The sequence below is a fragment of the Perca fluviatilis genome, chromosome 15 (assembly GCF_010015445.1).
Source record: "Perca fluviatilis chromosome 15, GENO_Pfluv_1.0, whole genome shotgun sequence".
NCBI lineage: Eukaryota > Metazoa > Chordata > Actinopteri > Perciformes > Percidae > Perca > Perca fluviatilis.
Genome location: NC_053126.1, coordinates 10579590 through 10651678, shown reverse-complemented (window position 1 = coordinate 10651678; position 72089 = coordinate 10579590). Strand labels below are relative to the sequence as shown.

Genomic DNA, 72089 nt, shown 5'->3' with positions numbered 1-72089 from the left:
GGCCTGATTTCCGTCTGAATCCCCACGAACACAGCACACAGAGCACATAAAGGGGCTTCAGAAAAATAAGCTGGTTTCCACTGCTTGACTTGTTATATTTGGATGTATGCTCAAGGTTATTCTGGGGTTTCTCTCTGTGTTGTCACTCCAGACACCTTGGGTGTTAACCAGTTAATAAGCTGAAAAATACACTAGCCTCACCCTAACCCTAATACCAGCCGTCGTATGGAGAGAAAACATGCATCTAAACATGATCTTTAGCTTGTTGCCTTAACCTTAATTTCTCTCAATAACCTTGTTTCTCCTGTATGTGTAGTCGGTGACTCACTAACATTGCATCTGCTATCACATCAATCTTTTCCCCAGCTACACCAATCAGATTTTGGGCCGCTTTCATGCCATCTCTCTCTTTTTTTTTTTTTTTTTTTTTTTTTTTTTTTTTTTTTTTTTTTTTTTTTTTTTTTTTTTTTTTTTTTTTTTTTTTCTCTCTGATGACATGCTGTGCCAAGAGATTCAGCTGACTCACAAGCAGTGTGGGTTGCCAACTACCACCCTCCTCACTCCAGCAGACATACTCGAACATAGAGGTAGAATACAGAGCAAGGCAGAGAACAGATGGACAAAATATATATTACTTTTACACTTCATTTAAATTCCTGTTTTAGACCACCAATGACTCAGTATGAAACAAGTGTAGGTAGGTAGATATACGGTGTACGTGTATACGGATTGTGTTGAATTGTTTTGTATTTAACTAAAGGATAAAAATAGAGAAAGGGGGTAGGACCAGAAAAGTTTGTTTATGAACTTCTTCCTACTCCTTGTTGAACATGGGAATTTCTTATTTGAATTACTTACAATAATTTTGGTAGATTGTGCTGAGAAGTACATGTCCTTATTTATCTATAATTTTAATTTAATATATGTATATACATGTAAAACACATATATATATATATATATATATATATATATATATATATATATATGTGTGTTTTACATGTTCAAAATAAACTACTACTACTATTCAAAGGATTTATATTAATATACAATTCACTCAAGAAAAAGTATTTCTCTTTCCTCTCTCTATGCATCTGTTTTCCTACTGAAACTGCAGTCTGGCAGAAATGGATACATATAATAATTTGCTCCCCAGAGATGGGGCATTACCAGACTGATGAGTCACTCCTTCAATTACAACAGTTGGAAAATAAACACAGGAGCACATAAAGGTAGGCAGAGAGCTCCCCTGGGGTGAACCACTGCCCCCTTTTTACACAAAGACACACACATATCACACAAGAACACACAATCTATACCTGTACTCATTCCATATAAGATAGACCCACTTCTGCCAGTGAGAAACAGGGTCACCTTACAAGTTTACCTTCTGTAGTCCAGCAATTATAATAGTTTTGTTAAGCAAAACATCTTGCAGTTTTTTTTATTTGCATGAAAGGTGATGTGCTTTTTAATGGCCCAGATAATTCTTTCTCAGGGTGTGTAAATAGTGGTTATAATAGTTGTAGTGAGATGTATAATATGTAGTCTTATGATGAGTACGTACCAGGGGAAATGAAGGGTGTGCATGCTGTATTTAGCTAATGCCCTAGTATCAAGTACAGATCTAGCCATGGGACACTGGTCGCTAGGCCTCATTAGCTCCAAGGGACAAGGTTGTCACCCTAAACACACACACACACACACACACACACACACACACACACACACATACACACATACAATCCGCATGACTTCACACACATGTTTAGGTGTATGTGTGTGTGTGTGTGTGTGTGTGTGTGTGTGTGTGTGTGTGTGTGTGTGTGTGTGTGTGTGTGTGTGTGTGTGTTGTGTGTGTGAACGTGGACATTAATCATCTGTATTGTGCAGAAGCGGTCATTTAGTCGGAGGTGACCCAAGGTTATCTGGTCTCCTCTGCTGTGGTAGGCCCACTTCAGCACCACACCTTTACACGCACAACACACACACACACACACACACACACACACACACATATGCAGATAAAACCACACATTGCAAACTCCATTCACTTAACTATCCAGCTCAACTAGACAGACTCAGGCAACCCACAAACTGGAAGCTTACTATCGCACCCATACCAGTCCTAAACTTCACCACCCCGATCCACCCAAACCTCCACCACTCCCCCGCCCCAAACGGCCACCCCACCCTCTCGGTTTATAATCAGAGTTGCCGAGCTAAGCAGAGTGAAAGCACAGGAAAGACAGTGGGGGCCTGGTGCTCGTCCCCCATTCAGCGCAGTCGGGGGCCGACCCGGGCCCCGAAAGCTCAGATTACAGCCCACATAATGAGAGGCCTGGCTCAGCAGGCTCTCTCTTTTTTTTTTTTTTTTTTTCTCTCTCTCTCACTCTCACACACACACACACACACACACACACACACACACACACACACACGCGCACACAGACAGACCCACTGTGGCATTATTGCTGAAGTCCTGTTCTGTTCTTCTCTCTGGTTACTACACCGACAACTGCCAGCACAGCTGCTTTACATGTCACTGTATTGCCAAGGGAAATAGACACAAACCTGGTGTGAGAGTTTTTTCTTTTCTAAAGTGTGAGAGTCTGGCACTTATAATACTCAGACCATGTCCACTCCAATGTGGATACATTGCAAATTGCATCGTTTGTTTTAGTTTTTCCCCTCAATCCACACTTATCCAATATTTTCCACTTGTGACAAACAAAGCTTTTCAAAAATACTACATCAGTTGCTTTTTTCTTTTTCTTTTTTTTAATATAGCCAATAACACAGTACAGGTGTTGATGTTTGAAATAGTCTTCATTGTCAAGAGTATAAAATGGTGATTTGATCGAGGGTGTTGCCCAGGAGTTACTGTTCTCCATGCTTAGCAGGTAGCTATCAGGTCAATAATTTGACTTTTGTAGAGTCTAAAAAACTAAAAGCACACCTTAACTGTGTGATTGGCTTTGAGATAAGCATAAGATCCCCAAGGGGGGAATTTGGGCATAGTATAGATAAATAGAGAAAAAATAAGAATAGAAATAAAAAACTATAAATCTAGTCAAAACTACAAGGCAAGCAATATACAAACAGTACAGTACCCTCAACCAGTGTACATGGTGATGTGGACATGAGTGTCCACAATTTGTATTAGATGTAGAGTTATTTCACTGTATACCTGAAAAATGTGACCTGCTGGTGGTGTTTGAAGAAAATACAAGTTATCCACTAAGTCAGTAGGAATCATTCTCTGGAGACCATGAATGTACAAAATGACATGGCAATTCATCCAATAGTTGTTGAGATATTTCAACCAGGAACAATGGGCCAACAGGCCAACAATGTCATCAATCCCCACCCAACGATTATTCGTTCAGTTTGCTTTATATGTTAAAAATCTGTCATGAGTCCACTACAGCTCACAGTGACACAACAATACAACACAAAGATAAAACAAAACGCAATGTGAATTCAGCTAGACAGTTTGTCCCCTTTCAGCCCCGGTGGCGGCGAGGTCCTTATTAAACCCTACTGAAACATGGCCTTTTCTGGAAGCTCAGTGTGTGGAGTGCTGGGACAAAGCCTGGCTCCTTCACAAAACACACACACACACACACACACACACACACACACACACACACACACACACACACACACACACATATCCATTCAGCACACAACTCACGGCCTACTCACTCACATGCCATGACGGCCGGCATTGTGTTTATTGCTCCGTGCTTTCGTAGCACCAAGGCCATTAGCGTTGTGAAAAGCTGGATATGACCACCGTGAGCTTGTGTGAGTGCCTTTAGTGTGTCGGTGCTTCAGTGTGTGTGCTTATATGTGCCAGGGGGCATGAGCTTATGTTTGTAAATAGAATAATATTGCATTTCAGCGGATGTGTTTTTTTTTTTCTCAAACTTCCATGTGCTTTCCCTCAGGAGCATGTGTGTGTTTGTGTATATGTCCGTGTATTAAAAGGAGTAAGTGAGGTCACAGACTTTCGCTACAAAGGCTCCCAGCCCAAGGTCTACTAGAGTACAAGCAGCCTTTGTAAAGGCCATGTGTGGACTGCTCTGTGCTGCATTACAATGGATCTGAGAGAGAGAGAGAGGGAGAGAGGGAGAGAGAGAGGCTCTAACAACTTGTATTGATTAGCAGGAAAGGGTTCCACCTAATGCCACTGTTACTGCTGCCAACAAGAAAACAACAGCACCTAAAGGATATCTACCTTTATCTGTCTTTTGGAAAAATGTTTTTCTTTTAACTCCACACAATGTGACATGTCTTCCACAGTTGTGTTGCCCCAGGGTTGCACCCCGTTTTCACTTTGTGTATACCCTTGTTTGAGGGTACATGTGTTTCTGTATAATCTGGGTCTTACCATTCTGTTACATGTGTGTGTCTGTGTGCACATGAATATATCTCACTGAGTATATGTGTGTATATATATATATATATATATATATATATATATATGAGTAGGTGCCTTGTCTTGTTGTCCATTTCAACCACGCTGCAGGAGAGGAAACGTCAAGCTTCGTACAGAGCAGGAGATATAAACAGAGCCTGGTCAGGGCTTTGCTTACAGCTGTTCCATACACTCACACATGTTATGATATAACCAGCCCCGGATGGTCGCTCCAGGGGGACTGGTCCTCATTTATTGATAGGACAAAGCTACCATAAGTCAGACTTAGGGTAACTGTGTGAATGCAAATAGTGCAGCAGGGTCATTTTTATGCCAGGGATTTAACAGGGGTGAGTGAGCATCACAATAAAGCTTTGTTGGTGTGCTGGGGAGGTGGGGTGAAGGTGGCAGGAGCCCAAGAATATTGCCCCCGTGGGTTGAAGGACATGGTGTGTGTGTGTGTGTGTGTGTGTGTGTGTGTGTGTGTGTGTGTGTGTGTGTGTGTGTGTGAGCGTGCATGTTTATGTGTTTCAGAGATTATTGTGAGGGGCAGGTGAGTGTGAGCAAGTGGACTAATCTATTTGAGGCTGTGCATGTGTGTGATTGATGTCATCCTGCGTTTTTTTCTATTACACAACAAGTATCTTATGAATGTGTGTGGTGATAAAGGTCAGCCACCCCTCTCTCTCTTTCAATTTGAACAGCAGTCTGATAGATGGACTGACTCATCAATCCAATAATACACTCTACACCTGTCACTATGGGCCAAACACACAAATGGCTGGGGGAAAAAAAATTGCAAGAATATTCCTACTATAATCAAGTACATTACTGAATCATTCTCAAAAAAGTAGAATTTGATACCAGCAAACACCACCAGCAGTAGGTGTTCACGTGAGACCTTGGTTGTTCATTTCTGCACTTTGGATGTGGCTATTCCAAAAATACTAAATGTAAAAAAATTTAATAAATACTTACTTGTAAAACCTGTAAATGACTTAGATAAATCCAAACGATTTCCACTGTACTGCTTGCTGTTTCTATGACATACACAACTTTTATGTTAATTTATCAAAAACTTCAAGGACAAAGTCAAGTTCCAAAAACTTTTGACTCAACAACAAAATATCTTCTAATAAATCTTAAAAACTATATATGTACAGTTATACTGTATATATATATATATATATATATATATATATATATATATATATATGTGTGTGTGTGTGTGTGTGTTTTTGGACTATTATAAGACACAAATGTGCTGTGCTCAGAGATACACGCAGTTCTCTGCTGTTGAGAAATGAAGGCCGTCTTGTCATGGCTGGTCAGGTCTTACTTGTCTTGGTGGACAAAAACAATTAAGTCTATTCAAAGCAAGCTGGTCCGCAGTCGTTAAGAAAAAGTATTTGTTCCCTCTTCTCTTATCTGTCTTTTAGCTATCAAGTTGAAGGTAAACAGCAAAGCTGCTGCAATATTTTCAGCTGCTGTTCCGTCCCAAGGCAACATATTGAGCAGATGAAGGGGATAATCGTAGACGCTGCATGTGAGTGCCTATGCATGTGTTTGTGCACGTTTCTGTGGGTGTGTGGTTTGTTTGACACAGTAAGAAGTGGAAGCTCTGGCAGACGACAGCACAAGCCATCTGCTGCGCACCTCATAAGTGTCATACAAAAAACACAAATCACAAACCTAAGAAAACATTTATATTTAAGTCTTAACGCCTGTAACAACACATTGTTACTCTCTGTTTGTTTCTCATTTCTTTCCACTTACTTCTAACTGCCTTACTACTACCGCTCCAAATGAACACCCAGGTGATTGAATGCCATCGTTTTTACACTTTAAAATTGACTGTAGCTGGAGGTGGAAACTAATGGCTGTTCAGGAAGATGATTTAGGCTCTGAACAAACATTAAAAAAGAGATTAGAACTGACGAATGCCATATGGGAGAATGGCTCTGGCACCATCAAGGACAAAATCATGTTACCTGGCAACTGTAGTACTGCACACATATACACACAACCCAATTTAAAAAGTATGGAAGTCAAATGTGTAATGGGATTTTATGTGAGGTAATGAGTCACAATATCTGACTATAAAATGAGTTCATGTTCAGACGGATTGTGGGTTATAATAGAGATATTTCAAAGTTCCGTGGTAATCTCTATAGCGCAGTGTATTTATCAGGTAGACTCATGTAAGACGGTAAGCATGGAGGGAAGTTGTTTCTCTTAGAATCAAGCGAGGCTATTTCATCAAAATGCAGTAAATGATCGGTGGAACGTGCAATGGGATTATTTGTATTTATTGGTAAGAGCAGAGATTGAGATGAACACTGACTGAAAGGCGTGACATCCCTGCAGATACTAGGTATTCATCATGCAGTCATGTTACAGTATGCAGACAACTTGACAAGAAAATAAATGAAAGGACGTTTGTCATCTGTCATCGTTCATTACTGCAAGATTTCTCATCCCTTGAGATCTCTAATGAAATAAACCACAAACTTTGTTCACCCTGTCCTCAAACTGGAGCTCCAGTTGTCATGGCAACAGATCAGGCGTAGCAACATCCCCGGGCAAACTTTCGATGTGATCCCCCCTCTGGCCTGCTGCAATCTATTCAAGCAGCTCATTAATGGTCACTTGGCAGGTCCCGTCCACTTTGGGACATCATTAAGGACTGTCAACCTCACTCCATTTCTCAGTGGTTCTAGAACTTTCCAGCAGGTGTAACTATTGTTTATATACATATATGTATATATATATATGTATATATATATATATATATATATACATTAAAAGTGATGGATGTTATGATTATGTTCTGGAGTATTTGAGGAAATAAGTGTATACATTTACCACCTTATTCCAAATGCAGGCATATTTTATGTTATATTTCATATATGTTATAATCATACCAGGTTACAGGTTTGTTTTGTTATCATTCCTGGTCACCAGACTGTGTGTCTGTTCAATTAGTCACAGTGCGCAGGAGGTTCACCTGTAGGTTTTTTTTCATTCAATTGATGGTCAGGACTGGTACACCTTGCCGGTGAGTGACTATAAACTAGCAGTTTGCTAGTAATTCAAATCAAGAATTAATATCACATGATTGTGTAATTTCATTGGTTAATTCTGGGTTTTGTGTTTGTGTTTTCGTTGCAGGATTATAACCTAACTAACCAACTAACTGACTAACTTACTAACGTCACTAATTATCAAGCTAACAGGCTAGCGTAGCGGTAGCAGTCAGGCTGCCTAGTGTGTAGATGCTTACTGTGTTATGTGTGCGCAATAAAAGTTCATAAAGTGACTCGAGTTGTATCTGCCGTACTTGTCCTGAAACCCTTCCAGTGGGGAGTTTATTGAGCTGTAGCAGGTAGCTTAGTGAAAACTGGTGCAGTGTCTGTTGTAGTCAAGACCACCTAAACCGAGACCAAGTCATCACCAAGACCAGAGTGTATTGAGACAGAGACAAGACCAAGACCAAGACCAAGACCAGACCAGTGTGCGTCCCACACTGCATGACACGATAAAATGTGGAAAACGCCAACCATAGGCACTCCTAAAATTGATCTGAAAGGTCCACATTCCCATAAAAAAACACCCACAGAAAACAAATGAACTCCTTATAGTTTAGGTAGACAGATTTTATTTTATTACCGACAATTTGGCTGGCAGCCAGAGCTTCTTCTCCTGTCTCCCACATTCACTTTCTCGGGAGTGTGTGTTAAGGGGGTGGGGAGAGGGGGTTAACAGTAACACATTTCAAATTAGAAATTAGTCAAATTATTGGTTGCATTTGAAGCAGGACGTTTTCCAATCACAGTAATGATGTTAACACATAAAGCAGACAATGCACAGACAATTCAGTGATATCCCTGCAGTTGTGATGTCGAAAGGTCTTGAAATAAAATACAGAGTCCTCTTGACATCAAGACAAGAAAAATAAAGTAAAAATGCGATTGATTCCGAGACGAGACGAGACCTTTCAAAAATGATCTTGAGACCGATCTCGAGACCAAGACCGATCTCGAGTACTACAACACTGCCAATCTGGCTTTTTTCTTCTCTCTTTCCCTCTATGCATTTTAAATGCGGCCTTTTTTGATTTGCTCAGTGTCTCAGTTTCTCTCCCCCCACACACATGTGCACTCGCTCCCTCTGAGCTTGTGTCTTCTCTCACTGGTGCAGGACGCGCAGAGGCCAGAGGTGAAGTGTCATGTGATTTGGATGTTGAATATACACTGAAATGCTGCTGCTCAGGACAAAAGCATGACTTCATTGAATCTGCTACACACACACACACACACACACACACATAGCGTTTCACTATCTTTGTGGGGACCCGTCATTGACATAATGCAGTCCCTAGCCCCTTACCCTAACCTTAACCATCACAACTAAATGCCTAACCTTAACCCTTACCCTAACCCTAACCATAACCTAATTCTACCCCTAATCCTACAACCAAGTCTTAACCCTCAAACAGCCCTTTAAAACAAAGCTGTCTGTACCCCACAAGTATACTGGACTCCCAGATTTTGGACCCCACAAATATAGTTAAACAAGAACACACACACACACACACACACACAGCAGTCTCCTCCCTCACCAAACTTCTTCAGGGTGACGATGGTTTTCAGTGCAGTCTATCACACATATACCCGAGACGCAAGCCTTGATTAGATGTGAGCTGCACATGAGGATTTCGGCTGTAGCCAGCTTAGAGGCATTTGTCTTGCAGCCAACACACACATGTAAAGTAAACAAACACATAATGCCTCACAAAGGCCAATCTGTAGAAAAAGTAATTTATCTTCCTTTTTACCTGTTGATTACTAATCATCACCTCTCTAAACAAATCTGAAAGGACAAGTTATTCACCCATGCAGCCCAGCTTCCCTTCCACGCGTCCGCTTTTATGTTCACACAAGTCCTCTGCTCTCTTTCCGTGAGAAATGTTTTCGTCTCATATGGTAATACGGCAGAGGAAAAAACAGGTTCGTGGCTTTCCTGTCATTCAAACAGAGAGGGAGTCTTTCCATGACAAACAATAAAAGCATTGATTAATATTCATACTCTCTCATGGAGGAGAGGCACAAACTGTGGAGAAAGGGACCTGATTGCAATCCAAAAATAGTTAGGCTGCGACTTCTATCTCATTCTCTCTGTGACAGGCCCAGGCATTTCCTTCCATTTCGAGTCGTGAACACTTATGTAATGCTTCTCTTGAAATAAGGTCAGACACCAAAGCCTTATGATATGCTTTATGTGAAACTGTGTGCTGGAAAGAAGCAACAGTGTTTTTCCATGTAGATCAATATTTTCTGTAAACTGTAGCTCAATGTAGCATTAAACCCCAGAGGACTCTCACTTCTGAGATTAACCAAAGGTCACACCATGATCAACAGTGCTTCAGTCATAATTTGTTAGTCAGTAAGTAATCAGTAAATTGATTGTAAACTGTGTACAATTCCATAGATTGTATCTATTCATGGAATAGTCTTTCGGAGACGATGACTTACCAAGGAAACTATCTGACGTGCGTATTTCTCAACCACCCTATGCCCCCCCCGACCCCATGCCTCCCCCCAATGTGCTAAACTGGGGTCTCAGGGACTGAGTTGTTCCTGCAAAATTACTTATATGCTACAAATGCTAAGATGGTAACAAACATTGGATAGTTGGAGATAACTACCCCCTTCCCTCCCACTGCAAAGAAGTTTGTGTTGAAATTTAAGTTTATTTTGAAGTCACCAAAATAATTGAAATTAATTGAATAAAGTTAATCAATGAGGCCATTTTACCTGCGTTCCTATCACCGCATAAAAAAAACAACACATTCAGTACCATTGCATCTGAGTCTAAATTGTTCTGTCTGTGCTTGTCTCCATAAATATTAACTGACGTTAGAGCAACAACTCAGAGATCAAACAAACTAACGTTCTCAGTCTTCAACTCATTATGATAGACAGTAGTCTAGCACTCCCTCCAGTGTCTGCAGAGCTTTATAGCATTTCAGCAGACTTGCATCCGTTGGCCCCTCCGGTGCCACAGCAATTGGGGCTGTGAAGTCATTGTAGCCGTAAGCAGAACAAACACTATTTACTGTGACTGTATAGCCATGTGGTCTGTGTCAATAAGGAAAGGCCTGGTATATTTCTATATGAACAAAAACAGGCTGACTTCTGGTTGGAATTTATCTAGTGCGCATGAGCTCAGACAATTAATGGATGACATTTGAATCCATTTGGGCGATTGCAAAGTGATAATTCTGGGCTATAAGGTCTGTGTGTGTCACATACAATACACATTATTGCTATGCTATTTAAATATATGATGTTAGCAAAGTGTTGGCCAACAACAAACCTGATGCTTTCACAATGTAACTATATATATCAAATGCCATCTGGTGTTGGGACTATTTAACCGTGACTATTGCATTGTTTAATTACTTATTGGAGAGTATTGACAGGGATTTCATTATATTCAACTTTGAACAATACAGCAAGTTTTGTATAGATAAAAGAGGTGAAGATGTGCATTTATGTAATTTTAGTCAATTATAAGTTGTTCTTTCTTATTAGAATTAGAAGTATCCATACCTAGTTTATGATATGGAGTTTTGTGATGAGATATAATCGAAACATGCGCACAACCATTATCAAAATACTTAAAATTGAGTAACATATCAATAATTATTTAATGACTGTACAATTTTTGCTTAACAACGGAGTTGAGAACTGATACAATAAACAAATAGATGTGGGAAGCACATTGGGATGATTGGAAGAGCACCCAAACACTGGAGGAGACTATTGACAAAAAGCGTATTCATCCAAGTGATGAAGGCTGAGAAAGAAAATATTTTGACATAAATTCTTGGAGACATTTTCTGCAAACAAGCACATTTCAGAAGATGTCAGTAATGACATGGTTAAAGCATTCTGCCTAACTCAGTAAAAGCAATATTGCTAACACAGCTCAGATGTAAGGTCCTGAGCATTCACAAGGCTATTACAGGGTTACTGAAGAAAAGTCCCACTGGGCCTAATTACAGCAAGATTTCAGACTCTGTGTGTGAATACTGTATGTGTGTCCGTAGGCATGTGTGTGTGTGTGTGTACTGGCTCTTTGTATCTGAACGAAAACAGGACAAGACACAGCATCATGCTTGGTGTGCACAGACCCCACGACTATGCTACGTATTTACATGAGTGTGTCCCAAGTCCCCAGAAACAGTGCTGGGCTGTGCTGCCATTTTGTGTTAGTGGCCACAATCAGAACGGCAGGTCACTTGATGCCCCGGGACCCATAATAACCCAAACCATCATTTTAACATTACATCTTAATAACTTAAAAACATAATTACATTGCTTTACTAATTACTCAACAGTGGCAGTGGTGGCCTAAAGGTTAAAGAAGCGCGCTTGTGACCATGAGGTTGTTGGTTCAATCCCCAGATAAAATCTGGGTGGGGAAAGTGAAAGAACAGCGCTTGTCCCCTCCCTCGTTAGCACCACTGAGGAGGCCCTTAACCCCAACTGCTCCAGATTGGACTGTGGTTGTGCTTGGCAGCTTCCAGGTATGAATGTGTAACTGTGTGAATGTGATCAGGGTGTTCCTGCAAAAGAGAGGCTACCTCTCAGTGAACCTTCCCTTAATAAATACAGGTTAAAAAAACAACAGCAGATGTAATTAGTTACTTATCACTTTACTTCTGTTACTCAGCCCAGCTCCATCATATGGGCCTTTTAAACATCTTCAAAACCTCAATAGCCACATGTTACATCTGCAGTGTTTAACATGTGTAGAAAAAGAAAACAAGCCAGCCTGCAGTCTGGAGGTATTCAATGCCCATCAAGAGCTAGCTTAACATTAGCCCCAGTGACTGCATAAAGTCCCTTCCTCGCACACCATCCAACACTCAACTAAACCAGATGATTCCTGCATATGGCATTACTGTTAGAAAGCCAGCTAAGAAGACACAACATGTAAATTAGACAACTTTGAAATTACTGGGAGTCTCTTTTCTCCACTTTTGGTGACAGCTAACCGCCTCCCGTCTTCCAGCCCCTGCGCCAAGTACCAGATAAGTCTGAACGCACAGAGACCAAACTAATATCAACACTCAATCAAACTCCTAGTAAGATGGGAGACAAGTTGAGGTGCACATTTTTTAAGAAACAGAATGTTAGTAACTGTAATGTCAATTCCTTACACTATTTATTACTGAAAAGAAAATCACACATTACTGTAACTGTTCCTGCCCAACACCGGTAATGGAGTAGTGTGAGTGTGTGTGTGTGTTTGTTTGTTGTGTGCGCTAACATACATCAAAAGCCTGTTAAAAAATGAGATGATCATTATGAGCTCATTTTCAAGCAACTTTTAACAGTGAAACATTGGAAATGAGGACATCTCTCCCTCATACTGTCTCCTTTGTCTGATAACATCATCCCATTCATTATAGAACACTCATAAAAACGCCAGTGTCTCTTATCACTCCTATGTCCTTCCCTTCACCTCCCAGAGGATTCTCTTTTTTTCTTTAACACATCTAGTTGCAGATCAATAAGATCAGTCACACCGACAGTAGACTGATATTTCCTGTTACACTCCTGACAGCAGCTGAGCTCTGCTTCCATTTTAGCGGGTCATACTAGGGCAACTGTCCTCATCCCAAAACAGAAACAATGCAAAATCCCTGAGTGACTCTTTGATGTTGGTTTGGGATTAGAACATTTTGTCCCAAGCATCCCTTTATCCCCACCCCCTCCCCCTCCCCCTCCCTCTCCCTGTCTCTTTTTTGCCCACTCCCCGTCCTCTCTCTCTCTCATGCTGTGTCACTTCTGTTTGGATTTTTCTGTGTTCTGTGTATCTCTGTAATTCTCATTTATGAAGAAGCATTGAGTGTAACTGGAACTAAAACTGATTTTTGTCTTTTTCTCACAGAGTGTCTATCTCTGCTCACACAGGCTAAATCCGACAATTTTGTATCTGCATTGTCTCTGAAATTCGAACTGATTTGTCCGTACACAGAAGAAACAGACAAGGAATGTGTGTGTGTGTGTGTGTGTGTGTGTGTGTGTGTGTGTGTGTGTGTGTGTGTGTGTGTGTGTGTGCGTGCGTGCGTGCGTGCGTGCGTGCGTGCGTGCGTGTGTGTGTGCATAATGCATTTGTGTGGGTGTATGTATCAGCGAGTGTTATATGACATAAATCAACAACAGGCTGGTGGTGTGACATCTCATTAAAGAGACAGTCTGCCTGACTACATTGGCAGCACATCTGAATTTTACAAACCGAAAGCCTCAGGCATAGATTTTTGGGGAAAGAAGTACTTACAATGCATTGTTATAAAACAATGCATACAGGTCCCATGTGTGTTTATGTTTTAGAATGTGTGCATATATGCCAATGTGTGTCATGGTGGATGATGGCTAGCAGACTTTGCCTAGTTTCTAACCATGCCAATGTGTGTCATGGTGGATGATGGCTAGCAGACTTTGGCTAGTTCCTAACCATATTTTACGATCTATGCAATAAAATACACATACAGTAAATGGTAATGAAGTAGATGTAAAAGTTGTGCTGAGTGATGAAGTCAGGTTTTTATCATGATAGCTTACTTTACTGGCCGTTTGTAACTATGAACTAAAATCTCAGGATGTTTCTGTTTTTATTCTGTACTGGTTGTCATGGGTTTGAATCTATTTCTACATGTCAGCATACTGATAAATGTTTAGTTGCATGTCGTGGCATGTACAATTACATGTTTACATTTCAAGTAGTATTTAATGCACTAACCTCACTATATTTGATAATAAGATACATGTTTGTTCAGTGCATCATGCAAAGCTGTATCTAATGGAGAAAATTGCTATTCCTCATCAATAACATGGTTATTATTCATGCTAAAGAGGGTACATGGAGGATATAAAATTATATATTATAAGTGAATCTCCTGAATGCCTGAAATGCAGCTGCCACCTGATTACTTTTATTATCACAGAAAAAAATTACGTTTGAAACAGTTGATATAGATTTCGGCTCATTCCGATGGTATTTTTAATTCTATAGTCTTAAACAAAGAACGCATTTTGTCTACAAAAAATAAAAAAATGTACATAAGAGGCTGCTGTGCACTGCTGCTGTGCACTATTGAGTCTTTGAAACATTAATATATTACACACCGTTTATTGCTGATGTATATCATAGTCTTAGTGTTAAAAATCCAATTATGGCAACTTAATTGCAATTTAATGCAACCAGTAGAGTCCCTCTATCCACCAAGAGCTGCAATCTTATAGTAGAATGTAGAATATTATAGATTATCATAAAACACTGACTAAATCAACCTAAAATGACAGGTCAGATATAAATTTATGTCTAAACGTGTCTCCAATGCATTCCCTATTAAGGTCTATTTATCTGCAATATGTATATAGGAGAGATGTGAAAGGTAACTGTGTCCTAGTTTCCCCCTACATTGAGAAGGTACTATTTTTAGAAAGCAGAAAGATAAGGGGGGGGGGGAGAATCCCCTAGAGTCGACAGCAGCAGTTTTATGTTCTGGACAATTTACACCCTCCTTATGCTACTATGACCTTTCTGCCTTCATCGTTCACTCATCCCAGCCCCCCCCTTATACCTTTGTACCCTCTACTCCTGTTTCCTCCCTCAGAACTCTTCTCCTTTCTCCTGTCTCCTTACCTTTCTTGATTAGCCAGTTCAGTTCAGTTTCCTATCATATCATGTTTCATCTCCCATCCTCCATGTCCCCCACTTCCCCTCTTCTGTCAGCACACCTTGCCACATTGTTAACCAGTCATTTGCAAGCATGCAGACCTTATGTTTACCACCAACCCTCCTTCACCTGTCCTACATAATAAGCAAGTGAGAGCCACTACAATTGTCAACGTGTGTATAAGATTTATATGAGAAAACCAAGCTTGTACTTTTTGTGTGTGTGCCTGTTCATTTATCCATGTAATGCAAAAAAAAAACCTGTAATTTCTCTGCTAAATGAAATGTCCTCTGTGTGACTAATGTTGCTGGACCTAGGTTAGGGATAGGAGAAGGAATCTTCATAGTCCACTGCACCCATGCACTCACTTTGTATGTGTGTGCACATGCATGCATGGGTTTATAGAGTATATGAATGGAGAGTGCCGGTAGTCCACATTTTATCTTGGTAATTTATGACTTTCTGTCTTTCTATCCCCTTCTCTATTCCTTCCCATCTGGACAATTTTTAGTCTAACCCAACACACAGACCAGCTGTGCCCTAGAGAGCTGCTATTGTGGTTCATCCCGTGCATTGGGCACAATTTACCAACCCATCTGGCTGATTGCTTGTGGAGGCATTTATCGGGCAAGTGAGACCGTGTGTGTGTGTGTGTGTGTGTGTGTGTGAGTGTGTAATAGATAGGAAATTACAATACAATCAGTTTTTAAGCTGAGATGTACTGTAAAAGCCAAAACAATATTCACATGAAGTAAAAATCTGCTTTACTTCAACCTGTTTCCAGTGCAAACTGTTTTTTTTTTTTCTTGAGTTTAGTGCTTTGATCTCACTTATCCAACTATATTTCCTTTTTCAGAAGATTTCTGAAACATCGAGGAAGTGGAATCTTCTCATTTCATATGCAGATTCTTTTGTGTTATATGTAAATGATTGATGGCAAAATATGAATTAAACTGACTCATTAAGATTAATATTTTATTTTGTGTATTTTTGCTCATGATTGATATGACACATATCAGAGAGATAAGCAACAGTTATGCTTAGGCAAGTTTACAGTACTCTCACTCTAGTCACCAGCTTTGTTAAGTGTTATGCTGCCACCCAGTGGACAACTATATTGATTGCACAAAACACAGTAATATAGTTTTTCTATCTATCTATCTATCTATCTATCTATCTATCTATCTATCTATCTATCTATCTATCTATCTATCTATCTATCTATCTATCTATCTATCTATCTATCTATCTATCTAATATGTGTGTACATATTATAGCAAAAACAAGCACTGTTGACATTCTCCTCTGAAGAGAGTCACATCCTGTTTGTTGTTGTAACGTTACTCACCTGTCTAAACGTCACCCAGTAGTCTTAAGCACCCCGCTGTCCTCCACCATTTGCTCCATGATCAACTTAGTTTATGGTCCACTTGGCTTTCCATACTTGCATGTCCTTGTGCATATGCTTGTGTGAGCGAGCGTATAGTTTACCTCACTGTGTGCACACTTACAAAGATGAACCACCTGCATGTAAAGTGAGTCTCTCTGCTCCAGCCTCACTCCCCCTTTTTCTCTTTCTCCATATCTTTAGCTTTTTTCTTCTTATGTTAAAATATTTCTCTAATGCCTTTACTACTAGTACTTTTGTCTTCGAGAAAAAGAAAATTTCACAGTGGACTTTGTTTCTCACACATTGCAAATCGCTCTTAGTACGCACAGTAGATTGTATGTGGAGGGATTCACCACAGCAGACTGATGAATGTAGTTGAGTTTCATTGTGGGTATTGTAGGCGACAGGCTTTGACAAGGAAGAAGAATGCATGGCTTGGCCCCTAAATTTTCCATCCAAGTTTGTGAAAACCACGTCAATTTCCTGAGAAAGACAATTAATGTACAATCAATGCAGTTTTTGTGTATTAGTTATCGTAGGAGAAAGTCAACCGTCCCATTGAATACCAACAAGTTTCTTACGGATGCTGTGTCACTGAGGGCATTGTGCCCACCCCCCCACTCCCTTTGTGCCTGTGGCTGTCTGGCTTATTATTATGGTCTGTCTGGCAGGCTGCCTGGCTGGTGGTCTCTAAGTGAACTTGATACTGAAATCAGCAGCCGGGCTGTGATGTGTAGAGCATCAAGGGGGTTGTGCGGAGCTAGTCTGGAGCTAAGCCAGTCACTTAACACTTGTCAACAGTTCTAATGAAAGTGGCCTTTTTCTTGGTGGCCTCTTTTTCATTAGCGGGGTCGGAGGTCGCCACTCAAGGCTGGTTGTCTGTCAGCCTGAGTGGGCAGACAACTGAGGATGAGGGCTGAGGAAGGGGGTTAGAGAAGGGGACATAAGGGCAGAGGGGGAAGGGGGAAGAGGGAAGAGGGAAAAATTCACTGGTTAGTTGGCTCCTTATGTTTTGTTTCCTGGATGCCCTGCTGGTCCCGGTGAATCATTTTGTGGTTAATGTATCCCATTTGTCAACCCTAAATTTTCTCACTTGACATTGTAACTGTTTGCATCTTTAATGTATGTATTTGTCTAATGTCTTAATCTCTTTCACATACACTAGCACGGAAAGCTAGACATTCTACAGAATGATGTTGTATATATGTAGATAAGGAAAACTTCAAGCTCTATAGAGCTTATGTTCCCCAAGTTCTACTTCACTTTTTACTCTCTTTCCATTCCTCTCACTGTTCTCTATGATGCTCCTTTAACACAGATGTGGCCAACTTAGTGACTAAGAGAGAGAGAATTAGTCGACATCCCTCTCCTCCTCCTCCTCTTCCCTTTCACCCCGGCCTCTTGCACATGAAAGGGGCCGCGCAAGGCCAATAGATGGCCGGTGGGGTGTGTGCTATGCGAGGGCCCCAGACCCAGACACAACACAACACACAGCTCTGCGGGCCACCACAGCTGGGCTGGAATGTGACCTGCTTCAGACTAGGCCCTGTGTGTGTGAAATACAAGTGGAAGGAGGAGGACATGGATGGAGGGATGCACTGCCTGCATAAGCCTTTTGATAAGTTGTGAGCATGTTGGGTATTTTGTCTTCAACATAGGGAACAGCACAACATAACAAAGCAAGAACATATGTAGTATTTTCTAAATAATCTTTATTCATTTTGCCTTTATATTCATAAAAGAATTAATAAACACTAAAATATATAGATATAGATTAATAAAAATACATCTGCTCTCTATGTAATTAGATTCACAGAGACTTTCTGCCTATATATATATATATATATATATATATATATATATATATATATATATATATATATATATATATATATATACAGTACAGGCCAAAAGTTTGGACACACCTTCTCATTCAATGTGTTTCTTTATTTTCATGACTATTTACATTGTAGATTCAATCAAAACTCAATCAAAACTATGAATGAACACATATGGAATTATGTACTTAACAAAAAAGTGTGAAATAACTGAAAACATGTCTTATATTTTAGATTCTTCAAAGTAGCCACCCTTTGCTTTTTTTGATAGCGCTGCAAACCCTTGGTGTTCTCTCAATGAAATGGTTTTCACTTCACAGGTGTGCTTTGTCAGGGTTAATTAGTGGATTTTTTTCCCTTATTAATAAAAAAGCAAAGAGTGGCTACTTTGAAGAATCTAAAATATTAGACATGTTTTCAGTTATTTCACACTTTTTTGTTAAGTACATAATTCCATATGTGTTCATTCATAGTATTGATGCCGTCAGTGAGAATCTACAAAAAAAAAAAAAAAAAAAAAAAAAAAAAAAAAAAATTAAATTAAAAGGTGTGTCCAAACTTTTGGCCTGTAATGTAATATATACATATATATATAATATATATATATATATATATATATATATATATATATAGAGAGAGAGAGAGAGATATACATATATATCAAATGGCCATATCAAATAGATCAAGAAAAATAAATACATAGTACAGAAGTCCACATACATATTCTGTATTGTAAATTAAAACTTATGAAAATGGATTCCACAAAATATGAAACCAAAGAGCTTATTTGATTCTGGTAAATAAACTGAGGGTTCAAACTGCATTATTGTGAGCTCAAGTGCGGACAGATGTTACACACTGTCTATCTTGGGATAACCCACAAAAACATAAAGCAAACATAGCCTACTAATATTTAAACATATTTTTAAAATGAATGGTATTAGTGTATTCAAGATAACATTTGGAAAGGAAATCTATAATACTTTTTTAGTAAACAGTTTACTAAAGATTAAATACTTTGTACAGGGTAAATGCTTGGGGCTATTCTACCTGCACCTTTTCCAGACAGTGTGCCCTAGGTGCAAGCTTGATTCTTATTTAAAAAAAAGAGCGATTAGGACCATGTTGACACAGCATCTTTGAAGAAATCATGAATGAAAACTGATAAAAAATGATCAGTGTCAAAAACAAAAACTACGAGGAGGGATCTATTGAGCAATAAGGAACAAAGTAAGACAAGAAAAACCATCTGAATCAGGCAACAAAACCTCCAATGTTACAGATAAGTTATGTTTTATGTTTACTGGCAGTCATTCAGACTGGTGAGTGAGGTCACTGGAGCTTGGAATAATCAGAAAACATGAGACAAAAGACTTTTAGTGAGTGTGAGACTTTAAGAGACTACTGGACGACAGAGAAATCTTTAAGGAAATCACAGGTTTTCTTGTGAATAACCTCGCGAAGCTTCCTGATTCTACGAGTGCTGGAGGAGCCTACGAAGCTGTCGGGCTGCAGAACGGCCATGCCATTTTGAACATCCCCCATGATGATGAGCTGCCCGTCGGCTGTAGTGATATTGGGGCACGGGCAGTTCCAGTCCATGTTCAGAAGAGTCACCTCCAGGGGCTCTTTGCCAAAAAACCTCAGACCCATCTTCTCGTCCTTCAAGATCTCTTCTACTGTCACCAAAGCATGGCCAGACTCTTGCTCCTCCGTCAGCTCGGTCACACGCCCGAGGATCACAAAGTCACTTTTGCAGAAGCTGGTGACCATCTTGGCTCGGGGTTTACATATCTTGCAGTTGTGGTTTTTCAGAAAGGGACACATCTCTTCACAGGCCTCTTTAGACTCAAAGTTGTTCTCGTTGCCACCGCACCCTCCGTACACAAAGGACTGGCACTTTTTGAGGCCGCTGCTGTAAGCCCAGCGAGGCTCGTATGCTTTGCAAGGCCCTTGGAGGCTCGGTAGGCTGCACGGAGCCGCCAGCTCTCCTCCGCATGACAGCATGCAGGCTTCATAGGTGTCGAAATGGTTACGGTTTTTATTGCACTGACTGTAGGTGAAGGTGAAGCAATTGTTCCTCTTTGGTTCATAGTACCAGCTCATGCTCTCTTCTCCACAGCCATCTGTGTCTGGACTTTTAAGACACTCTTCAGCTGAAAACGGCAGGTTGGTACTATTCCCCTCTCCATTCTTACCTTTCGCCTCCTTCCTGATCACTACCAAGGGAAAGTGTGACGATACACTTCCCCCAACGTTTTTGGCTGTACACGTATAGATGCCGGCATCCTGAAGTTGCGCATTGTATATGACCAGCTGGCCAATGTTAGTGACCACAACGTTGCCTCGGACATGATTAGGTCTCATTATGGTGTTATCTTTGCCCTTCAGTTGTTTCTCCCAGGTGATTTCCGGATGTGGTTTCCCAGAGACATCGCACAGGAAGCTAGCTGTCTCACCCACAAAAACAGCCAGCTGGGTGGGGCCGCTGTGTATGGTGGGGAGCTGGATGTCAGCTGGGAGGGTGGTCTGGAGGGCGGTGGTAGGATGTAATGTTGTCTCTGCTGGGATTGGACTGGTGTTTGGCCAGGTCAGGTGGTACCTGTAGGTAGGTAGGTCGAATAAGAAAAGAATTAATCAGAGCCAGGATGTGTCAAAGGCTCTTCTTTAATTACTATACTGACATATTACACACAGAATGAATTTATTTTTCTATGCAATCAAATGTCTTTATTTTGAGCACTAAAACGAGACAACTTTACCTCATCACACCAAAAACAAACAAGTAGAGATCTAAAATACTTAACATGTTACCTGCAGGTGACCTCAGAAATAGAGATACCCTTGGAACAGGCCTCGGCATCCATGTAGCACTTGTTATAGTATGTCATGCCGTCAGACGCACACGTGAAGTGGGGTTCTCTCTCACAGCGGTCCCGGCACTTGCAAACAGGCTGGCCATCCCAGATGTCGCACTCGGACCCTTGCTGAGAGCACATGAACTTGTCGCAGGTGGCGCCCTCTGGCATTCCAATGGGGCCCTTGTTGCCCTTGACGTCTATATAGCGTGATGCCACACAGCTCTTGTTGCCACATACATTAGGGCAGCACTTCTCAAATGTCTCACAGTCCTAAAGTTGGAAAATAAAAAATACTGTTTACAGTTGAGATACAGTTTCAGTTCAAATAATGCATAATTCTTAGTAAAATCCTTCTTAACAAAACATGCTGACATGCAGATTTCATTATGAGGAATTTAGCTCAGAGGGTTCTTTAAATGTTTTCAATGTGGATGAGTATTGACGTTGAGGAAGCAAATGCAATTAAAACGTAACATTTTTAACATTACATAACCCCAAGAATATATTTGTTGAATTGTGTTTCTGCCCGATGTTTTTCTTTTAATTCTCCATGCAGCAACTCATGCACAGTGAAAAAGGAATTGTTGGAATAATAATAATAATAATAATAATAATAATAATAATAATAATAATAATAATAATAATAATAATAATAATAAGTGGTAATTGAGCTGTTTATTATTTATTTAGATCCTGGTCGACTAAAGGATATAACAGACTGTGTGCCCAGATGCTTCGACAGCAAACAAAATGCGTCTATGCCCCATTGTCTACACATTTCACATGCAGCAGGCTATACATCACGGTCAATTGCAGGTCAACTCACCTGGTCAGATTCGCACTCGCGCATGCAGGTGCTCATAGCATCCACCCACAGGTTGGGGTTCAGGTCATTCGGGCACAGACCTGCGTGAGAGTACACCACTTTTGCCACAGACATGGGCATGGGCATTGCTCTCACGCGGCAGCTGTCCATATAAAGGAGTATGGTATAACAATGTCCCAGAAGAAACCAAATCCATCGTGGAAACAGCATCCACCACATATCCGACGCGTAACAGAATGGACGCTAAAAAAAATCTTGAAAATGCAAGAAGTTGAACACGACTTAAAAGTTTGAGGAGAACTCTTGAGACTATGTCCAAACTCTCGCGTAATTCGTTTTCTAACAACTGGAATCACATGCGGCACAAAAGCAGCGAAACAAGGGCGTGCAGGACCGGTCTCGATGTGGAGAGCACTCCAGGTTAGTCGCTCCACGTTTAATAGTTGCGAGAGATTAGGGCTACGGCCAGCAAACCCACTTAAGATCTAACTACATGAATTACAGTGGCCTGTCTAGTGGGACAGAAAATCCCAGCTGAGTTACAGTTATGATCAACTTAATTAAAGAAAAAAAAAAAGAAAGTTCGCCAGCAGATTGCAGGCGCTGTTTCATAAAGGACTGGCAAGACACCTGTGCGCAAGGCGCTGGCTGCCTTAACCCTTAGCTTGCAAAGGAGAAGAAGATATTTAGCAATACTCTAAAAAGAATAGTTGATACCTTATTATAAAATTAGTGTAAAAATTAAACATTTTTGATGTTCGCACATTTAAACAAAAACGTGTAAAGATACAAGCTACTGAATATAATCTATACAAATGGCTACATTTTGTGTTACAGTCATATACTTCTATTTATCAGTGCTGATAGACTACATCTTTCATTTTAGCAAAGTTATTATTGTGTTCTGATATTAGAAGACGCTTTGAGTATGTCTGCAATAAAAAAAAACTTTGTCTGTCTTGTTAATATGCACCAAATTAAAACAGCACTGTGTGACAATACTGTGCACTATAATACTGCATTATCATTTAGCACCGTTTACACTAAAGTCTCTCCTTTCCATCTGAACAAAATGTCAGTCTCCAGAAGATGGCACCAAACACACTAGTCTTCTAGTCTTTGTTATTTGGAGATCCTGTTGGGGTTGCTTCTGCCATTAAGTAACCAATATGTTCATTTAAAATAGATTTTAGTTTAATTACAATTATTATTAATTGATGTGGTTTTTGTACGTTATGTTGTACCATGCTACATTGTGTGCAGTGATAACATTGGGGTAAAAACCCTCCTACTTACCTCCTCATCTTCTTTTTCTCTAAAGGTTTCTGTACCGTAAAAACTACAACAGCAGCCAAACTTTCCACATTAGTGATAACAATTATTCTGGTGCACCAGATGATGGTGCCACAGCCACTTCTGTGTTTTGGCCCGTAATATCTGAGCTGTCTGTTGCAGAATCCAACCTTTTAAAAACATAATATTTTAGACAAAACCAGTTCAATTTCTGCCATATTGGATACACCATTTAGTCATAATAGCCTACTGATCCCCTTGGGGATCAATGAAGTATCTATCTATCTACTGAACTGTGGTTGATTCTATATTGTCTGATATCCCATAATGTACCATTCAGAAACTGACTCAAATGATGAAACATGCATCCTTAATATGTTTGTTGTATGTGTTGTAAAATGTCCAGAAAACTCAATGCAGTCTACAATGGAATGCGATTCGACTCACCGGGCTCATGCTATCACAATATTGACATGTAAGAAGTTACAAGTAGTACAGACAGCTTGATATCATGTTGTGAAAAGCCGGATTGTTCCCCAAAAGCCAATTCCAGGAAGAGTTGCAGAAAAGGGGGCTTCAAAACAAAACAAATAGGCTGGTGGTCTGTTTGGTCGTGAACATGAACAGAAAAAAAGGATTATGCTTTAGTTTTGACCAAAAAGTGACACAAAACTCATTATAATATAATAAACAGTTTTTGCTGATGTTAAAAAGCAGATCTATCTTTATCTTTAGATGAACAAATTAAACATTTTAGTAGCCACGCTCTGTGTGTGTGTGTGTGTGTGTGTGTGTGTGTGTGTGTGTGTGTGTGTGTGTGTGTGTGTGTGTGTGTGTGTGTGTGTGTGTGTGTGTGTGTGTGACTATCCAGTGCTTCCCAAGTTGAGTCCCTGCTGAGTCCAAAGGGGCCCAGTGCTCAGGCCAAACCCTGCAGTCTTAGTCTGGTTTGTGTCTGTGAGCCCTCTCTCACACACACACACACAACAACACACACAAAAAAAAAAAAAAAAAAAAAAAAAAAAAAAAAAAACACACACACACATATATGTATGCATGCTCTCAATTTCATGCAAATGCACAAACACAGTCAGGCTGTGTTTTCAGTTTCAGCCCACCCACTCCCCCCTAACCTTCAACCCTTAAAGACCCTGCATTCCCAGCATAGCCGACACTGGGGCTATGGGGCATGTCACATATTGAATTAAGCCTCACGGTGGACCCCATTCAGGGCGCTCCGACAGTCTATCTGCCTTCAGGACATGTATTGTCTGCAGTCAGACCTTGACTTTGACCTTCTCTGTGCACACCATCTTTCGGAGCCTGGTTCAAAACAACATTGCAACTTAAGCGATGTCTCCATATAAGTTTATTTTCTTGCAAAATGAAGATTTGTGGTTAATGGCACTGTAAAGATTCTAGATCCTGGTGCTTTCACATACTTTATATCACAATCATGTTATCCTCAGTAATTGCAAGAAATCACCGATAGGCTATAAGCAGAAATCAAAACATTTGATTAATGAGCTTTGCCCCATCAGGGATGAATCTACGATGGTTAGAATTGGCATTGGGTGGTTTTGTTATTTTGTTATCTACAGATGTTATCTAGATGTTTCCCCTTGTTTAACGCCTTTATGCTAAGCTAAGCTAACAGGATGCTGGCTGGAGCCTTATATTGAATGGACCGATACAAGTTTGGTATCAATCCTCCCATCAAACTCTTCGCCAGAAGGCGAATAACAAAATTTTCCAAAATGTTGGAACTATTCCTTTAAATCATTTGCTGTACGTCGGCTTCACAGCTTAAGTAAGAATTCATTTTCTGACACACTCTATTTATTAGATGACCCCGGCATTTCTTTTGGTGTCTTCCAAATCTCTCTACTTTGTTCAATAGTCCCAGCTTCACTACGTTATTTAAGGACAAATCACTCACGGGGTCTCACGTATGTATCCCAACGGGTTTGTTGGGATATATACGTATAAGCTACTGTACGTCTTACCTCACCGTTAATCTCTTGGTGGCTTTACAGTGTCATGCGTGCATTTGTGTGGTAAATAAGCAGCTCTGTATATTGGCTTTGTGCATTACGCCTGTTAGAGAGGGGCACAAATTGTACCAAGGGCCATAGTCCAAGCACATCGACCAAGGCACGTACCTGCGAGTAACGTCGCCTTATGCCTCCATTTGTAAAAAGCTCTTAGGGGTCCTTGGCCATGCAGGTCCACAGCGTCTCTTGCCCATGACTGGGTCCTGGGAAGCTGGTGGAGCTGGTTCAAAACAATGAAGGTGTTTATGACTGTTCATACTAAGCTTATTATGAGTGTCTCACTCCAGAACAAAGGAGAGAGACACATCCAGCCACAGCAGAGCCCTAAGCTGATTCCTCAGCCGATTCCCCAGCACTAGTCTAGACACACAACGCAACATGCCGGTGGACAGATAGACACACACACACACACACACACACACACACACACACACACAGACAGACACACGCAGACACACACACACCTTTGTCAGCACCATTCTGCTCATTACGCAATATTTGTGCTCTCCAGATTGCCGTGTCTGAACATCTGTTCGCCACATGAACACTATTGTATTCATTTCACTGAAGAGGTTAAGGATTCCACAGACACACAAGTGTGTCAGTACGACCATAACTTAGGTGTTGTTTATGTTCTTTAAATCAGAAAGGGAACATAACAAAATGTCTGGTTAGTTAAGTTCATAAGGGAATGTACAACATCAGCTTGTTGTGCAAATGCAGGTCAAAAGTGAAAAACCACAGCTGGATGGTACAATACTGAACTTTGAAATATGGAACATTTCCAGAAAGGCTTTTTATTAGCGTTAATAATGGACCTAATAAGTGGTAAAACACTGACGTGTTAAATAAAGTTTAAAGGAAATCTAAACCAATCATGAAATTGTGTATCTGCGCAGCACATTGTTCAGCTTGATAACCATTTTTGTTATGTTATATATTTAAAAATATATATTATTCAGGTTTATTAGAATCATTGTGCAGGTAGGAGCTTGTGTGACTGTTGCTAAACTTTTATATTTTGCTATTCATTTTTATTTTGGTGTTCAATAATGAAATAATTCATGCAATAGCTGAAAAAAAATGTACTTTTGAACGGACCATGTCATACAAATGAAGATCCTTCTCCCAAGCAATCATCTTTTGTGACATCAGTGCCAGCACTGAAGAAGAATTTTCATTTATTACTTGTGAATGAATGGAAATGATTATTTAATTATTATTAAGAGTTTAGAATTGTCAATTAGCATGTAAATGCTGAGGCCAAAATGAGCTCTGAACAATTCTCTTAAGAGCTTGAGTACTGAAGGTGCATCTCCGAGCACACTACTAGACAGGCATCTCGACAGTGGTGCATTTCAGTATAAAAATAAAATGGACCAGTATCCAAACAGGAGGTTTTAAAATACTTTTTATGAATTTAATTAAATCCAAGCAAAAAAAAATAAAAAAAATAAAAAGCTATCCTCTTATTATGACATGACTATGTGGCTCATCTAATATTTGCTCTTGTGCCCCCTCTACTGGCTCTCGGTTGAAACATACATTTCAATAAATTAATTGGGGAGTTTAACATCCAGCACACACATGCAGGTACAAACAAAGGATAACCTGCAACAAAAGCTAAACTAAACATGTGACTGGCCCCTTCATTTAAAGTGAGCATTAAGATTAGATAATCAAACTCATGACTTCAATTGGTCAGGTGGACACACTATGCTTTTAGTAGACACAAGGTCAATTTGAGAGAAGAAGAGGGAAGTAATTCACCATGCTTTTATCAAAGAACAGATACAGGTCTCCAGAACAAAAGAACGCAACTGCTTAACAGTGCCTAAGATCAGTTCTACAAGTACACAGGACGTACTGGATATAAAAATATCAGACTCTGAATGCATAGGTTAAGTCAAACTGTATTCTGCTTTGTCTAGAACAATAAGCAACCCCAACAAATAGAATGTTAGTGGTCTCCTTTCCACAGAATCAAAGAAGATCCTATAAAAACCCATTTCAAACATGCTGCGGTCACTCTCCCAGAGCACCAAACGGCGCGGTGGAGGGGTTTGTCCATACATTGTCCCACTTTCTCAACCAAGCTCCTGCCTTAAACATGTGGCACAACTTTACTTAATCAAGCATTTAACATAGTAGGAAACAGAAAATAAGCACTCTTGGTAGTCCTTTCTTCTCACAACAATCTTTTCCTCCCACATTGCACTTGGCCTCAACAACAGCATCGCAGCACTTTTACATCCCATTGTTAAACTCTTTCTTGCACAATAGAAGACTCTTTTTCTTTTTTTTTTGACACAAACACAACAGGCCTAACTGGTTAAAAAAATTATACAAATTAATAAAAAATATATCATAAAACATACAAATACAGTAAGAGCTTTAGGTATACATTTCAACAGTAAACAGTTACCACTGGGTAAGAAACCTTTTGATTGTAGGACAAGTGTAGTGGCCGCCTACTGCACTGCTTCAAATAAATGAGCTTCAGCATCGAGAATTAAAGGAACATAAAGTGTTGGTGAAAGCAGCATAAAATGTTACCGTCCGACACAACGTGGCTGTGCCTCTTGACCTGTTAAATTCTTAATGTACAGTATAAGAATGTTTTAAGTGTAGTCGTCTTGGCAGTCTCCGTTTGAGTCGGACAGTCTCTGAGCGACGGAATACAAACCGTTAACGTCAACATTTTCTTTAATTACAAATGTAAAATTAGCACTAGACTGGCTTTAACAACCAAACTGAAGCCATACATTTATATTTTAAAAGAAACCTAGTCACCATATAGATTGACCATATAGAACTGAGAGGACACAGGGTGACAAAGATAACTGTGTCAGCAATGAGAATTCTGATTAGTGCTGGAGGAACAAGGACGCACTCAATCATACAACCCGAGATCATCATGTCCTTTGCCGTATCCCATTTCTTTTTTTCTTCACGTCAACAAAAGCTGCATTCTTTCCTGAAGCAGTGATAGTTTGTTCTGCAGTTAGTATCTTTGCTGGCTAGATTAGTTTTTGGTTTGGATTCTGATCACAGTTAAAACAGAAGGACAGCAACTGAAATGAAAGTATAAATCAAGTGGGCAGCCATATACACAACCTTGGCAGGGACTCAAGTCTCGCTACTCTTAAGCGCATGATCTCGCTTCATTAGTAAGAATCAATACAACCCAAAACATTTAAAATAAATACTTCACAGTTGACAGTTTTAGTGTTATGCTGACTGAACCTAACAGTTTGCCCTGCAAAGCAGAAGTGCTAATGCGCTGTAGAAAATAAAAATGAGTTGCTGCACATTTATCTCTACTTTTTATGTCCGACATGAAAAGAGAACAATTCAAATAGAACTAATGATTTCTTTTTCCACAGTGTATGACTGAATGATTTAAATATGAAAGGAAACCAGTCCATCCTTGTGTGGATATAGATTAAAGCATACTGTATGTGTAGTCAGCAAATAGAAGCACTATTAGTCCAAAGATGCTTTTGTCTCACCTGGTGTAAGATTACTGCCACCTTAAGAATTAGGACAGTAATGGATGCCCTCTGCAGGAAAGACACTAAGGTTTATGCCTACAGCATGTATGAAAGTGTGTACGCCAGCTAGAACATCTGATAGCACTCTACAGGTCAATTTCCTAGAAATTCAAGTTGCTGTGTGCAGGTCCAACTTATTCTGCGGACTGATGATGAACTTATCGGTAAGAGTTATGTAAATCCTTCCTTTTGCTCCTCTGCTCTTTGTCTTATCAGACCAAGTCTTTTCCTCTGTGACCATAGTCCACAGCCAGGATAGGGATGTGTCCAAATAAGGCTATTACAGGATCCCATTAAGTCCAGTCCGTATGGAAGACAAGCCAATGTCTCCCTCTTTTGTCCCACTGGAGCCTTGGCACAAAGTGCAGGAGTGGGAGGAGAGAAAGAGATAAAGAGAGGAGAAAGAGGCCCAAATACTTTCGCACATAATCGAGGACATCATGCATCAGTAATTGCTTACAACTGGTTGGGTACACTAAAGCGGCAGGAGGGCCAGAGCAGGACAGGAGGAGGACAAGAGCTACAGAACTTGAAAAAAACAAATCCCAGTTAGGAAATTGGCGAAACACCAAAGCCGGACAAAGCTGTAATCGGGAACCTGGGCGGGCAACTAGTTATGGTGGCTTGAGGGTAGCTACAGAAGCCCATCATAAGCGGGGAGACCTCAGGCTCCGCGGTAGCTCTAGTAGGTGAGGCGGGACGCCTTCATGTTGTAGCAGGGTCTGTCTGTTAGGCCCCCAGTCCCAGAGAACAGGGACAAGCCCTCTGCTTTCTCCAACACAACCTCAAGCTCCTGAAAGTCCTGCAGCCGAGCAACGTCCTTGTCCTGGACAGGAAAGACATTTAAACCAATAACAGATTAACTTGCAAATCATTCATTTTCATGAGGGAACAGTCTAGAAACAGTATGAAATTATTTATTGTACACATGGTTTCAGCTCTATGGACCGCCATACTGTATTTTTCTTTCCCATACCTTTCTCAACATGGTGTTCGGCAGCTTGCGGATCTTCTCCACGTGCTCAGTGCTGATATCCAACTCGCGGCAACAGACCCTCAGAAGGGAACGATAGGTAAGCTCCTGGCGGTCCAGCTCCACTTCAATGAAGTCGTTCTCCCGAGCGTTGGGGTTCTGGATACGCACCTTCAGCACCAACTCTAGAAAAAAGGACCAGAGTGATACCTCTTTATTAACAAAGATATTGTGCTTTCTAATAAGATGACGGACATAGCCCGAGGTGAGTCACTGCAGAAGACGGGTGTGTAGAAGCAGCAATGAGCATGCAGCGTGCTTCTCCCAAGATCTAATGAAGTTTGTGATTGGCTGTCTAACGTTACACGTCGTAGAGACACACAGGAAAAAACTCTACGTTTTGCACAGAGACAGGGCTCGCGTAGTAGGAGCTGAAAGAAAAAAAAAAAAGAAAAAAAAAGAAAAGAAAAAAGTTTGCCATCATGTGTAATGTTGTACTTTCTTTTTGTTTTATAAAATTGGTATCGTAAAAAGCATTGTTTGGGAGCCGGTATTGAAGTCAAGGTATTGGTATCGAACATTTTTGAACGATACCCAGCCCTACTTTTCTGTTTGTGAACATATTAAACAAAAAAAACAGGTTATGTGTTAATAAATATAATTTAGAGACGCAGGTTGGCCTTTGACTTTTGGATAGAGCCAGGCTAATATGTATGATGTAATATGGCGCTTGCCTATCATCATGTTGTGTCGTGTATATTGATGTGGGGTTAGAAATAACTGAATACAAGATTTCTCTCTCACCTTGCACGTTGACAGGGAAGGTGCTGGTGAAGAAGAAAGGCTGGAAGGCTGGCATGGGCCCACCAGCCTGGCCGTAGCTCAGCTGCTGTGGGATAGACTGCTGCCTGCTCATAGTTGGGTTAGCGCCGGCCACCGGGGCCTGGACCTGGCTCCCACTGCTGCTGGCCAAGCTGGGGCTATGTGAGGCCAACGGAGGCGAGCATACGGTGCCATTATGCGCCACCGCATGCGGGTAGTCGGCATGGTTGACAAGGTGCGGCTCAACTGACAGGTCCATGGGCACTGTGCAGTTAACAACGCCGTGATTGTGGGATGAGGCCGGGCTGGGTGACACACCATTTTGCTCAGTCACAGGAATGAATTCCCCAGCCTGGGCTTGGCTGTCAGTGGTAGGGTTTGGGGGAGGAGAGGGAACGTCAGAGAGCAGGCTCTGTGACTTCTGAGGCTCATGAGTCGGTGAAAGGGAGGGTGAATCGCTGTGCGTATCCTCAGCGTGTTCTCCAGAACCATTCTGTGTAAGGTGCTGTGCCAGGATGATCTCTGACCGGTTATCCATCTTGGAATACATGAAGGCCGGGTTAGACAGGTAGTTTGGGATGATTGGTAACTCAGGCTCCTTGACTTCAGGCACTTCCTCCACTTCAACTGTGGTAATAATGTGCATAAAAAGAGGATTATTTCCTCAAAAACAGCTCAAAATGAGAAGCCATAAACAGCAGTAGACACATTTATACCACCGCTACCCAGGGTTATAACCTGTCCATTACATGTCAATGTATCACATGGACCATGAATGCAACTGATATATCACATGCCAGTAGAAACTAAATACGTATAATAATTACGTGACAGGGAACAAGAGGGTAAGAAGTGTGTAGTTTACCTCCTAAAAGCCGTTTGATCTCTGGTTTGGATGTAAGTTGTGAGGCCAACTCATCCTTAGCCGTGAGGATTTCTTTATCTGCTCCATAACTGAGTAAGTAGGACACTATGTGCTTATGGTTCCTCTTACATGCCCAGTGCAGGCACGTCCTTTTGAGATTATTGGAGAGAGAGAGAGAACACAGTTCAATGAAACAAAACATCGTGGATATGCTGATAAAATGACTTTAAGACAGCATATGTTGGAGATCAGTTTAAGTTTACATTTATATAGTTCCACCTGTCGTCACACAGGTTGTGTATTGAACTAGGAAGTTGGAGTGGTAAATCACAGCAGAACATGCTATTTCTATGCTGACAGAATTGTGTTACATATGGACTTTAGTGATAAAAATCAAGTTATTTTATCAGTTTTCTATTATGTTATTTAAATCAATAAACGTACTATCTACAATATGTGCCAATGAGAACAGGCTTGGTAGTTTCATGACTGGAGCAACCACGTGCCAATTCACATTTTCTTTGACTTTCCTTCACAGTGACTAGTCCCTTCTGTTGTTTAGAGATGAATAGAATAATGGCACTTTATACTTTAAACCATCCCAAAATAAGCAGGGATAAAAGGTGACATGTCTGGCTGACTAACGAGCCTTGCTCTGCCTAATAAGATAACACTGGCCAGCTTGAATCCCCGGAACAACGCACTTGGCTGCGCTAAACTTTTCAACAACTGATTATTTACAACACTCGTCGGCTTGCGTTTAAAGTGTCGAAGACCACATGCACTCGTCCAAACACTCACCAGCCATTTATTTCATTCTGTGAATTCACGTTTACTCCACTCTCCACCAATGTCCGCACTTCGTCGATATCCCCGATGGCAGACGCCTCTCTCAGTCGCTCCTGTAATTCTTTATCCAACGAAGTGGTGGACATTTTGGTACAGACAACTAGCGCTGCGAGATCATAGGATACACACAATCCTCTCGGATTAAGTTGTCAAAACTAATTGCCTAACGACGTTCCTACCGACGGCACAAAGGTCCACTAAAAATAGACTTTTCAGCTAACATTAGCTACCCGGCTAATCTTACCTACTGGCTAGCTCAACGAGATGCTAGCTAGTAGTCTTTGGTGCTAGCTTGTGGCAGCAGATCGCTTCGGCTAATGCAACTTCGTGTTGAGTCTTTGGCGTTCACAATCATAGACAGTAGGTCCCGTCCTCGCCATTTATCTCAGTTGTTTGTTCACGTTATAGTACCACTACCGACATACTAGTGCACTCATTCAATCAGTCAGTGGTGTCGGAGTTCCGTCAGTGGGCTGCCAAAAACATCACCGCCTCATCGGGGGGCATCTTTAGATGTAACAACAGTGAGCACAGATGTTAGTTCCCATATGAATACTGTAAATTATCTGACGCGTTTTGTTGCCACTTGACTTTATGTAAAATGATGTGACATTATCCAGTCCCGAGTTCTCCTCATAACTCCAATAATTAAAAGGGGAAATCATTGTTATAAACACACACACACGCACACAAACCCGCACACACACACGCACGCGCGCGCGCACACTGGTGTTGCTGGGCTATTGGTAACCATGCAACCAGGGGATAATAATAATTTCCACATGTTGAGTCACACAAATCGTGGTTAGATCCCTCCAGACCACATCAAATCATGTTTACTGAATAAGCCACAATTTACATGTAGCCTGCATGGGGTCATAAACGTAAAAGACACGGGCAATCTAAATATATATATTAACCCCATGGAAGAACGTGACTTGTGTAGTCTCTATTTGGGATTACTTGGAAGAAAACAAAAATTCTTGGATGTAGTACTATGTTTTATTATGCAAATACCAGATTGACTGATGATCATGGATGTATTAAGCGAACCATCTAGCTAGCTATCCAACTTGTACTTCCGGTTCAGAGGTTAAACGGGCTACTGCCATGGATGTATTAAGAGAACTACTGCCGGACTGGTTGAACGGTTGAACCATAAACGGGCGGCGTTGTTACACCGTCTGCCATTTTGAGTACAAGTATCTTGCGCGCAATAGATGGTGTCAACTGGCTCTTCAGGATATATAGTAGTTCTTTAAATCAAGGCTACAATCTTGTAGGCAAAATGCTCTCAGCAGCCCAGTTACTCGATGAGTTGATGGGCCGAGATAGAAATTTAGCCCCTGATGAGAAGCGATGCAACGTGCGATGGGACGACGAAAGCGTAAGTTAGCATTCTAGCTAACGTTAGCCTAGCTAGTTATGATTGGTGATAAGCTAACATACCGTTAGCTAGCTAGCTAAGATAACTTTAATCATAGTACGTGGGAGTTGGTTAAGCGAAGCCCTCTGTCATTAGCTAGTCTAGATTTCAGTGATAATATACACAATTGGTAACTTAGCTGGCATTTTGAGTGTTGTCCAGGCACCCGTGTTAGTAAAATTAGCACCAGAGTCTGCTAATGCTAATGGTATTTTATTGACTCACAATGCGGCGTTATAGTATTAGCTAGCCATACTGTTGCCCTGTTGCTAGCGTTAGCTTTAAGTGAGAGTTCTTGTTCGACTAGTTATTAGCGCTATATCCGGCTTTGGTTTGTGTAGCTATGTAACTGGTAACTTGAGACCTAGCAATAACATGTTAGTATTAAATCCACTTAAGGACAGACTTGCAAAGCTTATTTGTTCCCAGTTAGCATACGTTAACGTTACACGCTATGGCCTGATTTGATGTAACGTTAACTCGAGAGATTCCAATAAGAATTCTGTCTAAAATGGTGCATCGTCTGTTTTCTTTTCAAGAAGGTCTGTCGGTACTATCTGTGTGGCTTCTGCCCAGCTGAGCTATTCACAAACACCCGCTCTGACTTGGGTAAGTGAAGTATTTGTGTGTGTGTGTATGTATATATTTTAATAAAGCAGTAGCTGATGTCATATTGGAGAATAATAAAGCTTTGCAATTTTTTTCCAGGCCCTTGTGAGAAGATCCATGATGAAAATCTCAGAATAACGTAAGTTCAGACTGTGTTTTTTAACATAAGTTGTGTGTCTTGATATATCCACCTAATAAAACTAATGAACAACCTCCATACCACTGTGTCCAGGTATGAGAAAAGCTCTCGGTTCATGAAGGAGGGCTATGAGCGGGACTTCCTGCGCTATTTGCAGTCACTCCTGGCAGAGGTGGAACGGCGGATTCGTAGAGGGCATGCCCGACTTGCACTTTCCCAGGCTCAGCAGAATGCAGGGGTTTGTGCTTTTGGATTTGGCGCATTGTTCTGTAATTGACTAATGTAAAAATCGCAATTATTATCTTCTAAGATTCTGAATTAATTCACAAATTCCATATAAAATAACCTAGGTGATGCCTAATATCAGACTAAATTCTCATGGTACAGTAATGGACTAGTTCCCAAAAGTGGCAGCAATGCTCGGACTGCGAATACTTGCTGTCGGCTGACCCAGCTTAATAGCCCCCCTGTCGATGTTGTAATATTAATTTTTACTCTCTCAGCCAATCCAGACTCAGGATTTTGTTTCAAGACCACACCTGTGGGGATATCACTAAACTGCCTGTGCATTGTCTGATTTATTTGCGTATTAACATCGATAGTGGAACCGCCCCCTCATTTGGGTGAGAGAGATAGCATTGTGACAAAAAAATACATAAAGGGCTGCTTTTCCTGGTCATCAGCAGACAGCACATTGCTTTAGGCTTGCTCATTTTGAGTGTTACCGACTGTCTTAAATGTGCTTTTGTCTTTTTACATTATTGTAATCCGTTGATAAAACATTTTCAAATATAAAAACTCCATAATTGTATACACACTTTACTCTGCTTTTATGCCATACTTTGGCACACTGTCTTTATTAATGCACTAAGTGGACTGGAGTGGATCCTGAAATTCGCACCCCTATGTACTGAATTGAGAATAGATTTTTAATCGGGAATCATGTTGAATCATTTCACGTGACACCAAAAGATTCACACCCCTATTTTTCTGTAACCCATGCTTCTTGCTTTGTTGCATTTGTGGCCCCAGTTGTCACACAAAGGACACTTGGTGTCCTTATTAAAGATGGCCCGATACCATTTTTTGCTTTCCGATACTTGAACTTGCGTATCGGCCGATACAGAGTACCGATCCAATACCAGTGTGTCATATATTTTATTATGTTTTAACAATTGTATACTACTATCCCTGTATGGATGTGACATTATTTCTGTTTTTGTTGTCAGTCTGGCTCAGGTTAAACGCTTTGTGAAACATGAACAAACATAAACAATGAATGCTGTAGAACTTTCTTTTATTATGCAGTTTGACAGTCGGTTATAACGGAAAAAGAACATAAATAAACTACTTAAACATAGATTTTCTTTAGGGCTTTATTGCGTGGTATCGGATTTGTGCATAAACTCCAGTACTTCCTGATACCAGGGTTTTAGGCAGTATCGGACCATCTCTAGTCCTTAATACATCTTTTTATCATCTTACGGTGCAATGGAAATAATGGGAAATAAATGATAGGGACTGTGTGTTTCTACCTGAGATACATTGTAGTTATTTTTTCAGGGTCCTGGTCCGTCAGGAAAGAATGAGGAGAAGGTCCAGGTTCTAACCGAGAAGATTGAAGACCTAGTTTTACAGGTTTGTAGCAACTAAGTTGAAATAAGTTACAGGTTTGTTTTTTTTCTTCTAATTGATTAGTGCATATATTAGCCTTTAGTAATTTGGAAGGAACTAAGATGCACTGTAACGTATAACCTTTGCCATTTATCACAGCTGGAATTGCAAACATGGAATACATAATCTCTTATCGTTACATAAACTGGTGTGAAATGATCTTATAAAACCTCAAACTATGTTCCCATTGACAGCTCAGAAATCTAGTTGTCAGTGTTATGTCACTTGCATTGTGATAAAATGGTTGCTTTGACTTGTCTCTGGCTCAGATTGAGGAGCTGGGGTCAGAGGGCAGAGTGGAGGAGGCCCAGGGAATGATGAAGCTGGTGGAGCAGCTGAAGGAGGAGAGGGAGCTGCTGAGCTCCACCCCCTCGGTGAGTCGGCTAACTCCGGGCCAGTCGGCCCACAGACGCTGCTCAGTATAATAGGCACTGCTTGTGTAATGCTATCTGTTAGCAAACATGTTTTGTTCTTATTATTAAAGTCAAACTAAGCTTGGACTGAAAATGATTCAACCAGTCCCACCGACATTTGTCCTGTCTAGCTAAAAGTTATTCCTCACTAGAGTCCACAATAAGCATCCTGGTTATCATATTTTGCCCTCAATGCCATAACTGTGCAAATTAGACAAGCACTTGTGCTCTGAGGCAGAAATGTATTGCTTATTACATTGTTTTATGTTGTAACGTGTACTTTTTTTATTTAGACCATCGAGAGCTTTGCGGCCCAGGAGAAACAGATGGAGGTGTGTGAGGTGTGTGGGGCCTTCCTCATTGTGGGTGACGCACAGTCCCGAGTGGACGACCACTTGATGGGCAAGCAACACATGGGCTACGCCAAGATTAAATCCACTGTGGAGGAGCTCAAGGTAACAGGGTTACATATATGATTCATGTCTTTATAAAGCCATGGTACGTTGTACAGAGATGTTACAAGAAAAAATAGGAAATATTGCTACATGATTTTTAGGGGTTGGGGGGGAATCGATTCATGTGTATATATCGTGATTTTTTTATTTTTTTTTTATTTGAAATTGCTTCTTTCTGGCAGAATCAATATTTTATTTTTTTTTTACCAATGATTCGCCTAAATACTTTCTATTTGTACGGCCGACTACATCATATCCGTTTCCAGCAAAACCGATTGAAAACAGAAAATACGTGTTATGTACAAATGAAATTAATGTCAGACTGACATGTCATGTGCTTTCTTTTTAGAAAACAATTAGTTTTTAGAAATGTCTCATGATATGTTGTCTCTAGAAGTGTATTAATCAACTTTTGTTTTTAATAAAGAAGGAAAAGAAGACTGCAACACTCGATACTATCAAATCGCAATAAATGAAAATCGCAATGCAGATTGAATCTGCACCCATGCATCGTGTAATAATCGAATCAGGGGGAAAAAGCATATCGTCCCAGCCCTAATCATTTTTGTCCCCTACTTGTAAACCAAGTGATCTACACTACATTATACCACCTAACCTATTTTTGATTTGGGCTCTGGTCCAAAATGTACTGATCAACTTGTCGTTATTAACGTGGGCTCCTGCTTATTTACTCTCAGGAGAAACTACGTCGTCGCTCAGAGGACCCTCAAGGTGAAAGCCCTGCGCTTAAGAAGGACCGAGAAGACCGTGAGCGTGAGAGGGAGGAAAGGGAGAAAAAGCGCAAAGAGGAGGAAGAGAAGGAGAAGGAGAGGGAGAAGGAGCGTGAAAAGGAGAGGGAACGAGAGAGGGAGCGGGAGCGCGAGAAGGAGAGAGACCGAGAACGGGATAGAGATAGAGACAGAGATCGAGACAGAGACAGGGAGCGGGACCGGAGGGCACGCCGAAGCAACTCCACCAGTCGCCACTCCAGTCGAGCATCGGACAGGAAGAGGAGCAGATCCCGAGATCGCCGGAGGTCCAGGAGCAGAGACAAGGAAAGGGAGAGGGAACGCAAACGCAGCAGGTATGGCTGACTCTCATGTGACACGTTGACCTCCATATTCTTGGTGGTCTAACAGCAGCAATGTGTGACCGTAAAAGGATGGAGCACTGTTGCCTGCTTCTGTAATGGATGGAGGCACCAGTCCAGAATTAGATGAACCATTTAAATCCACATTCACGACAACACATTATAGTTTGACCTGTAAGGATTTTTTATTTTAAGTCAGGCCTGTCATTACGTTGTGATTGCATTACTGTTACAGGCCGGTTGGTCAATGTCTCCTCATGTTTTTATTCTTTGACAAAGGCCATTTTTTTAACTGCAGTTGTTGACTAGCTTGTGTTACCTTCTGGTTGTTCCTACCACAAACAAAAATGACACTTGACCATACCTAACTTGTTTGCCATTGCATTAGAACACTAAATGGCGGGACTTATGTTTTATTTTTAAATACATCGTTCACTAGTTTCCTTACTAACCTATACCCTTCCCTCTCTTTATAGGAGCCGGGACAGGGACAGGGACAGGGAGAGGAAGCGCAGCCGTGAGCGCTCTGACAGAAAGCGTCGCTCCCGCAGTCGTGACAAGAGGAGGTCGCGCAGCTCAGAGCGCAAATCTCACCGCCATCGCAGCCGCAGCAAGGACAGGGACAGAGAGGAGAAGAGAGACAAGGACAGAGAGCGGTCATCGAAAGACAAAGGTGAGGACTTGGAACAGTTTTTTGTTTGAACTACATACTAAGTTACTCTCTTGGTCTGACCATTAGGTGCTGTTTTTTTTTTTTTTTTTTCTCAACCATGGAGAAAAGATTACTCTTTGGTTAAGGTGTGGATATAAATTAAGTATTTAAGTATTTATTTAGTATTTAATTAAGTAATCAACGTCCAAATAAATATTCGAATAGCCCATAAAATAAGGAATAGGAATCCCAAATTATTTTATGCATTAACATTTATTCTCATTAGTTAGTCTTAGACAGAGGTGTCTGTGTGTGTCTGTCTGAAATTGATAGACAGAAAACCATGTCATGGCCTGCCTCCTGGAACCTAGCCTGAGTTATCATCTAACGCTACCAGCACCGAAATTGAAAGTTTGACTACGCTAAGGCTAGCAATTCGGCTGCAACTATCGGCATGCAAGATGTCGAAAAATACAGGCGTCTGGAATCATTTTGAAATTTGGGAACATGACTCCCAAAAACTTGAGTGCCAAATCACAAATCTACAATGTGTTTGGCAAATCACCTGAAAACTGTAACAGCTTAGCCTTGTTAAAGTAGGATTGCCAGGCCTTTTTTAAATTAGGTGGGTGTAGTAATAGGCGATAGAAACGATATGCAATATAAACGATACAAAATTGGCCTACGATAGTGCAATATAATGAAAATCTCTATCGCGATAATGCACGTTGATGCAATGTACCCGCGAAATTTAGAGCCACGAGCTGCAACGCATCATCATGATCTTGAGTAAACAAAACGGAGGAGCTGGTGAAAAAGACCGGTGCAACATCCATTATTTGGACTTGGTTTGGATTTAAGCCGCTACAACAGACCTGTGGTCGAGCCGTACCATGGAGCCTTTCACCAGCCTGAACATTCACTATATAACGGACGACTGGAATCTTGGCAGCCGGTGTCGTAGGCTACTTCCCCTGTGGGTGTGGTGTGGTCGGTCATCGTTTTGCACTTTATACTGTCTATGGCATGGCACTACTGTAAAGAAACTTTTATGCTATACATTTAAGAACCCAAGGACTTAAACTAAGTGTAGTGCCTTTTAGAATGGTTTGCACTAAAGGAAAGAGCCAAATAATTTAAGCTTTTTCTTTGTTAAAGTAGTGTACTTGAATTTTATTCATCTGCAAAATTATGTTGTATAATTACAGTGTTTTTTTTTCCTCTCAAAACAACATACTACGTTTCTTTCTCTTTAAAAAAAAATGGTACATTTAGCAGTTTGGCTTTCCTTAGGGTCTATGTAACCTGTTCTGAAATGGTTCTATATAATTTATATATCGTGATATATATCGTTATCGTAAAAGGCTGCAATGTATATCGCAATATGGATTTTAGGCCATATCGCCCATCCCTAGGTGGGTGTGTGTGTGTGGTCACATGTAGAATTTATTTGATGCGTAAACGCCTCTGCCGCCTGTCAGCAGCAGCCGCAGAGCGCACAGCTTTGAACATATTCTTCCCACCGAAGCCCCAAAAGTGATATTCGGGACAGACTTAATATAAGCGCATCTTTTCCCAGACCGTAAGGTAACGGAGGAGAGGAGCAGCTCTAAGAAAGACAAACACTCTGACGGCGATGCAGCTGCCATCAAGGCTTCGTCAGAAGCGGAACCGATGGAGACAGAGGCGGCTGCCTCTGCCTCCCCTCTGCTTAACGGCCAGCAAGAGCTCCTCCATTCTGAAGGTGACACTCAGTCCAATTAAAACTGATCTGATAGGACCTCAGATCAGACTCAGGTAAGTGCGTCCTCCTCCTCGCTCCCCCCTGGCTCTCAACCCAACCCCTCCACCCTCCCATACCCCCCACCTCTCCCATCTCCCCTGCCCACCCTCTCACCCTACCTCTCCTACCCTGTTTACGTTCAGTTCAATGCCTATGATTTTGTGTTATGTGCTATGTGCATATATCTTTATCCTGTTTTCGAGTAGTGCATCATAAGTATGCACTGAAGATGAAGGACTAGGCCTGATGAATGAGAAGAAAATAGAAAACATTCACACAAAGCCAAGAGGGAAAGGCCAGTGTAGCCCTGAGCAAACATGCCCGGAGGTACCCCTCGTTTTATATCGGTTTTTGCTCCTTTTGTAGATGTATATTTGTCTTTGTGGACAAAATGGCAGAAAAAAAATATGAACTAGTCCAATAAAACTTTCCTGCCTGTATTTATTTATTTTTATTTTTTTGGTTATTTACTTAAGTAGGAAAATGTAGTAAATTTTTATTTGCTGAGATATTCAGCCACTGTGTGTCTACATTATCTCCTGCTCATATGTAAACACACAGACATACTTTCAAAGGTGTATGTGGAAAAACAAGCCATTTATTTTTCCATAACCATAACTCAAATGCCATGGATTTGTTGTCCAGCTTACTGTGCCTGATAATGCCATGCAGTGTGTGTTTGGGGGGTGTTTATAGCACCGGGGGCCTTACGTAACTAACTAACTGGAGGGTAGGGTTTATCAAATGAATTGCAGCTGACTTCCATACCTCACACAGCGTTGGTGTTGTGAGCGAGACCACATGAGAAAAGGGCAAATTAAAAATCATGGATACTCTCTGACTGTCAAACTGTGCAGGTACTCACCCCAGGTACTCCTTTCTCTACCCACATCCATTTCTGAATGCTGTTGCCTGTCAGAAAAAAACAATTCTGTACTTCTCCAGAACATGAACTTGAAAGCTTGAATGTGTTTTTTTTTTTTTTTTCTTTCATTTTTTTTCTTCCATTTGCTAACTTTCAAATATGTTTGGGGAAAAGGTAATTTTATAGAAATGTCAGAGTGACAATTTTAAAAAAAAATGCTGATAATGCACAGACCGCCTGCTTGATATACTTATTCCAACTGCTAAAATTGTCACCGATGTGTATATTTCCCCATTGAGTTTTGTTAGGATATTTTTGTCACATTTGTTCAGTTTGTCTCCATCCTTAATTGGTCATTGAATCTGGTGGGGAAAAAAATAAAACAAATTGTCAAGTGCACTTTTGCATTGGTGTAAGAAATATCAAACAGGTTTGTCACTGTTTTTTTAAAATGGTAGGGCCAAAGGTGGTGCCTTTTTTTATTTTTTGCAGTCTCAAATATACTTTATTCCAAAACTATGGCTATAGGTTAGTATTTGTACATATGTTTATATCTACACTTTCTTTAAATTAGGATATTTTTGACCAGTAGTCTTTATATGGAAGCTAGTGTTGCTCCAGTAGTAGCAGTTGTTGCTACAAGCACTTGTTGTGGGACCTTTGCTAACATTGCATTTTGTGAACATTTTTGCTCAACAGGGGAAGCTGGGATATCTGGTGGAGGAAGAAGTGGAAGAGCGCACCCATCCTTTACCTGAACCTGACACGTCGCTGCTTAAAAACAAGGTGAACCACAAGTGTGTAGTGGCTTATTTAAAAACATGAACCTAACGTGTGTAAATGAGGGGAGAGGGAAAAAAATAAAATTACATTGATTTCATGTTCCGTCACCTGTCTCTTTTGGCTGGATGAGGGTAGTTTGTGGTTCATCTGATGTATTTCTTGGTCTAGATGTGGGTCAGGCATCACTTTGAATACCAAACTTAAGAGAAGTTAATTATGGGGTTTTATTTAGAAAATCTTTACACATCCTTGTTTCTTGGCATTTAGTAAAAAATAAAATGCAAAAAAAAAACGTGGTTTGTTTTGGTTTGTCAGGTTCCACTTCACTCCCTGACCTTCTTTTTAAAATGTCAGTTAAAAGCGTATGTACAATATTAGTCCCATGACAGGGCGTGTCTATTTTTTTTTTTTTTTCTCCACTTAGAGCTCACATTGGTTGCTCTTGTCCCCTTGTAAAATATACTGATTTAATTATGATCAAAACATTTCAAAGACTTGTTTAAATTTGCTCTGCTTTTAATGTCCATGTTGTCTCCATGAATAAAAGTAAAAACTTGTCAAGGTTGTGTTGATTTATTTCCCATCATCGGGACCGTGTACCAGGACAAGTGTCTTTTGTTTTAAACAAAAGCAGATTAGCGCAGTGAATGGGAGACTGGGAATAAATAAGGTGGTGAAGTGTCCCTTAGCAAGTTGAGTAACAACCAGACTTCTATGGTGTTCACTGTTTTGAAAGTTCATTCTGCATTTTGGTCTTCCCTTAGAAGGGGAATGCATGCCGCTATAGATTTCCTACCAAGATCAAGTAACGCAGAAGATCTAAGTCCTTTTCATAGAAGCAAGTTTAAAGGGTAACCTTTTCAAGTGAAATGTAAAAATACTTGTCTCTTTACTCAGTAAAGTTATCACAATAACGACGTTAATCAGTTTCTTAAAACTGGCCTGCTTGGGTTGCCATGTTTGTCAGTGTGATTTTAGGTAAACCATTTACAGCTACAGATGTGCTGTCTTGACTCTTAAAGTGATTGTTCGGAGTAATTTCACCCTAGGCTGCTTTGCACCATGACCTCGAGCCAAACAACTACTCCCTCCCCCCCCCTCCCCCATATACATTTTTTTTCCCCTTGTTATAAAGTTGGTGGAGTTAAGCTGGTTAGCTTAGTGCAGGCGCTAATGGATCCACGTTTGTATCTCGTAAATGACCCCACTAATAATGCCCGGACTGATACCAAATGTCTACAGTAGTACAAATAGTTTCTGTACTTATAGAACGAGGCATTAGAAAGTTTGTAACTACACCAGAAGTATATTTAAATAACACTTGTCTGATGGATACTCCTCTTGAACGCTACTGCGCGAGATCAAGCACAGAGCACAACATCTATTGCTTTTAAACCGCAGCCAGGATATACACAACTGTGTGGGATCTTGTCCTATCGTCTCACGCTGCAGTAGCAGCTTCTGCTGTTCACTCGCTTCTTGGATCTTCTTCTCCAGTAGTCTTTTCTGGCAATAGATGTGCTTTGTGCGTGATCTCTCACGATAGCAGCCAAGAGGAGTATCCATCAGGCAAGTGTTATTTAAATATACTTCTGGTGTAGTTACAAACTTTCTAATGCCTCATTCTAGAAGTATAGAAACTATTTGTGCTACTGTAGACGTTTGGTATCATTCCGGGCAGCATTAGTAGGGTACTTTAGGAGATGCAAACATGGATCCATTAGTGCCTGCACTAAGCTAACCAGCTGATAACGCTAACTCGACCAACGTTATAACGAGGGCAAAAAGCTTATGGGGGGTTGTTGGCTCGAGGTCATGGTGCAAAGCAGCCTAGTGTGAAATTACTCTGAACCATCACTTTAACTGTGAATACTAGGATGACATTCACATTGTTTTAGGATTTTGAGAACTAGGGTTAAAGCTTTAGTGCGTTACTTTTTGATATTAATGAACATCCATTACATTCAAGCCATTGCCAAATAAGTTGTTACAAAGCTAAGTAAGACTGTCGGCTCCACAACTTTCTCTCTGTATTTCTCAGTATGGCTGTGTTCAGGAGATTGTGGCGTTCGGTGACTTTCCCGCGCAGAAACTCCAGTGAAGATAATTACCTCTTCTGAAGAGTCCATGTTTTTTTTTTTTTAATCCTTAGTGTCCTCCTTGGCTACTAGCAACTGTGTGTGTGTGTGGGGGGGTGCGCGGTCACGGAAGGTTTGTATTGTGGGCGTGCCGACAGTTTTGTTGTCATTACTTAGAATTCCTCATGGGGGAGACAGAAACTACGCACTATAGCTTTAAAGGTAGAAACGTATTTTGCTAAATGTATTTATATTTTCTAGACAGAGTGATAATCGGCGTACCATTATTTAAAAAAAAAAAAAAAAAAATTATACTGTATTGATATACAACTACAGACTATCCAATTTAGCTTTTTGTTAATTGATAAAGCGCCTGTGCAGTTTTGAGATGTGCATTTAATGAGAAGGCTTTTGTGGTCTACACCAGTCACATCATTATGCAGACAGTTATGCAAACTCTAATCTGTAATCTTTCAAACAGCAACCAGTTTATGAACTGCAAAAAAGCCACTCTGGTATAATATCTTCATCTTGCTGAACTAGTAAGTCTGTGGATATCCATACATACATTATAATCAGAATTTGCCCCTCCAGCTAGGGTCTTATTCCTCTCTTGTAATTGATTTTGAAAACACTGCAGAAGTATCCTGTTACTGCCAACCTAACAAGCAAGACCTGGATGCAAATGGTGGAGTGTATTCTGGCTGAAAGCCACTTGGCTCGATTCGATTTTAATTAATCAGTATTTGCTGGAGCTTCTTGCTCATAACTGCTCGACGCTGACTTGAGTGTGCTCTGAAAAAGTCACCGGAGAAAAAAACGGTGACTAGCATCTTTCATAAAAATAGGTTGTTTCCCACCTATACAGTGTGTGCCCACATACAAGGCCTGATGTTTTTCCTTAGTTCTGACCTTTCCAATCCAGGTGCCTGTGGAGAAATCAGCAGGAGTTGGTTCTTCATTTGAGTGTAATTAATAGCTACTGCATGGTTTACAACCGACGCCCTGCATATTAACCACTGACTAAAATGAAGCCGACAGAGGGAAACCGCAGAAATATTTCAACTTTTAAATTTATAATCCCACTTGGTGTTATGAGAGCTCAAGATGGTATTACAGGTTAATAACCGATTGACATTCAGTAAAATATGTCTAATAATCTCAAGCAATAAAGGAGGCAAGGTTGTTTTAGGGTTCTCAACTCGACAAAAAGACTAACTATTGTTAGGTGACCAGTTTACAGTAGTAGCAGTTGTGACTGACCACTTGCGTTTAATAAACTGAACAACCATCCTCCTTACTGCCTCAGCTATGTCCAAAGCTACTTACCAGGTTATGAGTGTGATTGTGAAGTTTAAAATTGTAACTATTCATTCTCATCTTCCTAAGCTGAAAAGGCTTGCAATTAAAACTCATTTTTGGCAACATTTTTGTTTTGCGCTAGTATTCCCGTTGTCGGTGGGGAAATGCCAGTTTTAAATAGTCTCAATAGAGTTCAATTAGTGTAAATACAGATAATAGCTTTTGGTGTTTGTGTACTCCACAAGCAAATTATCCATCAATTACAGCCATGCTTGATTGTGCAGGTGGACTGGCCCAGCTGTGACCTCTGTCTCTCTCTTGCTCAATCTTCTGCTGAGTCATCGCCTGAGCCTCTTGCCATGAAAAAATCTTGTGCTGAGTCGTTGCCTGAGCCTCTTGCCATGAAAAAATTAGGCATCCACTCCTCCCTTCCTGTCCCAGAACACCAGATAAGCAGGTGGGCTTCAGATGGTCTGTTAACTTCTAGGACTGAAACTGTAATATGGAATAATGACCCATGGAGGGGAAGGCCATGGTTTGAGAGCCAGACACAGTGCTCATTTGGAAAGATGGATTGGCACCAGGCAGCAGCAGATATGCATGGTTAGGAGCTGGATTCATGGGGCAAGTTGGACTGATGAACTGACTTAGGTTTTCTGCTCTATATCATTTGAGGATTGTACTTTTAAAATGTTGAATCTTGCTTTAGGTATTAATTTACTGCAGAACATTTGCATCACTAAACAGCAGGTGGCAGTGTGTACCTATTTTTTGGGGAAAGACCAAACAACAAAGTGTGTGAGGCAGTGGCCCCACAGCAGTGCAGACACAGTATTTCTCGAGACATATTGTTATTGTATGCAGGGAGGAACATTGAGTCACTTAAAACAGTTTCACACTCAGGCAACATTAACACCCCATTCTCTCTGCAACACGCAATCGGTACATGTCATTAGGAAAGCCGTATTTCCCCAGGGTAAGAGTTGCAGCTAGTGGAAAAACAGAGGGAAGAAACAACAGGAAGATAGTGAGCTGAAATGGCAGGGGAAATGAAAAAGTGATAGAGCAAGAAACGAGGGGAGCGAGCCCTATGTGACGCTAAATAACCAGGGTGAAAAAAGGATAATGGAGACAGATCGTCTCCTCTTTTCTCTACTTTTACTCTTTTTTTTCACATAGACACACAGTCAATCGCAAGTGAAGGTCAAGAGGGAGAGCAGCATGTAGATTATGCAGCAGAGGAGGCAATTCATCAGTGCTGTCGGCGTGCTGTCTGATTAATGATCTAAACTCCAACACACACTCACAGCTTATGTCAGCTGTCAGTCATTTTCTGGTGGAGGAATATAATTTCCCCTAAAGGCATCTGTTACTTGTGCTGAACTAGTAGGCTACCTATTTCTCCTTGCACAGCTGTAGCACTAGTATTCGATCCTAGAGTGTCTATATTATTACAGGTGTTGCAGTGATACTAGGTATCCTCACAGGAAGACACTGCCGAAATACTCAAACTGCTGCATCGTGCTCTTAATACGGCTGCAAATCCGAGTCTTTTCTTTTTTACATATGCCAATCGTTTTTAATCGTAATTCAGTCTTGGCACCAATCAGCCTTTTTTGCCGGAGCCACCTAATGTGTACTTTAATGCCCAGCACTCCCACCATCATTCATGTTCAGTACATGTGTCTTATTAAATCCAATGATGGCTGTAGTGCTTCACTATCTTGTGCTTGAAGACACCAATATGCCACCTTGCAACCACTTAATTGTGGTAGTGGATGGCTGCAAATCCACCACTGTGGACAATCCACGGACAAGATTATTAACATGTTAATGACTTAAAGTTGTGGTAGTCACTTTATTTTTGCCGCCGCAAAATTTCTATAATTATCCTAGACTGTATAATTTTAATGGACGGAGCATGTGTGACGTCACCCATTGGTTTGTGGAGATCTGCTATGAGTCGTCCAGTTTGCCGTTAACGGGCGCAGCCACCCTGGTTGCGGATGTGACGATTTTAGACTCGAGGGAGGAGTGAGGGAGGAGCCACGTTACGTTACACACTTTCACTGGCAATCACATCATAGCCACGCCCTAAAACACCCCCTGCTTTATCGCCGATTTTAAAATCAACGAGATCATAATTCAAAAAATGAACATCATTCTGTGTTGCAGAAGACTTAAAACTAGCGATTGAGACCATAAACTCATGAAAATGTTTACTGAGGTAGTAAATCAAGTGAGAAGTGGGTCACTTACTCGTAGACTTCTACAGAAACCGACCTCTTTTTGCAACCGCGACATCATTTAGCAACGCCAACAAAGCGGATGCTTTGTCCATTAATATTATACAGTCTATGGTCATACTATGTCAACAATATGAAACAAGAATTTTGAACCTGGCTTTATCTAATGTTCAGATTTCTGTTCTGGAAATATATGCAAATTAGAACATATTTAATAAGATAAAGAATAGGGGAAGTTTAATGGTGATATCTATTAGTTAAAAATATATTCCCTATTCAGCTGTAGTGTCTAACTTTAAGAGTATGTTAACATGTTTATTCCTTCATTTTGCAGGTTAACACAATACTGTCCAAACGATGAATTGACATGTATTTTCACACATTTTTAAGCTACCTAGCTTTCCATAAGGCTAAGTATATGTCAGTCAGTGCTTGTGTGAGGATGTTGATCTTTTAATAATGTGTCTTATCACTTTTATGCTGATGACATTCAGTTGTACTGCTCATTCAAAGAATCAGAGTTTGGTAAATTAACTGATTTATTGGAATGTCTGTCATGCATTAAGTCTTGGTTATATAACAATTATTTACAACTGAATACAAAAAAGACAGAAACTTTGATCATTGCTCCAGAACAAAAACTACCCCATATTAAACAACACCTCTGTTCCTTGGACTCCTCCATCCAGTTGAGTCTAAGAAACCTTGGTGTTTTGTTCGACCAATCGATGTCTCTGGATGGTCATTCTAGACAGTTGGTCAGAAACTGTTTCTATCATTTGAGAAATATCTCTAAATTGAGAACAATACTGCCCAAAGAAACCATGGAGATGATCATTCATGCTTTTATTTCTTCACAGTTAGATTATGGTAATTCCCTTTTTACTTGTTTTAACAAATTTTCTCTGAGCCGTCTCCAATTGGTGCAAAATGCAGCAGCAAGGCTTTTAACAGGAACAAACAGAAGGGCACACATTACTCCGATTTTATTTACTCTCCACTGGCTTCCTGTAAAATACAGAATTGATTTCAAAATTTTAGTTTTAACTTTTAGAGCACTACATGGACAGACGCCTCAATATATCGGAGACATGTTGACCCCTTACTCTTCTTTCCGCACTCTTCGTTCCTCAGGTCAAAACCTCCTGATGGTTCCTAAAACCCGCCTTAAAACTCGGGGAGACCGCTCTTTTCAGGCAGTTGCTCCCAAATTGTGGAACGCCCTGCCCCTGTCGCTGCGTGTGGCCGATTCTATTGTTTCTTTTAAGAAACAGCTGAAGACACTACTATTCAGATAAGCTTTCTGTTGACTGAGCTATCATGTTTTATGTTTTGTATGATGTTTTTCAAATTGTTATATTCGCTGCTTGTGAAGCACTTTGTGATTTTATCTGTGATAGGTGCTATATAAATAAAGCTTACTTACTTACTAAAGCTTACTTGTATGCAAAGGAATATTTCACAGAAAAGTGCAATGCGTCTCTAAAGAATCGAAGGTACATTCTAAGCAAAACCTGGACTCTAGCTTAGAGCAGTGACGGACTGGGATCAAAAAACGGCCCTGGCATTTGCAACACATCGGCCCTATTTTTGTCAATAACCTAGCTTGGAAATTAGTAACTCTGCCTTCCGAGTGAATCTTTTACACGCACCTCGCAGCAGTACAATCTTGAATATCTGTGGCTGCGTGCATAAAATAACTTCTCAAAATTAACCAAAGACATATTATCAGTAGTGGCCCATAGAGGCCCTTCTGGCATTTGCCCAAATTCCAGATGGCCAGTCCGTCACTGGCTTAGAGCCAAATTGCAATGGAAGTAACACAATATACATGTACACAAACACACATGCCCATGCAGTTCTCATGCCTGCAAGGATGTGCATCCATTGTTGCTATATGGGGGTTATATAATAATAATAGTTGTCGTATTCAATAATTTATATTATCCAATATTGAGTTTTGATTCCCTAGGTTCATTTTAATTGTATTTCATATGGTCTTAATGATACAGGATGACAGCAGCTCTGAAGGAGCATACTGGCAGCTTAATGGACCCCTGCAGTATTTACGTGTGATCCGTGTCCCCCTCTGTTTGGGAACAAAAGACATCTGACTGGTTAATGCTGTCCAGTACAACACCACCACTAATTAAGCCTCTAGAAGTACCCTAGAGTTGAGTCACCTCTACAGTCTTAATAAAAGTTGCACATTATCAGCTTCACAGAGCTAAGATTGCAGTGCTGCCCTGTTGGGTTGCTTTGCATTGTACAGGGACTCTTTTTTTCTGGTCGTGTATGTTTAGACTGTCTGGGTTTGGTTAGACATTCAACTTCAGGGTTTTACCCGCATGCTGTAAAATCTAAACTCTCAGTAGTAATGATGGAGCCAGAGTGGATCAGGCTATAGTGTTTGCACTGCACTTCATTTTCTCCCTCCCTCAGCAGATGGCTCCACCACAGGAATGGGCTCCAAATCAACGAATAACAGCCCAGCAGCTTTCTGTCTCTCTCACTATCTCTTCCTTTCTGTTCTCTCTTTTTCTTTTCCCTCTTTTTTTTCCTGCAGTGTTTGCAGTTCTGGCCCCAGATGAGCCACCTGGAGCCAGGAACCAGGGTGGCAGCCGGTGAGACTTTTCAGTCCTCCCACCTGAGCATCAAAGCTCTTTTGTGGACAAGCCTGTCCGCTGTGCTGTCTCCTCCTCTAAAAGCTCAAGAAGGAATAGTTGGACAGAGAGAATGACGAGAAGATAAAACAGGAGCAAGAATTTATTTTCCGCGGGATGACTTGCATAAATTTTTTTGAAGGAGGTGAATTACATGAAGCGTAGAGAGAGAGACAGGACTTTGGAGCATGTTAGCAGAAAATAATGAGAGAGGAACTAATTTCAATGCACCGAATCACTTAATTTTGAAATTTAGATCAACAGTAAACTCAAGGAGGAGTCAGAAAGAGAGCCTTGTGGGGATGGATGAGTGATATGGAGAGCAAACAGAAACTGACTGGGATTATGTGGGTAAAATCTGTTTCCCCTCGTGTCCCTAAAGAACACGCTCTCCGACGCGTGAGATACAGAGCAACACCAAATCATCCCTTGGTGTAACCCTGTCTCCACGGCAACGGCTCAAGCTGACCTTGCCCTAATTTGTACCATAACAACCGACAGTCGCACTGCGCCTGGAAATATGCACCAGGTGAAATGAAAATAATTTCACACACAGAGCTAACAGACCTGCCTTCGTGTCTCCCCACACAGCCAGCAGGGGAGAGAAACCTGGAGGAGAGCTGGAGCAGAACAAATGACAATTAACCACCAAAGTCTGGCCGACTAATGTCAAACAAGGAAAAGAGCATCATTATAGAAGATGTCTCTCCTGTTTTTTATGTAAAGCCACAGATAACAAAGTTACCAAACAAATGTGTGCCTATTTTGTCCTGCTTAATCAACTTCTTGGCCCTGTGAATGAGCTCCAGCGTCATTAGAAGACCCTTTAATGTCCCCTATTTGTATTTATTGATCTTAGACAGTGGCCCCCAAAGGCTTCTCGTTACAAGTCAAATCCATGATGCTTTTTTAAAATCTTTGTCAGCCATGAGTGATCATTGTTCTCTAGGTTATTGACCCGCTCACTGTGCTCATGTCATTTTCCATCAATATAGAAGCAACGTTCTGACAAGATGCTCATTATTATTTAGTACTTTTATTGACAGTTGGTCATCTTTGATGATTGATAGATATTTTAGAGTCTACTGAATATTTATTCTCAAATGTCTTTTTCTTGTTTTCTTTAATTTGATATTTAGTTAATGGATGGAAGTATTTAACCTGACTCCGCAAGATGGATTGCTTCGCATTTGCTCGGCATATCCATCTGGGAACTTTCCGTTGGAGAACTTTTGGGAAGGGGTGAAAATACTGGTTAGCTGATTGGATAAACCAACTGTCTATCACCACCTATGTTGGTGATAGACGGTGCCAAATCAACAAATCAGATCAAACTCTTTCCGAAACCAGTCGGGAGAAGAGCAAAAACATATTTTCCTCCGAGAAAAGCCTCCAGTGCTGTTTTTTTGCTCTTCTTTCAATGAAGGAAGACTTTCTAATTTGGATAAAACTTGCGCAATAGCTATGCTCACCTCATCCGTGGAAGCTGCCACGTTGTTTAGACTGAACAGTCGCTTCTCGTTGCGTCACACCTAAACTCGCCTCAAAACCAACGCTGATTGGTCGGTCGTTTGGCGAATGGCTCCAAATTTTCTCTATCTCAAGATGCCAGACTGATCTGCGAGTGGAAAACTGGAGCTCGCGAGATCAGGACGGTCTCACGAGGCTAGGAAGTATTAAGGTCGATTACAGATTGACTTCAAAACCAGTTAGGGATGCTCATGTCGAGAGGTAGAAGGGACAAATGATGTTGAAAAAGACAGAATTTGTTGCCTTGTATTGAAAAATTTGAGATTGAACCTTTTCTCCCATTGATGGGTAAAGATGAAAGATTGTATCTACTGGAGAATAATCTGGGAAGATGATTGTAATATAGTTTCCGTTAAATTGGTCATTTATATTTCTGGTTATTTTTCTTTTACTGTCTTTATTCATAGGACAGATTAAGTCAGGAAAGTGGGAAAGGGAGGGGGACGACGTGCAGCAAAGTGCCACGGCCAAAACCGAACCCGCGGCCGCTACGACAAGGACTGGACTGCCTCTGTACGTGGGTCGCGCACGCTCAACAAGGTGAGCTAACCAGGGGCACCATATTTCTCTTTCTTTCTCTCTCTGTTTGTGTATGAACTAAGTATTAAGAAAAGGATGATGATATTGTTTAGTATACGAGGTATCTATGGTGATCTATCAGTCACAGGACCGATCAACGGATCGGCAAAGCCTCAGACACCTCCCTGATGAAGGAAAGACCGCCAAACACGAATAGAGTATGTTGTACTGGAGACGAGTTGTGTGTTTTAGCACCGAAGCTCACCCACCTTGCTATGTTTGCATTTTTAGCCCTGTAAAGCACATGAAAAAATAACCAGAAAATTATATTTTTTTGGAATTTAGATGTTTATTAAACCTTATTACAAAATCCCCCCCAAAAACAATTGCCATATGATTTTGTTTATGATATATTTTTTGTATCATGTTTGATACATTGGGCGTTTTGGACAATGTTTTGCTCACAACAATGTTCATTTTAGGTACAAAAATTTGTTGTTTTTGGGACCTCAACTTCCATGCTTGTATGGGCTACAATTTCATCTTGATAGTCTTCCTCATCACTGCTATCTGAACTTCCATTATCATGCATGGCCTTAGGAGTCCATTCCTCCTCCTCCTCATCATCTTCCCCTAACTGCTCCATGTTACTTGAATTGCCATGTACTATCATGCTAATGACATTTTTAATATACTTCTTCTTCCTCTAGTTTTTTTGACATCTAAATGTTATTTTTTTTTTAAATACCCAAAATGTATTTTAAGATGGCATTTTAGTAATTAATTACATTAATTAAATCATCAAAATAGTGTTTGTTTTGTGGTAGGCATGATGTAGATTACATTACAAAAATGTGAAAGTTCAGGGATAAAGAACCTTAAAACCTGCAGTATCAAATTTGATACACACATTTTTAACATGATTTAACTGTAAATAAATAATGAATTTTTAAGTAATTATGCATTGTTTCAATAAAGAATATATTTATTTTAAAAAATGAGTAATAATATAAATGTTATTCTAACCATAACTATATGAAAATTAGCAACTAGTTCCCTGCCAAAAGTGTGTGGAGGATTTAGTGACGGCAGCCATTTTGAAAAGGTAAAAAAAAAAGCCCTTCCACTGCTTGTAGTGGAATGATAATCCACTAGAGGGCAGGATACATGTATCAGATTATATACAACAGGTGTTTAAGGAAATTATTGATCAACTTGATGAGATAGAGGTTTCACAAACTTGCGTAGCAAATATGATACAAATGGTTTTACAGTAAGTCTTTCGTCATATTAGGTCAAAGTAAAGCTCGTGACAAATCTTTTCATTTTACTATTCAGACTCATGCTTTGCCCATGATCGCGTTTCTGTTGGTCAAGCACATACACAGCATGTTTATCACACACAAACACACACTCCACTGTTCTCCTCTATCTTTTCCTCTACAGGAAAAAGCTGATGGTGCGGCCTTGTCTTCTCCTTCATCCACCCCTTCTCTTTCACGGCACACTATTCCGTCCCATGAATTATGTATCTAATTAATTAGGCTTATCATTACAGTATATGGTCAACATGAAACTCCCCTTTGTTCTAGTTTAAACATAAAATGGACCTCTCCCCTTTCTTCATCCCCTCTCTCCTGCAGTCATTGTCGGTCATGTGTTATGGATGAGAGGGAGGGCCCTGGGTATTTGTTGTACCCCTCGGGATGTTGCATGGCGTTGCGCGGGGGAATACAATGAAATAACAAGATAACAAGATAAAAGCCTCGTGTTGGACTTCAAAGTGGAACGGCTGCCTGAATAGAAGCAGAGTGAAACGCAGTCTGCGCCTTGGTGATTTTCAAAGAACAAGCACGCGTTCACGGAAGGCCGGGGCTCCGACAGGATATGCAGACGTGGGATGTTACGTAGATGTACATGTGATGGTGTGAATATATTTAAACACTTTCCTGTGCCGCAGAATGCTACCTCTTAGTGCTCCTGTCATTTGTATGTTAATACAGCAGCCAAGCTTATCCTCACTGGAACGATCAAGTTAGGCCATATTAATCCAGGCCTAGTCTGACTGCACCGCCTGATATTACCCTCTTCCTTTACAATGTCACAGGCATGTTTAGCACTAAGTAACCTAAAGGTGTAAATCTCCCACAAACCTGTAATTCCTGGCAGACCTCAAGTCTCCCAGCTCAATGTGCCGTCTGTGCAATAAATTTGCTCAGCATTTATTGATCCATGCTGTGCTCACAAAGGTGGGCTGTCTTGGCACCTCAGAGACAGAGAAACGCACGTGTGCGAATGTTCATACTCTCTTATGACAGGAGGGAGGGGATATTCAGGCATATTTCTCTGCAGATGCCACACGCAAAGCCCACTTTGTCTTTCTCTGTCACACACACACACACACACACACACTCACTCTTACATTTCACAAGCTTTAATGCACTGCTCTCACACCACGAAGCAATGGGAGGGTGTTGGGAGGTGGCCTCTGCATTGTGAATCCTTTGGCCTTTCATTGATCCAGGGCTTCAGTAGCTCTGTATTGATCGCCCCTCTTTCCTTGTACAGAGATCAGTCATGTACCTGTCCACCGATGCCAGCAGCAAACTCTTTTATGCTTGCCCAGCAGTGAGATTATACAGGCAAGTCGGTGATAGGCAAGGTTTAACATACAAGGCTCTTATGCTAATTGACGATGTGTTTCAGAGCGACAGCCTTTGAAATACCTGAAGATTTAAGCATCCTTAAACACAAGCTTTGAGACAATACATGCACACGTGTGCATCCTTGCTGCTCAGCTGCAAACACTGTCAGATGGCATTACTCTGATGTACAGTATCTGCGTGCGCTTGCGTGTCTCAGTGTAGGTGTTTATGCCTGCATTTATGTGTGTGTGGCTTCACTCACTTTCCTGCAATCAACCTGTGTGCGTTTGGGGGTGAGTAATGAGGAGCTGGCTGTCTGGCGGATGCTGTGTAATCATGCAAATCAGCACCATGCTCATCCCCAGCAAGGATATTACAGGCGATGCCGGACACTGAGCAAGGGCGACCTCCTGGCTGATTTACTCTGCCCTGTTCCCATTGTCCCCATGAACGACACCACGGCACTGACGTAAAGGATGACAGGGAAGGAGAGAGACACAAAGAAGGGCGGGGGAGCGTGGAGGAAATGCTAAAGAAATTAGACACTACAAAATCTCAAATAGAAGCAGAGGAGAACATTTGCAGCGAGGGGGTTGAAAATAGCAATAAGGTTGTAAATTGGTGTTCAATTTTGTGTGTTTTCACCGAAAACACTGCATGTTTTGTTCTGTGTTCTCAGATGAACTCACAAACACTCATTTGGATCAGCTAGCTGATGTTTCCTACCCATTTAGTCCACTCATCCTGTAGCATATTGACATGTGGCATGAACCCAATGACAGACATAATCTAAGTGGCAAGCAAATGTGGTTTCACACATGTAAACAGCAGAGTGAAGTTTATCAAGTGCTATCAAGGTATTCAGTATAATGTGAATTGGAGTATTTGTGTCCGTGGGTGCATGTGCATACATGGGAGTTGCAAGTCTGTTATGTCCAAGTGCGTGTGCTTGTTTTTGGGGAATGAAGTCAATGAGTACTGACATTTGCACTGATGTGCACTGAAATGGAAAATACAGTGAGTGTGGACTGACAACACCTGACTCTCACCTCAAAACGAGGGGCAGGTCCACTGTGTAGCTCTACACGCAAATATACATTCTTACTCAAACATGTTTTACAAATCCAGATAACATTTTGTTCACATTGGGTTTAAGGCTATCAGGCACTTTGGCACAAGAACAAAATCTTTAAAGCGCCCATATTATGCTCATTTTCAGGTTCATAGTTGTATTTTGAGGTTGGACCAGAATAGGTTTACTTTACTTGATATTCTACCAACGGGTGTTTTCAAAAATGTTTCGAAGTGTTTGGCTTCCGATCTTCTACAGATTGTAAACACATCTCTGCTCTCAGGTATCTTTCCACAGGCCCTGAAAACTGCAGTCATCAAGCCACTCCTAAAAAAGAACAATCTAGACACGACACTAATGAGCAACTATAGGCCAATATCAAACCTTCCATTTTTAAGTAAAATCATAGAAAAAGTGGTTTTTCAACAACTCAACCTTTTCTTATTGCTAAACAACAGTTTTGATGCCTTCCAGTCAGGTTTTCGACCACACCACAGCACTGAGACGGCTCTTGTTAAAGTCTTTAATGACATCCACTTAAACACAGATAGTGGCAAAATTTCAGTCTTAGTATTACTTGATCTTAGTGCTGCATTTGATACAGTAGACCATGACATATTGCTTGACCGATTGGAAAACTGGGTTGGTCTTTCTGGCTCAGTACTAAAGTGGTTTGAATCCTATTTAAAGAATAGGGACTACTTTGTGTCTATAGGTAATTATACATCTGAGCATACAAACATGACGTGCGGAGTTCCCCAAGGCTCAGTTCTGGGGCCTCTTCTGTTCAACATCTACATGCTTCCACTGGCTCAGATTATGGAAAACAACAAAATAACTTACCATAGTTATGCAGATGACACACAAATTTACATAACCTTATCGCCAGGGAACTATAGCCCAATACAACAATTAAATATGTGCATTGAACAAATTAATGATTGGATGTGCCAGAACTTTCTTAAATTAAATGAAGAAAAAACGGAGGTGGTTGTTTTGGAGCAAAAGAGGAATGATTGAAAGTCAGCGCTCAGCTTCAAACGACAATGTTAAAAACAACAGACAAAGCCAGAAATCTTGGTGTAGTCATGGACTCAGACCTAAATTTTAACAGCCACATTAACATAATTAAAAAATCAGCATATTATCACCTTAAAAATATATCAAGGGTTAGAGGACTTATGTCTCAGCAAGATCTGGAAAAACTTTTATCTTCAGTAGACTTGACTACTGTAACGGTGTCTTTACAGGTCTCCCTAAAAAATCAATCAGACAGCTGCAGCTGATTCAGAACGCTGCTGCTCGAGTCCTCACTAAAACCAGGAAAGTGGATCACATCACTCCAGTACTGAAGTCTTTACACTGGCTTCCAGTGCCTCAAAGAATTGATTTCAAAATACTTTTACTGGTTTATAAATCACTAAACGGTTTAGGGCCAAAATACATTTCTGATCTGCTACTACACTATGACCCACCCAGACCTCTCAGGTCGTCTGGGACAGGTCTACTTGTTGTCCCCAGAGTCAGAACTAAACAGGGGGAAGCAGCGTTCAGTTTTTATGCTCCACATATCTGGAACAAACTCCCAGAAACCTGCAGGTCCGCTGCAACTCTCAGTTCTTTTAAATCTAAGCTAAAGACCTATCTTTTTGATGTTGCTTTTCTTTAAATAATCTATTTTATTAACTTTAATTTCTTATACTGCACTGTAACTTTTATTCTTATACTGCACTATCAATTTTATTCTTGTTTTAATTTGTTTATTAATGTTTTAAAATTGTTTTCTAACTGCTCTTTAATGTTTTATGTAAAGCACTTTGAATTGCCCTGTTGCTGAAATGTGCTATACAAATAAAGCTGCCTTGCCTTGCCTTGCCTTACATGGTTTAATTTTCAAAAAACACCATATTTTTGTTTTACTGCACATTGCTGCAGCTCCTCTTTTCACCCTGTGTTCAGACATCTCACTGCTGTAACATCTTTGTTGGCAGTCGCACATGCGCAGTACCTAGGGTGACCACCTGCTAATAAGCCCAAGGGGGGACAAGAGGTATGTTTCTGAGGGACAATGTGGGACACTGCCTGGCGTGGCGGTGCCCCCACCCCATGGGCAGACTCACTGATAGTGGTTTACCCATTTATAGCACATACCACCTTACATGGTATATTAATAATGCCCTATTCCCATAAACATGTGTAATTGCTGATGTATGCTCATGAATAGGCCAACCAATGTGTATTTTTTTCTAAATAAAGATTCATAATATTTTGAACATTCAATGAATTGACAGATGCACTTCCACTTACGATTTACTTTAGCTATTTAACTTTCATTTTTCAGTACAATTTATTCACTTTAAATAAATTATAATATAAAAGTATAGGATTAACAGGAATTGTAGTTGCTCAACACCACAGGAACAGTTAAAAAAAAAAGTCTTAACTCACAACTCCAGAGGTTCACGGAACGAGAAGGGGGAGGAAGGATGGTGAACTGTTAGTAAAGGCAGGCGCAGGAAAAAAAAACTGTTCAGTGTTCTGGGGACACCTTTAGGACTTTGGGGACACCTTTAGGACTCAAACCTTTTCACCAGCATCTGAATCAAATAAGGAAGAAAGATAAGAGACAGAATTAAAGTAACATTCATTTTTATGATAAGCTTCCAAATGGTTTTCCAGTATAGACAGAGGAGTGCAAAACCATCACCATCACAAGGTGACAACAATACAAAAAGGTGCCAAGATACAATCCTATGCAAAACAATGACATATTATGACCTAAAAGGCTACTGTTTCCTAAAAGTGACACATTTGCACCCCTGTAGACAGTCCACCAATGTTCAATCAATCAAACTTCATCTTAGACAAATGGGGTCTTACATAACTAGGTTTCTTACCTTGAACTTGTATTTCTTGTTGGAGTGTACAGCATTGAGGAGAACCTTCTCTTTCACTACATAAGTGTAGGAAGTCCTTGCAACTGAATGTGAAGTTGCTCTTCACCTGGATTTCTGACTTGATGAGGTTTACTGAACATCTGTTTCTTGTGTCCGTCCAGCATCCTGTCATCAGTGAAAAGACCCTCTCCACTGAAGCATTGGTGATTGGTACACTCAAGAGGAAAGAAGCTAATGCTGTCATGTTTGGTGTGTGTGTGTGTGCTTGAGTAAGGTGGCCCACTTCTCCACGACTGGAGCTCCAGACTGCACGATGGCCTGTTGGTGTGGCAGAACGACACAATACTCATCATATAGCGCATCCATGTCCAACTTCTTGCTTAGCTGCAGGACCTCTACAGCTTCACAGAGATGGGAGACGTTGAATGGGCTCTTCTTTAGTGCCAGGCTAGCCACTTTCTTCTGGTAGTTGGAGTCTGAGAAGTCATAGCGCTGCTCCAGGTAGGTGAGAGAGGACTGGTAGAAGTTGCACATGTCCTCTCTGTCTGTCTGGAAACTGCTGGAGGAGTACACCCGTCTGGGCCCCAAAGAAACCATCACTCTGTCGTTGCTGTAGCTTGGTTTTTAGGGTGAACATCATATCGTAGAGCTCACAGACAGTCCCATCTTCTCGCTCCAGCACCAGCACAGTGTCGTGGAAAATCTTCAGTGCATTGCTGAGGAAGGACGGGTAAACCTAAAAGAAGTAAGGAGAGTCAATGATCCTGTGTGCTGGCACTGTTTGCATTATCATCATTTCTCTAATCCCTGTTTCATGTAATAATATTTAGATGAAAAAAAAAAGTTGAGTGCAATTACAATTAATTACCTATAGATCAAGGGGGTTGCCCTCACCATCCTGGTCATGCTTGAACAGCCGCTATAGTGACTTTGGGCACTGGTCCTCTCCCAATGAGAGAAAGTAGATCTTGATAGGAGCCCAGCTGTCGTGAATCCTCTTCACTGCAGGCCACAAGCTCAGCCATCTTGTGGGCACATGTGTAAGCAGGGACTGGTACTCTATCTCCACAAAGGTGTAAATTGACTTAAGTTCCTCAATGCGTTTGGCAGATGAGGAGAAGTGGCTAAAGGTCTTGTTGACGACATTTTCGATGTCGATATTTAGCCGATGCGTGTTTTGCACTGTTGTGAACGATGTGGGCCACACAGTTTGCCTTCAAAATGCAACTGTTGTTCTCTTTCAGTTTCTGGAAGACAGAGTTGTATCTCCCGTAATTCAGACTAGCATTGTCAGCGGAATACGCAGATATCATGTCTAGTCCCAGTCCGTTTTCCTCCAGCTTGGTGACTATCTGGTTGGGAATTGCGGCAGATGTTTCATCACTGTCATCATAGAAATCAAGGACCTTCGTCTGTACTCCCAAGTCTGGAGTCCAGTAACACACTGACAGTGGGAAGAGCTTGGTGGTCCCATGATTGGAGGCATCTGAAGCCACTGAGAAGAATGGCATGTGGGCTGTGGAGACACACACACACAGATGGGATGAACTTAAAAGAGATTCTTTAAAAACAACAAAAAATACAAGATACTGCTTTACTGTTTTGATCATTATTGATTTTATATAAATATTATCTATCAAAATATTTATGCCTTTTCAAAAATTATAGTTGCTTTTGTTTGTTTAGTTTGGGAGATAACGAATAGTGAAATGTTGCTCACAATCATGTAAGGATATACAGAGCCTGGTTTCACGAAGGCACGGATGAGCAGCATATGTTAGCTAACGTTAGCTACTGATGCAATTTCAGTGAACTGAAGGAAAAGTTGACTTTTAACATACCAGTAGAAGAAGATGATTAGCTAACATTAGCTAGCTAATGTTAGACAAATAGCTAACACACAACAATGTTACATCCATGAACATAACTTTAACTTTACCTTTGGTTGTTGCCTCTCGTTGCTCATTCAGTGGTCTTCTGAGGACTTTCAAGCAATCTTCGACAGAGGCAGGGGCGAGCACATCCGTGACAATGGATTCGGCCTTCGTCCGACCACAGGCCATCCTCTTGGCAATGTCCGAGTTATTAATTTTCCCATTTTTTTTTCTTGTACCTTCTCTTTTTAATTGATGATGGCGGTGCCTCAGAGTCAGACTCAGTCTCTTTCTCCATTTTTTCGAATTGGAAAGTGCGCATCTAAAAGTTCCTTCCCAGTGTGTCTGATATGCACATGCGTGGCTGCGTGTGCTGTCATGACAACAACAAAAAAGTTGACAACAACCTAACTGAGGGGTGGGTGTGGCAACAGTAGCGTGCTGAACTGTCAAGTAATGTTTGTTTGGCTGCCTGGGGCTCGAGGATATAGAGCGACCAAGTTTTTTTTGAGCAAGCATTGATTATGCGTGACACGGTCGCAATTTGCGGGACGCATGAATTGGGCTTCAAACGCTGTGTGCGCACGCGCTACGCGGGACGGGTGGTCACCCTAGCAGTACCTAGGTATGGATCATATCAGCTACAAGGCAGGATTAGCCGGGATACTTCTTCTAAACGAGGGCGCACTTCCAACTTTGCACGGAATACCTGCAGAACACGGATATGTAAGTAGTTCTATACAATTTATTTTGTAGATTATGGTGAACTAGTGTGTGTTGTAGCAGTGTTTTGCCATTGAGAATGAGCTAGCATGCTAGAGCTAGCATGCTATGGTTAGCCCCTTCGTTTCGGCTAGTGATGTAGAAAGCCCTGCAGATTTTGACCAGCTCACCTGGAGACTGAAGGCAGGTCACATCCAGAAACCCTTTATCTCACTCAAAACAGCATGGATGTTTTTTTTTCCAAGTATGTATGCGTGTGGAAGCACCAGAGACACAAAATAACACCCCAAATCTCATAAAAAGTGTTTTTTTCCATAATATGGGCACTTGAATGTCAATATATATATATATAAATATCACTCAGACATCAAGATAAACACTCCACACGAACACTAATCACAGGGCTTTGAAATTGTTTTGTGAGTCGTGTTTTGATCTAAGTGCTCCCTGCTGATTGCTCTGACACATTTATATTAGGTTATAAGTGATTCTCACTGGATGCATCTCAGAATTGAAGCTAATAGCAAAAATGTTGTCATGTTGACATTACAAGACTTAAATCCAGTGACACAACTAATTTAATACATTCCATTTTTGTTTGTTTATTGTTTAATTTGATTTCCTGAAGGTTGCGTAGCTCAAAAGTAATCTTCCTGCTAAACATAACATAACATGTTCATGTCTGTTAAAACAAGGTGGTATTTGTCGGTACACGATCCGTTCTGCCTGCACGATCCGTTCTGCCTGCACGATCCGTTCTGCACATGCGCAAAATGTTCGCACATGCACTGTTGTACGAGGATTCACAACACTGCACGATCTGTTCCACGCTTCCGGTCTACAGCCAAACTAACGTTAGATTAGCTAACAGCTAATTTGGCTAACCGCTAGCTGAGACAGCATGTAATAACTTTAAAAGACCCTCAAAATAAAACTTGAAAATAAACGCTAGCTGTAGCCTGCTTTTGACTTCACGTTATTTTAGACTGAATCTAGCTGTCAGCTAGCGGTTAGCCGAATTAGCTGTTAGCTAAACTAACGTTAGCTTCCCGGTGGAGGCTAGCCATTGGCTAGCGTGGAACAGATCGTGCAGGTCGAATCCTCGGTCAAACAGTATTATCTTGCGCATGCACAGAACAGATCGTGCAGGCAGAACGGATCGTGTACCGACAGTATTGATTCATGCTTAATCTGGGTATTCATGTAAAAGATTAGATGACTGGGTGAGCGGGCCACACTGCAACCTGTAAGAACTGCAGAACAGATATTCTTTTGCACTACAATATCTCCCTTATCACATTTGGAGCCTTGTGAGAATAATGAGATCACACGCAGGTGAGTGGTGAAATGCTGGATCGCCTGTCTGGTCTTGAAAATGGGGAGATTATTAAGCTGCTTGTTGCTGTTGCAAATCAAAGGGCCATGCTCAACCACTATAAAGATATACACATGGCGGTCATCTTTAAAAAGCATGCTGTAGTGTTAGATGCATGACATAGCGGCAAACAGCGAGTGGACATCTGCTTCACTCTTTTTAAGTTGATTGCATACCATATGTGTGGAAGAGAGATTTGCCACAAAACAGGGAGGAGAAATACACAAGAACAACAGATCTGCAACAAGATACATCCCCCTTCTGAGAGAGCAGAATAGGGTCACGCTACAAATTTCCAGCTCTTGTAAAAATAATCCAAGTAAATTAGCCTACGGTGTCACTTGAGACCATGCTCTAATAAAATAGCTGTCCAAAAACTATCTTTCACCCAATGTGCCATGCCTAAATAAGAATGAGCCCATTTGGAATGCCAAATTGGATTTTACTTGGAGTGTAATGAATTTAAATTAAAGTAAAGCGAGCTTTATTGTGTGGCAGTAGCACATTTGTCACTAGCTTATTTATTTTTTTCTACCAGAAGTCATATTGGCTTTATTATGTTAAATCCATCAACATCAGCAATAAATAAACAATTTGAGAAAAGTAATTACCTGCAGTCACAACCTTTTTCAGATCATCTTGGCTTACCAAAGATCATCTTTGAATTTGTTTTTTATCAAAGATGTCTTTGAATAGCTTTTTGTCATCACGCCTAACAATGAGAGATCCTAACTGAAACTCACAGTTGCAGGTGTTTTTAGCATTATTTTTGTTACTTGCCATTTACTTTGTTAACATTTTTTACTCTTCTTGTGTTGCATTAAATGCCGATTCCTCTACACTTTTCTTATATAAATAAGCAGATTGATTCACAGATGGAGTTTGATCACTTTGTTACAAGCTACAAGTTTGTCAGGAATAACTTTCATGCCCTCACAGGTGATCTGGGGTTCACTTTCAGCCAGCCCTGTTGCAATCACTTGGAGTCTACACCAAATGTGACAAACCACACTAAAATCTGATTGATAGGTTGAACATGTCATATTAACGTTCCTGATTGGGTACAGTAAGAATAGGCTAAACATTAATTTCACTTTCACCTCGTTTACACCCATAAGCGAAACTTAACAGGTAGTCACTGCCAGTACAAGGAAAGAAAATCGGTGTAAAAATCAAGTCAGACCTATTCACATCTATGTCCAGCAAACCAAATATAGCCTGCTGTCCTTGACGTTCCTGTGATCACACTGAGGTCTGTTCGTTGATCCGAATGGAGACAAGAACATAGATGTGTGACTGAGGCAAGATATTTCTTTTTTTTTTTATCAACTTCTATCAATCTGTGTGACCTTTCCTCCTCTGGTTTCTTCAGTGTCTCTATTACATAATGTTGGTAGCTATACTCTAACCTAACCACTTTTCATTAATTTGTTGATCTTATACCTCGAGCTGCCTATGTATACATACTGTACTGTGATGTACTAAAAATAATTGAACAAGAAAGCCAACCTAACAATGTGACCATTAACGGAAAATACAAGAAAAAAAGAAACCTGCTGGGCTCATGTCATCATTGATCTTCCTTCTTCAATACCAATCATTTAATAAATTCTTTCCCTGCCTATTAGTATCTGCCCTCACCTCGTCTCCCTTGTCTCCACATGAGCATCAAAGCCATAGACATAAAAAAAGTATCACTTTTTGAAAAGTTGAATGCAATTCACCTGTTTCTAAGCGCCGCCCTTAGAACGCAGATAAGCTGACAGTCCAGCTTCAATGAGACTCAGACATCATGCTGCGTTCCAGACAATTATTTTTAGCTTGTAAGTTACGACTTCAAGTCACGACTCACAACTTGGTACATTCCAGGGTTCAGCTAAGGCTACCTAACGTTAACGTTAGCTAGCGGCTAACTAACGCTGACGTTAGCTAGCGCTCTGATACTAGCGATTTCTAGTCAGCGGCATATTTTGGGCTTCATTTAAAAAACATAACCTGTAGTAGTACACAATCATATGTGTATTGTTTTGATTACAATGTGCAGAATTACTTTACGTTGCCTATTTATGTCTATTTCTCACCGTTAATCACTGGTGTTTGTACAGCATCAACAGGGGTCGCCATTGTTGTTTATGTGTGTGTGACGTCAAAAACTGTAACTGGGAGTACAACGATCTGGTACGAGTTCACGGGTAGTACGTTACGGCTTTGACTGCCGTTCCAGGGCACTTTCACGGGTAGAAGGTTGTAAAAACACAGGTTATGTGTTGCCTGGAACGCAGCATCAGCTCGGACAACTCCATAGGAAACAACAGGGAGGAGGCATAAAATTTGAAATTAATGGTGGATTTATGAAGTTTATTTACTCAAAAACCCAGACGAATAACAATGGTCAAACGATGTGCATGGGGGACTTGTAAGACCGATAGCCGGTACCCCGAGAGGCTAGAAACGGGTATATTTCATCCCTTTCCCCAAGCCGAAACGGGACAAGAAGAAATGTTTACTGTGGACCAGACTGTGCGGCAGGCCAGAATATCAACTTAACGTCAATAAAATTAACAAGGACGTCTACATTTGTTCAAAGGTAAGATACCATTTAATATACTCATCACTTTGTCACAAACGATAGTTTTTACCCTCCTATCGGTAACGTTAACAAATCGCGGCTAACGTAAACAAAAATTACGTTAGCTTGGTATATTCTCGCCTCCAGTTTAAGCTTGTCACCTTCTGAATGGATTTTAAAGTTTTGAATATACCCCTCCATAGCATAATTAAGTCCCTTTTGATTGCTTCTGGATGAAATGAAATCCTTTTTCACCCAAAACGTCTCCAAAGCCTGCTTTGATATTCTGTCAGCTGTCATTTTCCATATGTTTTTTCCATTTTTTTTTTTCTAATCAAATCTGGATTGTTTGTCCGAGTTTCTCATGGTAACAGTGGTAACGGTGGGGGGTGGGTCTTAACGACAGGTCAATTGCCCCTTGACTCATGCTAGTGAGACTAAATAACACGCAAGCATGCATGCATACACTTTTCCAAAATCTATTCTTACGTATGTTTCAAAACTATAATCATGTACTCATAAGAACACGGAAACAGGTTTTCCTTGCTGTTATCATTACTCCTGCTCATACTGACTATTTAGAAATATCTTCCTAATTCACTTCCAGTGTAAAATCTACACCTACCACCTATTTCCATAAAGGGATCTCCGCACAGCCAGTCTGGACAAAAGGAATTATTACAGCAAGCAAAACCAGTTTCCATGTTCATATGGACACTTGACTAGTTGTTTCTTTGCTCTCGTCCCTGATCCCCTCTTTTACCCTCTATACCCTTAACTCTCACCCTGTCTTTGTCAATGCAGACGGTGCAGTCTAATTTCACTATGGATACATCCTGTGCACGTAGTGTTGGCTTCAGTTTCACTTCCTGGGCTCCCGCGGATCTACAACATATGTTCAAAAGCTAAATATGGACATTTTTACATCCGCCATTGGAGTCTGCGACACACTCTGCTTTTCTTCACTTGTCTCACTGATGCTTTCCTAAATGTTTTTGGCACCATACTCCCGTGCATTGTCCACTTTGTTTCAACCTCATTCATCTATCCACCTGTTCTTTGCATTCTTTTGTCTGCAGCGTTGTTTCTCTGCCTCTGTCTCTCTCTTTCCTGTCTTTCTTTTGCCCTCTAAACTAGGTCTGTCTGATGGCGATATCGTCACTGTATGCGAGTACAGACACAGCAAGGACAAAAGACAACATTTTCTACAAAGGAAGGCATGGTGGCTTCTTGATCCAGGCTGCAACAAAAGGCAAGCACTTGACAACCGACGGGTGCTCAAAACTCCATTTGCTGCAAAGACGGCCGCGTCTTTTTCTTTCTGTTTCTGTCTTACACACACATGTGAACACACACACAGCAGGCATTTCTCCAGTGGAGGAGAAATGCTTGCCCAGTGTGGGCCTACACGCTCAGCAGAGCACTTAATTGCAATGATAAATATGAGATTGTGGAGATCACATGAACCTGGGGAGGGAGATGGGCTTAACATAGAAACACATAAATGGACTCTATATGCAAGCACGCGAGCAAACACACACACACATGCACCAAAGAAACAAGTCCACAGAGGTACTAATGCACACATGCAGTACACAAGCCAGAAAAAACATACATAGAAAAGTAGCCTAAATTAGCACCTCTAAAATACTATACTGCAAGGACCAGAGTTTTTACCTGGCAGTCTTAATTTATTACATCCAAAGAATGCAAATAAACGGCCATGCTGGAGACAGTAAATGTAGCAAGGAAGCTTAGCTTGATTCTGTCTTGGAACTCAGGCTGAATCTTGAGTTTAACTAGAAAATGCATTTCCTGCAGAAAATGCTTGTGAATGCTGAAAAGCTAAATTGCTTAAGCTAAACTGGATTGTTGGCATAATTGCGTAAGAAGAATGTAGTGAGAATAGTTGGAAAAGTGGTAATGGTTTTAATTAGTATGGATTTTATTGAAATGTTGAATAATACCAATAATGTATTAAACAAAATAAATTGTATTAAATTGAAAATATTCAAGTAAAAAAGAAAGAAAAAAGTCATAGGATAGCATGTCGAAAAGTCATATTATAGGTATGTTTAAAAAACTCATATAATAATATATCGATAAAAGTCATAGTATAGTATTTTGAAAAGAGTCATAGTGTAGTATGTCGAAAAAAAAAGTCATAGTATACTAAGTCGAAAAAAATGATGATTAAGTCATAGTAAACTATGTCGAAAAAAATCATAGTATAGTATATTGAAAAAGGTCATAAAAAAGTCATAATATAGTATGTTGAAAAAAGTCATAGTATAATATTTAAAAAAAAGGGATTAAACAGTCATAGTATAGTTTGTTGAAAAAAGTGATAAAAAATGTCCATCTCCGGGGTGGATGAAGCCATCTTATACCTTCTCCGCAAATCTCTCTCCCACGTGGAAAAGGATGGAAGCACTGTGAGAATCATGATTTCTCCAGAGCTTTCAACACCATCCAGCCAACGCTCCTGAGGGACAAGTTGGATCGGACCGACCATGGACCTCCACCTCACTGGATGGATATTGGACTACCTCACCAACTAACCTCAGTTTGTCAGGACACAGGGCTGTGTGTCCGCACAGTTGATGCAGCACAGGGTCACCGCAAGGAACAGTTCTGGCCCCATTCATGTTCACCGTCTACACTGCAGACTTATCACTCGGGAAACTTCTACCTACAAAAGTTCTCTGATGACTGACCGAGACTTTGTGGACTGGTGACAATGGAACCACCTCCAGGTCAATGCTGGGAAAACCAAGGAGCTGGTGGTGGATTTCCGCAGGAGCAAACACTCTCCTTCTCTGCTGGTGAACTTTCTGGGTACGGACATCAATATGGTTAAATCATATAACTACCTGGGTGTTCACCTGAACAATAAACTGGACTTCACTGACAACACCACAGCACTTTACAAAAAAGGCCAGAGCAGACTGTAAGACTCAGGTCTTTTGGGATGCCGGGGGCACTCCTGAGGACATTTTATGACTCTGTGGTGGCATCAGCCATTCTCTATGGAGTGGTTTGCTGGGGCAGTGGCATTGCGGTGGCAGACAGGAAAAGACATGACAGATTTATCAAGAAGGCCAGCTCTGTTCTTGGTTGCCCCCTTGATACCGTGGAGGTGGTGGGAGACAGGAGGATAGTGGCTAAATTATCCTCCACGATGGACAACTCCTCCCACCCCATGCAGGACACTCTGGGCTGCAGGCTTCTGCTCCTGCGCTGCATCACGGAGAGACAGATCTTTCCTGCCTGCTGCTGTCAGACTCTACAATCAGCACTGCTCCCAGTAGACCACATGGACAACACACACACACACACACACACAAGGACTGATAAACCGTGCAATAAAAAATGTGACTCTGCAATACTGTAAACACATTTTAGTATTTTAATATTTGTCTCTCTTTACTCTTTACTTATATTTATTTATTGTTTGTTTATCCGTGTCTTGTACGTTTCTTCCCATCCCTTGCTGCTGCAACAGCGTGATTTTCCCAATTCTGGGATTAATAAAGGATTTGGAATCTTTGAATCTTGAATATAGTATGAAAATATGTATGTCAAAAAAAAGTTATAGTATAGTATGTTGAAAAAAGTCATACTATAGTATGAAGAAAAAAAGTCATAAAAAATTGTATGTTGAAAAAAGCATAAAAAGTCATAGTATAGTATATAAGAAAAAGTCATAGTATAGAATGTCATAAAAAGTCATAGTATAGTATATCAGAAAAAAAGTCATAGTATAGATTCTATACTATGACTTTTTATGACTTTTTTCAACATTCTATACTATAGAATGTTGAAAAAAGTCATAAAAAGGTCATAGTATAGTTTGTCAAAGAAAAGTCATAAAAAAGTTATGGTATAGTATGTTGAATAAAAGTCATAAAAAAGTCATAGTATAGTATGTCGAAAAAAGTCATATTATAGTTTGTCAAAAAAAAGTCATTAAAAAGTTATGGCATAGTATGTCGAAAAAAAGTCATACAATAGTATGTCGTAAAAAGTGTTAGTATGGTAAGGTGGAATAAAAAGTCATAGTTTAGTATGTCAAAAAATGTGATAAAAAAGTAATCGTATAGTCAAAAATAGTAATAGGAAGTCATAGCAGTGAAAAAAAGAGTCAAAGATTACGATAGAATGTTGATATAGTATATGGCAAAAACAATCCTAGTATAGCATGTCGAAAGAATTGATAAAAAGGTCATAGCATAGTATGTCGAAAAAAGTGATAAAAAATGTATAGTATGTACGTCGAAAAAAGTGATAAAAAAAGTCCTAGTATAGTTTGTCAAAAAAAAAGTGATAAAAAGTCATGGTATAGTATGTTGAAAAAAAGTAATAAAAAAGTAATAGTATTGTAGTCGAACAAAAGTCATAAAAACATCATGTTGAAAATTGAACCCTCAAGCTTCAATATTCATTTTGTCTGTAGCAGCTATCTCACTGAGCTATTTGTGAAACTAACAATACACGGTTTGGAGTTATATTAAACGTTCACATTACTAAAGACAAAAAAGTAGTGAAAAAGGCATGTCAAAAGTAAAAAAAAATCATAGTGTAGTATGTCACAAGTCATAGTATAGTATGTCATAAAAAAGTCATAGTATCGTTTGTCGTAAAAAAGTCATAGTATAGTATGTCATAAAAAAGTCATAGTATCGTTTGTCGTAAAAAAGTCATAAAAAGTCATAGTATAGTTTGTCGAAAAAAGTCACAGTTTAGTATGTCATATATATATCTAAAAAGTCTTAAAAAAGTCTAAGTGTGGTATGTGGAAAAAAGTCATAAAAAAGTCATAGTATAGTACGCCAGAGAAAGTCTGGAAAAACATGCAAATGCCACTGTGCCACCAAATGAAATACGTTGAAAACAGTCATGGCATAGTGTCTCGAAAAAAGGTATATCAAAAAAATCATAAATCATAAAAAAGTCATTGTATAATATATCAAAAATAGTCATAGTATGTTGAAAAGAGTCAAGTCCAAGTATAGTAAAAAAAAGTAGCCAGAAATTTTGTTTTTCATTTTCTAATAGCTTAATAAGGTTTTGTGAATAGTTTAAAGTTTGAATGGCATCTGTAGGTGAAAGTACATGAGAGGAGTAGCATTTAGTAGTGGAAGAATCCTGAAGAGGATTTAAAGATTACTCCATTGACTTTCAATGTAAAAAGAATGAAGCTTAACATTTTAAAAAGTATAAATGGTGGAAAAAAGTTGAATACAAGCACAAATGTCCTTAAAGAGCTGAACATTTTAATATTTAATGGTTTTTGTAGCTGAAAGTATGCAGAAGTAGTAGGCGACCGAAAATCGGATAACAGAATGCTGCTGAATCAGCATTCACAAAATCACTAAATGGCTTGAATAGCCTTATATTACGGGCAATTATCATCATGTCTGATGCTGTAGACTATATTTCCCCTCAAACTAATAAGCTTAATTTAAATCTAATAAGGTCACAGTGAAATGTTTTCAGTAGTCAGCGTAACATGCATGATTAAGTTGTTGTTTTCGTTTTGCCTACTCTCTCTTTATTTTTTTGCTGTTCCTGTCTGTCTCTTTGCCTTATTCTCTTTCCCTCAGACAGCGACAGATGGAAGGGAAAAGCAGAATGAAATAGTGTTTAGATAAATTAATGCAGATACAAAGCATTAAATAATAAAAGGATGAGTACATTTATTCATAATTCCTCATCTTTCAAAGTAAGTGTCAAGCTGAATACAGGAGGTCAAGGTACATAAAAGTTATATAAAATGACAATATTTAGTTTCATGCGTCATAACCATTTTCATGGACAACCATGTGCAGTCTTACAAGGATCTTAGGGCAAGAGTAAATTCATATTTTTGAATTGCAATTCTGATTCTGATTAAATTCCAGACACATTGAAGAAGAATTTTTATACTCTAAGATATATTCAGGCAAATTTAAGGTCTTTGAAATTCACGAGTGTCCTCCCATCCCTACAACCTTGTGTCATGCATAATGCGAATTTTAGTGTGTGTCTGAGTCTGAGCTGAGGTAGCGCAGCATGCATGAGAGACTACAGCCAAAAGCTCTAAGAAACAGAGCTTTTTAAGGCAGGTGACAGGCATCAAACTTAAGCACTATACCATTAAATCAACTCAGGACCTCCGAGTTGTTTCAAATATCTCGACTCCCTTGCTTCTCTTCAACTAGTGAC

At 40.4% G+C, this 72089-nt stretch overlaps 3 protein-coding genes across 4 annotated transcripts; 1 reads left to right on the top strand and 2 right to left on the bottom strand.

Moving 5' to 3' along the window:
• Positions 1 to 19043: 19043 nt before the first annotated feature.
• Positions 19044 to 23233, bottom strand: wfikkn2a (info WAP, follistatin/kazal, immunoglobulin, kunitz and netrin domain containing 2a). Its single transcript, XM_039825339.1, has 3 exons — positions 22094 to 23233; positions 21221 to 21537; positions 19044 to 21008 (listed from the first exon to the last, which is right to left on the bottom strand). The coding sequence occupies exons 1-3, from the start codon at positions 22310 to 22312 to the stop codon at positions 19808 to 19810; spliced, it is 1737 nt and encodes a 578-aa protein (XP_039681273.1). The 5' UTR covers positions 22313 to 23233; the 3' UTR covers positions 19044 to 19807.
• Positions 23234 to 27138: 3905 nt separating this feature from the next.
• On the bottom strand, positions 27139 to 33026 carry ankrd40 (ankyrin repeat domain 40). The gene is made up of 5 exons (XM_039825338.1): positions 32453 to 33026; positions 31652 to 31800; positions 30769 to 31413; positions 29968 to 30149; positions 27139 to 29817 (listed from the first exon to the last, which is right to left on the bottom strand). The coding sequence occupies exons 1-5, from the start codon at positions 32584 to 32586 to the stop codon at positions 29674 to 29676; spliced, it is 1254 nt and encodes a 417-aa protein (XP_039681272.1). The 5' UTR covers positions 32587 to 33026; the 3' UTR covers positions 27139 to 29673.
• A 595-nt stretch (positions 33027 to 33621) lies between these two features.
• luc7l3 (LUC7-like 3 pre-mRNA splicing factor) lies at positions 33622 to 42681 on the top strand. Of its 2 annotated transcripts, none has more exons than XM_039825337.1 (11): positions 33622 to 33887; positions 34469 to 34535; positions 34635 to 34674; positions 34768 to 34912; positions 36238 to 36312; positions 36618 to 36722; positions 37055 to 37216; positions 37915 to 38300; positions 38783 to 38979; positions 40538 to 40755; positions 42306 to 42681. In XM_039825337.1, the coding sequence occupies exons 1-10, from the start codon at positions 33789 to 33791 to the stop codon at positions 40720 to 40722; spliced, it is 1461 nt and encodes a 486-aa protein (XP_039681271.1). In that variant the 5' UTR covers positions 33622 to 33788; the 3' UTR covers positions 40723 to 40755; positions 42306 to 42681. The 2 variants fall into 2 exon arrangements, with proteins under 2 accessions (XP_039681271.1, XP_039681270.1); XM_039825336.1 differs by having other exon boundaries at positions 33623 to 33887; positions 34466 to 34535.
• Positions 42682 to 72089: the final 29408 nt, after the last annotated feature.

Excerpts from the sequence above, each read along its gene's own strand:
- wfikkn2a (XM_039825339.1), bottom strand. The coding sequence starts at position 22,312 with ATGTGGTGGATGCTGTTTCCACGATGGATTTGGTTTCTTCTGGGACAT. Across the intron at positions 21,538-22,093 it reads GCGAGTGCGAATCTGACCAG|GACTGTGAGACATTTGAGAA; the intron begins GTGAGTTGACCT and ends TTCCAACTTTAG. Across the intron at positions 21,009-21,220 it reads ATTTCTGAGGTCACCTGCAG|GTACCACCTGACCTGGCCAA; the intron begins GTAACATGTTAA and ends ACCTACCTACAG.
- ankrd40 (XM_039825338.1), bottom strand. The coding sequence starts at position 32,586 with ATGTCCACCACTTCGTTGGATAAAGAATTACAGGAGCGACTGAGAGAG. Across the intron at positions 31,414-31,651 it reads GATCAAACGGCTTTTAGGAG|TTGAAGTGGAGGAAGTGCCT; the intron begins GTAAACTACACA and ends TTATTACCACAG. Across the intron at positions 29,818-29,967 it reads CGAACACCATGTTGAGAAAG|GACAAGGACGTTGCTCGGCT; the intron begins GTATGGGAAAGA and ends TTTCCTGTCCAG.
- luc7l3 (XM_039825336.1), top strand. The coding sequence starts at position 33,789 with ATGCTCTCAGCAGCCCAGTTACTCGATGAGTTGATGGGCCGAGATAGA. Across the intron at positions 33,888-34,465 it reads TGCGATGGGACGACGAAAGC|AAGGTCTGTCGGTACTATCT; the intron begins GTAAGTTAGCAT and ends TTTCTTTTCAAG. Across the intron at positions 37,217-37,914 it reads CCACTGTGGAGGAGCTCAAG|GAGAAACTACGTCGTCGCTC; the intron begins GTAACAGGGTTA and ends ATTTACTCTCAG.